The sequence below is a fragment of the Pangasianodon hypophthalmus genome, chromosome 6 (assembly GCF_027358585.1).
Source record: "Pangasianodon hypophthalmus isolate fPanHyp1 chromosome 6, fPanHyp1.pri, whole genome shotgun sequence".
Lineage (NCBI taxonomy): Eukaryota > Metazoa > Chordata > Actinopteri > Siluriformes > Pangasiidae > Pangasianodon > Pangasianodon hypophthalmus.
In genome coordinates, this window is record NC_069715.1 from 5,320,915 (window position 1) to 5,393,003 (window position 72,089).

Consider the following 72,089-nt stretch of genomic DNA (forward strand, 5'->3'; position numbering starts at 1 on the left):
TTTTTTAATTTTGGAATTGTAAAATTTGTAAAATAGAGGTACATTTCTCCTTTTCCATTCAAAAACCATAACGTAAGCAATTACAAATGTTATCAGCCTCATAAATGTACATAAGTCTAAACGGAGGGGAATTAAGAAGCCTGGTAAATAGTAGTAGTAATAATAATAATAATAATAATAATAATAATAATATATTTTATTATATAATTATAATACATATAATACAGATACAAAAGAAATTGATAGGTTTAATAACAAATTATTAGTTTGACAAATCCTAAACCACACCATGGAAGCATCTTATTTTGGTCTAACATTTTTGACATTGTTGGGTCATGAAGATTAACAAGTAACTTGGTGCACTGTGGTGATTAAAGTTTCTATTCACACACTGCAGTGACATTACACACGAGACATCCTGAATGCACTCTGTTATTTTTTGTGTTTGAATTGCATGAGCTGATGTATTGACTCTAAATGTCCTGTTGCACATTTCTGTATCGATTCAGTGCAGAACTGAGAGCCTCACTGACTCTACGTCTTACTAAGCAGTCACTCCATACTGACTTTTCCTAACCCTGATAGTGAATCATCAGGTTGTTTGTTCATTTGAATACATTGTCCTTTTACATATTGGCTGTAAGTGCACAAAATGACATTTTTAAATGTTAACCTGTCTATTGTTCTGTTCAGGTCAAAATGACTCATTTGAAAAGTGAAACAATACCACAAACAAGCAACAAGAAATTGCTTGATAAATAATGGTTAAAAATCAGTTGAGCCCCCGAGCCAAGCAAAAAAGTTTATCTAAAATGTTATATTATGAAAAAAAAGTGATAAAATTATATTTGTCAATGTAAAAAACAAAAAGGTGATGTCGTCCCAATTTCTCTATTTCTTTGTCGTGGTAGCACCAAAGGGGCACAGACTACACTACCCATCAGCCCCAGCATGTCACATGTCACTAATTACTCACACCTGCTTCCTGTTTCACCTTGATTAGTTCCAGTTTATCAGCATCTCATTGTCAAGCTTGTTGCCGCAGTTGTTGCTTGTTGCCGCAGTTGTTGCTTGTTGCCGTGTGTGCTACAGTATTGTTTATAGCCTGTATGTCTTTTGCTTCATATCCACAGTTCATGTTTATGGTTCTTGTTTTCACATCTTTGTTTTGTGTGCACTTTTCTTAATAAATTATCTGTACTTGCCTCTGCCTTCACCTCCCATTTGTGACATTCTTATTTACAGTCCTACACGCACACATACATACCATCAGGCTTTTCTTTCCTAATAATAAACATTTAATTGAATATTGAAAACAAAAATTTATATTAATATAAAATCTAAAGAGATGTTCTGGGGTTATGGGGCATCATAAAAACAGAACAGAATAGTAATGTAATTATTTTTTTTATGAAGTATACCACAGGGCTGCTGAATTCTACTAATATTATTTTGGCTTTAGAAAATAATACTAGTAGTCATTGTAGAAAAAATTTGCAACATTTGAGTGATCTGTTACACCTGTAGGCAAATGCGTAGCCCCATCAGACCTTCTAAAAGCAGTGAATAAGATCTTCCAGAGGAAAGCAGCAGACACTTTTACTTAGAATATCAGAATATATGATGGTATATCCAAAATATGTTTTAAAAACTTCTTCATTTCCAGATGAATCCTTTAAAACAAATAGGGCCTGACATCATGAACTTTCTAGCTTAATCCCTACAGTTACACTATGAACATGTAATCTATATAAGGTTTCCCTGTCTTCATCCTCCCAAGTTAATACACTGGCCCCATGTATGATGAGTGTCTGAACTTCGAGCTGGTTTTTACTTTCTCTGCAGGGTGTCTGACTCCTGATGACTCACTTTCCCAATCAGTTCAACCTTCAGTGTCTGTGATATACTCAACACCCTGACATTTACTATCTGCCCACTCATTTGCTCTTCCTGCCCCCCACCCCATCTCTAGGTGATTCATGCTGTCTTCCCCAATCTCCACGACTCCTCCACAGTCTGCAGGAGACTGTAGACATCGATGCAGGTTTTTCTCACGGGGTGCCAAACCCTGTTGCTTCCCATCTCCCAGCCTAAGAAAATTTACAATCATGTCTCGCCCTTCAATTCAATTCATTTCGAAACTATTTTATCTGTATAGCACTTTTAACAATAGACATTATTGAGAAGCAGCTTTAAACAAACCCAGCTGTAGATTTAATTCGTTAATGTGCAAGCCAGGGGTAACAGTGTGGAGAAAAAAAAAATCCCTGAGAGACAATGTGATGGAGGAACTACACTAAAAAGAGAACTCATCCTCTTCTGGGTGACACCCCGGATAGTGGGATTACAACTCATTACTATTCTACAACTATATACTATAAAGAAAACAGCACTAAATGTGTTGAAAGGGTGTTCAGTATGAGCAGATTGTGTATAAGAGTCTTGGGATGTAATGTTTAATGTTGTAATGTAATGTTTAATGTTGAGTAATGTTTACTGGGTTAACTAGTTGTTGTTAACTGTATTAACTGTTTTAACTGTGTTAACAATAACTAGGTAGCAGCTAGTGTTGCCATGGCAACTGACACTGACAATAGGTGAATGTTAATTAACATAAAATCGGTATTTCAGTGTGTGTTAGCTAACTAATGTTAGCTTAATTATACAATACCAGGTAATTAATGATTATTAAGAGCAATTTCATTCCATCCAAGCATCTTTCATCTAGCATATTGTTAATCCTGGCAACCCGTAACGCAACCTTGGCATGTTATTTGTAATGTAACCTTGGCAAATTGTAACATAAGCAACATATAGTGCAAAAATCTAGCAAGTTGTGCATGCAGCATTGTTTATAACCCTCTGTACTGTAGACTTTCTTTTTTTTTTTATCTGTTATTATTATTTGTCTTTACTTTTTTATCTGTTTATTTATTAGCCTTAATTACTGTGGAGCTTCCATCATATGGGTTTAAACGTATTAGAACAAGTGCATTAATATAAACCTGCGATTTGAATTAAAGATGGAACTACTGTCAAAGCCACCGTTATTGAAACTTAATCAACAATTTCTGACCAATCAGAATCGAGAATCCAGCAGCACTCTTAAGAGACGCTGCTAGAAACTGCCCTGGTTGTTACTTCTTAAAGTCTCTGCTCATGAAAGCATCCAAAACCCAATGAAGTTAAAAGAAGAACTCTTGATATGTAGCTACAATCTCTGAAATCTGGATCGTGAAAACGTGTAGTTCATGGACATTTGTACCGAACACAAAATGCCCACTTATGATGCCTTCGATGATGCCACGAAGCATGTTATTGCCTTTAGAGATAAGATCAAGTTATTAAGAATCCCGTTTTAACATGATGAGCATCTACCTTTTAATCTCAACTATCTCTCATTATCCAGCAAGCTTTCCTGCACTGCACGTAAATGCCAAAACGTGCGTCATGGGTGAGAAAACAGGCAGAGCTGTTTGTAATGGCCTGTCTGATACGCTGTAATGGATGGCCATTAGGGCAGAAACACACATCAGCTCTCTGGTGTATTTGACTCGTGCACAGGGAGACGGCTTGCTTGTTCTGATGTAAGGATGGAGTCTACGTGACTCACACACACAGCCAACACACATTACAACGCATTACGCAGCTCTAATTCATAACGTTTTCTTATAAACATTACTACAAAGGTGGACAGTATTCAAAGCATCTTAAATCACCCCTTTCATGTCTTTGTTTAAAGCAGGGCTCTGGTTCTTGTTCTTGATCCTGTTGTTGTTTTTTGCTTAACTCATGAGTTAATGACCAGATACTGAAGCTGAATGAATGAAGGTGCTAAATGCGTCTTAGGGTGCCATGCCACATCCAATACACTCCTACGTTAATGAATGTGGCCTTTTTTTCATATCTGACCACCTGCATGAAAGTAAAAACTGCTTCCATTACTTTTTTGCACACCTCTATTGCACACCTCTATACTGGCTCAGGTGTGATGATTTAGACATGTACTTCACACAGTGCTAAGCTGGTAGCTAGTATTTCTCGTGCACAACTAAGAAAACTTCAGAAAATATATCTTGGCTGATCAGCTACATACATCACTAAAAGAAATGAGGCAGAATGTTAAACTCTGCAGTGCTGTGAGACCTTCTTCTCTTCTAACCACTGCTTTAATGCATAGCTGAATCTGAGCCATTTCATTTTTGTAATGGCCAACGTTTCCTTTAATTAGTGCTGATACTTTATCTGCTGGACAAGCAAATCAGCAACTATCTTGCACACTGGCTGTGTCTCTTATCAGAAATGCTATTCTTATTGGAATGATGCACTGCCATTTCCTGTTAGACAGACGACCTCCTTCTTAAAAAACATGGGGTCTCATTCTTCAAATATTCATCACTACATCTCATTTTGTGTGTTTTGTAAGTGAGATGCAATAAATGAGAGTAAAGTAAAAAACTAAATGAGTATTTTTAAAATGCACTTAGTAATATTTACAATATACTGTACTTGTCTAATATACTAAGAAATGTATGTACTGTTTATGTAGTATCGTGCAATTATATTTGTTACATTAATTTGCCAATGTATGCAATTAGTATGCAATTACTTTTAATGTAAGTGTATTTTAATATATTTCTAATATACTCAAAGTACAAATATATAGTACTCTAAGTACATGAGCGTTATGGATTAAAATATATATCCTACAGTATATTTAAAGTCTACCTGTACTTGAAATAATTATACTGAACACAAAAAAAGTTTGGCCAAAATACTATTTTTGAACAATTTCTGTATATTAAGTAGAAAAATAGTTAGCATGCTTTTCAGATTTTCCCCTAGGGTAAGCCTAAAGCATCTCTCATCGGGTTAAAGTGGATTAAATAATTTGCAATAATTAGTAATTAAAAGTAATAAGAAGTTCCTTCTGCTAAAACAAAAAAGCTGAGTGTTTATTCTTCTTTTATTTCCTTCATTGCACTGATGAGACCTTGTAGTTTTTATTTATTATACATGCTTTCACATCATAAATGCGACACTGATCAGATTTTTTCAGAGCCGATTAGACTCAAAAACATTGTTAAATTAGATTTGAGCCACTTGCCTTTACATCATGTGACTAAAGAGGCACAAATCTGATGTTCTGCTGAATATGACACAGGTATGAACACAAAAATCAGATTTTCACTACCAGATCCTACATATATATTCCTAATACACAGTGTATATGCAAAATGAAATCAGATTGAAATTCATGTGTTTATTTACATCACATTTCACTGCACATCCTTGTCAATATTAAGCGTCAGCAATGGCTAACTTGGGAAAAAAATGGACGCCTACCAGGAACTGCTATCTATCTGTCTGATTGTTGTCTTTTTGTCAGTTTACTAGTACAAGCAGTGACGGCTAGTCACGATATATAAATGGGAGGACTACATTTTGAAAGAAAAATCTCTTCACTTCTCTAATCATTACATTTCCAAACATCAAGTGCTACATTTCTCCATAATAATATATCGGTCACATCTTAGCATCAGACAGCTTCAGATCGAAATTCCTAATAAATCTAAACTTTAACAGATCTGACAGTGAGAGTAAAAGCTAATAAACCTCACTGTCATCTATTTGCTGCTAGGTACACTATCACAGTGGTTTGTATTATGACAACTAGATATTTGCATTCAGCTAGTTTGTAAGGTCAGAGTTCTTAACATGCTAGCTAACATTTGAGAGATTATGAACAAATACAGATTAGCTGGCTAATGTTTAGGGAACGCGAATGTTTTACTACGTTCTTTGGTTTCATACATAAGAGTTTATATATTTCTACTTTAACTTGAAGAATTTGCAGCTTTTACCAGAGGATTTAGTTTGATTTGTTTGGTAAAGAATTTGGGTACCACAGGCGTAGACTGGATGACCAGTAATGTAGTGTGCACTGACCTCTTGTGGTCAGATGGAGTAACACATCCAGATTTCTACATCCATTTTAAATCAATTCTATATTCTCCAGCTGGCCAAAATCACACTTTGTCTGTTATTACAAACTGTCTGAAATGACAAATGGTACAGAGAGAAGCTGATGGATTTCCTGAGGGGCAGGAAACCACAAAATATGACACCCAATACCATCCTCTATCACTTTATTCAGTTTGTTCCTAAAATAGGCAAAATTCTACAGGCGAATAAGTAATTTTTAAAAACAGTAGATACAATAACCAGTCCTCACCAGGTGATTGCTAATATTCTTACAAGTATTGTTGAAAAATGACAGCTATGTGCAAATGAGGCTACAGCTAATAAAATGTGCATACATTTCCATACTTAATAAAAGCAAAAACCTAATGTTTGGATGATGTTAGAATAAAAACATGCATTTTTCACTAGGACGATATTCTTCTAGAAAAACATTTACAGAACAGTTTGTTGGAAAATCTTTTTTTGTTTATTTAACCAAGAAGACACAATGGGCTGTTATAATTTTTTTCAAGTATGTACATTACAAGTTAATTCAATTCAATTTTATTTGTATAGCATTTTTAACAATGGACATTGTCACAAAGCAGCTTTACAGAAATAAATGGATTCACACAAAAAAATAATTGTAAATATGTGAATTTATCCCTAATGAGCAAGCCAGAGGCGACTGTGGCAAGGAAAAACTCCCTGAGATGAAACGAGGAAGAAACCAGGGTCAAAAGGGAACCCATCCTCATCTGGGTGCAACGGATAGTGCAATTATAAATAAATCCCTTCTGTTATTGTGTACTCTATGGACAAATAGTGCAATTGTGCAACCAATAAATTCATCACAGTTTTTACAAGTTAGCAATCCAACAATTACCAACATTTTGGGAAATTCCTCTGTAGTATCCTTCTAATTGTCCTTCTAAATGACATTTACAATTCTAACATTCTTCTAAATGTCATGTACAATTTCATGAATACAGGTCATTCACCCACTGGGATTTTTGCCCTCTGAATGTATGGGAGAAAGAAAAAAAAACCAACAACAGCAACAAAAACCCTGATTTTGAGGTAAATGGTTTTAAAAATACAATGTGATTTGACGTGTTTCCAAGTGTAGTTTATAAGGTTTATAAAGGAAATTGGCATGATATCATAATGACACAAACATTGACATATATGAGGAAACAGCATTTCAGGAATCGAATATGACATGAAGTGATTGTGAAGTGGGCGGAGCTTATAAGCCTTCATCATAGTTGCTCAGTTTCATAATGTGGTGGTTGTGAGTGGACACATTTCATGTGTTTTTAATTTCGTGTGTGATTTTCATACATGATTAATTTCTTTCACAGTTTTGACACATTATTCACATACATCGCATGTGTTCACACATGCAATTTCAGGGGATTGAAATTCTTTGAGATTTACAATGAGTACATGGATCAAGTAAAATAAAAGCTTTGTTTGTTTGCATGAAAATGTAATTATGAAAGAGTACGAGTATTAGGTTGTCAATTCAGGTAAAGGGTAACTCCTCAAAAATGATTTTTAATTATAGTTACTACTGTGTATATGTCTGCTAATAACAAATAAGATGAACTGTGGTTGGGTATTGTAGAATTACCAAAACAAGGTGATGAAAAAACAGCTCCTAATAACCTTAAGAGACTCCTTTAAGACTGCTCATATCTAAAGGACAGGAAATTAATGTGTAAAGCTGTTTATACTCACTTAACACAAGCCAGGTGTTTTATTAGCTTTATTTAGGTTTGATTGACAGCTGGGGGTGTGTTTAATTTCGAGCAGTAACTTCTGCTTGCAGGTATTTTTGAATCTTGATGAAACCTGCTGCTTTTCATTAAGTGCCTTTGAGGCAATAAATAAATAAATAAATAAAAACCCAGACTAACTTTTCCTGGTGTTTTGAACTCTATTTTTGAAGTAAATTCTGTTTTTGATTTGTCAAATGCTTATTGTGTATGTGTGTGTGTGTGTGTGTATTCTGACATCTGGGTCTAACTAAGCGAGCTCATATGTCCAGGAGTTCAAACTGAGCTGATTAAGATGCTGCCTTTTCCTTTTCATGAAAGCCACTGTATAACGATGATAAATGAACACACACTCACCAGCAGCCGTGTGTTACACGTCCTCACATTTGGTCTGTGGTTTGTCTTGGTTTTGGTCTCCACAAGTCCTGATCAAAGCTCACTGGATGGAAAAAGACATGAGTGGCAGTTCGAGATGCCTGTCAAGAAAGAGGACAAATATGAAAAAAAAGAATAAATCGTTCACTGTGTTGGCTTTTCAGTTCGGACAGATTGGGACTCATTAAACTGGGAAAAGAAGAAAATGTTTGTTCTTGATATCTTGTGTGTGTTCTTGATAGCAGAGAAAGAGAAAACATTTGAAACAGAGGTTAAAAGAGGTTATAACTCTAATCAATATTAATACTAATGATGATCCACATTTTTTACCTGATTAAAAGCTCAGTGGTTTAAAATAAAAAATATAAAAATATATAAAAAAATGAATAACATAAAATAAAATTACTAGATATTTATCAGTACTGGGGTGGACAAGCAGACTTCATGTTCGGCTATTAGTTAAATACTTAGTTGCCCTGTGGACATGTAGCTTTTACAAACAGAAAAAAAATGAACCAGAATAAATTTGCTAAATAAAAAACATCTTTTCATTCAGTATGTCTGTTTAAACTTACGGCACTTCACTTTGGTATCTCGATACTTCCAAACTCCACCGCCTGCTGCACTACACGCATCAGCAGAGGCACGATCTGGCGAGGAGTAAAATAAAGTTCAGTGCAAAGCTGTTTAATATATAACCCTCCTATATATATATATAACATGCAGTAACCTTACAGTTAAGCATATTAAGCAGAAATGAAGAAACTAGCTGGACTCAAATAATATCTTTTATGTGGCAAAACTAGTTTTTCTTAAGGCGCAAACACAATGTGCTATATGATCATATACTCACTGGTTTGCCTTACTCTGTATTAACAAGTTTAACTAGCTAACTATATATAGATGTAGCTATATATTAACTATATATTAGCTACCACTTTTTTAGCTTAATGAGTTTCCAGGTAAGGAAAACATACACGCTTTTACTTGCCCAGTATGCTATTTAATAAATTTACGATTTATCTGCAAGACAAGAAGTCTACTTAAAATGGCTTTCCTTTCAATTCAGACATTTTGAGACTTATGACACTGGTATATATACATTATATATAATAATGATCAAACTTTTTTTTATAAGATTTACCGGAGTAAAAGTTCACTGGATGGAAAAACACCTCTGAGGATGGAGAACAAAAGCAAGCAGTCTAGTTTAAACTGCAATCATTACAACTGTCTTAGATTGGGACTCATGAAACTGGGAGAACATTTGAAAATATGTGTCCTCTCCATCTCTCTCACTTCATACTACAAACCTCTCTTTCCTTCACTTTCAATACAAGACGAAAGAGCTGTGTGATAATTATCAAGGTATAAATCACCAGCTCTGACCCTCTGCTAATATCCAGCGTCTCCAACCTCTGAGCTTGACCGCTATTTGACTCATAGAGAATCTGATGTCTTAGACCAGCTCATCAGGAAAATGCAACTTCTGCTCACCGCTAATCAGAATTACACCATCAGTACAGGTCATTTTACACCACAGAATCCTAATTTAACTGCAATTCATGTGGGTTTCCTTTCTTTCCTTTCCTGTGTTGTGTAATTAGGATTGGGTAGTCTGTATTTCTACAGAACAGCTTCACATTGTTTCACAATCCTTCACATTTCCATGTGCTTTGGTCTAGGGAATAGCCTGAAATTCCATTGGTCTGAATAATGTATTCGAACAAGCTCCAAATATTTTGAATGCCGTCAAAAAAGATGAGCTAATATCAGGTTTACCATAGATCCTAGACTTTGATTTGTGTTCTCTTCACTTAATGGAAAGATTAGACAAACAACAAAAATATTTGCTTGCTTTATACAGTCTAATGAGGCTCAGAGTAAACAGCTGCTACAGCTGAAACGGATTAGTGAAAGGCACGACACTGTCATTAGCGTCTGACATTTCCTTGAGATTTTTTTAATGGTCTGTTTCTTCCTGTCTCTCTTTCTCTCACTCTCTTAAATGTCATGTATCTCTTTTCCATCTCACAGGCACATACATAATAATAACATAATTGCCTATATTTCACTAGGAATGCTAAAACCCTATGTGAAATCTGTCTATACATAGTCAAGCTTTCAGGAATAATCCAATTACTGGCAGCACTTCTGTGTTTTTTTTTCATCCAACTGGCTTGTACACAAACCCACATACATTCACTCATGTTTATTAAGGACACAAACAGATATCTAGACCAATATTCTCTTTAAATTTGCATCAATTGTTCTGCTGTTTCCAATCCAACATTTGCACACCAGCTGAGTTCAGCTCGGGCCACACAGCCACAACGTGTGTTTGATGTTAATAGGCACATCTGTGTTGGGTTTCTGTACAGGATGAGCATGATCTGGCTTGTACGCTGGAAAATAAAGTGGATTGGCAGCAACGCAACAGCTGAGAGTGAACACAAACACCTTGCTCAAGTGTTCATCTGAGGGTGAGCTGACCACCATGTGCTAGGGGTTGCATAGAGTCGTCGACTGATACATTCACTAGTCACTACTGTTGGCATTAGATAGGGAAGTGGAAAAAAAGTGAGGCAAGAGGTAAAGAAAGCAGCTAAATGTACTTGTGAGTCAGACTAAATGAAGCCAATTCTACAGTCAACTGCTACTAGGAGGACTACGCTGAGAATTTTGCTTTAATGGACAGGAATCACTTTGATATCATTTTGCATGAAGTGGAGGTGCACGCCCACTCCCACCCACTCCCGAAGGAATTCCTCCCCCAGTTAATTTCAGAGCCAAGGGTTACACATCACTATCCAATCCAGGCTCGTTTTCATATGCTACTGAGGCCCGAGTTGAACATGGCAGAAAAATCTCCCAGACTCTCCCCTAGACGTCACATCATCCACCATCCATCACTCATCCATTAAGCTATAAGGAGCTTGTGCTCCGTGCTCCACGCTCTCACTTTCCGAGTCAACAATTTCACTTCTGTCTGCTCGTCCACAGGAATGCATTTTAAGAATAGCTACATTCTTAAGTAGTGTAAAATGAAACACAGATTTATTATTGTTTACACATTTATTGGACTGATTTATTTACTTTTGACATTAACATGTTAATGACATAGCATAAAAAGCACTGAAGCTGGAAATGTTATTTGTAGCTCGTGTACGGCTATTAACCAAAGTTTGCTTTGATGCATTCTTCACTGCAGAAATATAGCAGTTTAAAAATAGTAATGTCCTGAAACAGTTTTTATTTTAGCTATGGAAAACACAACTAGTAGACTATCTTTTAAATTAGTATCTCTATCTCTATCTCTTTAAAATTAGAAGGCGTTCAACCCCTACCATGTGCTGCTGTTTAAATAAAAGCTACAACCTCCGAGCTGTGGAAGATTTACTCAGGCAATGCAGGCTTTGGAGTATCTCTATCATCTGGTATGAGAAGTGACTAAAGTGACTAAAATAGACAAAAAGAAATGTCATCACTAGTTGACTGATGCCAACTGTTCATCACCATTACCACATCATTTAAGCTTCTTTCCTAACCCGGTGTAATTTTAGACCACATTTCCATAAGATCCTAATTTGACTATAATCAAGAAGACATTTCAGATGAATTATCACAACTGATGAGTCCTCTTGCCTTGATTTACCTTGATTTTTTTGATTTGCCTTGCAATGAGACATTCAAAATATCCTGGATGACTCAAACCAGGCAAAATGCCTTTTAACTTCCACTACACACCACTTAAATCCTTAATCTCATATTGTAAAACACTTATGTTCTTTCACACACACACACACACACACACACACACACATTCTGTCTTAGATTTTAGTAAAAACTTTTTTTTTACACATTGTGCATGCCAAGATTCCCAATTCATGACCAAAGAATTCTTTTACAATGTGTGAATTTTGTCTGTGATCAAAATCAGGCTGAAAAACTCAGGAAATGTAAACCCCGCTTATTCCACCATGAGATTTCAGACTTGCAGTCACCGTGGTTTGTAAATACCTTGTTCCCAACTCCTTGTGTTTTATAAGCAGCTTTTAGAGAACTTTTAGAGAGCTTGTAGAGATTGTAACAGATGCTTCCCGTCCAATTTACCTCATATATCACTGCCATTCAATCCCTCGTTAACGCCCCGTTGTTAAAATCTGTGGCTGTCGTTTGTGGCCTGTGGTCCAATTTGTATGGTATTTATTATTACAACTAGTAACTTTTTAAAATCTTTCTAACAACAGGCGAGGAACTTGTGTAAAAAAAAAAAAATTGTGTTTTAATGAATAGAGCACCATGTGTGGGTATCGTAATACACCATGGGTTAATTGTCGTGGTTATCAGTTAGACATAAGCGAAACGCTGGGAAAACAAAACTCCTTGTTGTGAACTGTGAATCTCAGCATGTGCTTTGAAATAAAACTGAAAAAAGGCAGACTGGCTCAACCTAAAAGAAGCAATTCTTCAGTTTATGACATTGAAAACTTGATTTACTCTCTGTTTGATTCCTCTTTAAGTAAAAAGCCTGCTGTTTTATAGATCATGCCAGTAGTTGAGGTTGGAAAACATCTTTTTCACTGATATTTTAAGTGTTTTGACATGTACTGCTTGTGCGGACTGTTTAAAAAATCCGAGTATGATTTATAATATCAAAATCTGAAATATGGTTCTTGGCAGATGTGGAAATGATGCATGTGACACCATGTTTGCTGCAGCAACTACAGAAATAGCAACTCCTTTCAAGTATTTTGAAATTTAAAGAAGGATTTGAAGGTTCTCAGTGTGTCTATTCTTTTTGTGTGAATAATAGTCTCTCTCTCTGTCTCTCTCTCTCTCCTGCCATCATCATCATCATGCATGTTCCTGAATTTAACATCTCTTTCGGGACTTTGTTGTCTCAGGTTTGCTGTTATACTTTTAGACATTAAGTCACTGATTTATTATCTCCACTGCTATCTGCCTTGGAGCAGTTCATTCAGCTCAGCCATCATGGGGTTTGTGCCAGCACATTGTTCACATTCCTTCAGCGGATTTCTTCAGCTGCACTATGGTATGTTAAAGAAGGCGGTATGAAGCTGTGAATATTTACAGCTGCACTCGCTCTGCAGGACTCAGGTTGATTATCTTAAATACCATTTTTGTGATGTTATCCCACTGAGATCCCTGCCAAAATTGCTCGCTGGCCGCAATTATTCAATATCAGTCCCTTTTGTATTTCATTCCACTGAACAGAATGGATAAGAGCCCTGGGGTCACTTATGATAAATAATGTTCTATAATTCTCAACTGTGGCTAAACAGTGTTTTCATTTTAAGCTTACAATAATGAATATGCCATAAGACATTCAAAACATCCTAGAGATTAATTCCAGTCACCGTGATTTATTGAATTAATCCAGTATAACCTGGATAACTCGAACCAGACAGACGCCTTTTAATTTCCCCTTAGAATCCTAATCTCATATTATTACCTGCTGATATACTTACACACATTCTGTCTGAATTTGAAATGTTTTTTTTTGTAGTAATACAGCGGTTTTTAAGAACTAAATTGGTCCCAGAATGGAACCCTGAGGAATGCCACACATGACCTAAGCTGAATAGGGATCAATAAGTTCCCATCAGAAACTGAACTTTTCATATTTAAATATAAATGCCCTAATATGATGGCCAAGGATTGCTTTTATGGACCCAAATAGTTTTTTTTTTATTTTTTATCTTCTACGGCTATATAAAATAGGCACCATATATGATGGAGAATTTTTTTATCAGCTATTAATACAGGTATCTGAAATCCCTGCTGTCTTGATCAGGTTGCTCTACTGCTTTGCCTCTTTTGCTTTTTGCCTTTCCTTTGTGTAATCTGACTGCTTTTAAACTCCCTATTATTTAACAACACCTACCCAAGACTCTTCAGTGGTGGGACTTGACTGTCTAGCACAAAGTGAAACCCATGCAGAACTCCAGCCCAAGTTCTCAGAGTTCTCTGTGTTCCCCCCCACCATTATAGTTCCACAAAGGAACTATGTGTTTCTATGCTGGTTAGTTGAAGGCAGGATCTGCACTCAAGAATGTGATTAAGGTGATGAATCCTGGTGTGCACATCACTGAAGAAACTGGAAATTGGAAATGGGATGATCTTAGAAGATAATGGCTCCAGAAGGTCACAGGAATCCCCATTCTGAAAATAGGACCACTGGAAACTATGTTCTGTTTGTACTGCACCATGATCAGGTCAGTCATATGGCTACAAGTGGCCAAAAGGTCACTGTTGAATTAAGTAAACAAATTATACCAATTTCATGATCGTATCTTGAGACCAGCATGCTACAAATAACATTAGCACCAAATTTAATTTTCCAGACCTGGCCATGTTGAATAATGCAGTATTTTGTTTTATACTATCCAAAAATAAGAGGTTAAGTGTATGCCTATTTTATTTTTACGTCTTTTAGGCAAGATGCATAATTTATTTATAGCTTTATGGGAAAGTCAGCACAAACTTAAATCTAGATTTAAATTCTACACAATATGTTTTGCATTTAGCACCAACATGCGACTGCATCTTTGAGATCAACTCCAGATGTTTCTTGTGCTAAATACAATCTGAACAATGCACACACACACACACACACACACACACACACACACAAAATACACCTCTTAGGCTACTGTATGATAATCCATGACTTCACTCCCTCAGCACACTGTTAATAATGCTGAAATTATGCTCCATCGATCATGTGTAAGGTGATACAGGCTCGCTAAAACATGATATGGAAGGTATTCATTTATTATGGCTGCCTAGAGAACTGCAGCAGGTCAAACGTCATATTTTATGTTCTATACAAGAAGTGTAACAACTTAAAACCTTGTTAAAACATGTAATAAAGTGCTTCACTTCAGGCATGTGACATTGGGCCTTAACTTTCTGCCAAAGTCAAGACTACCGGATAAATTAGCTTGATTCTGAGTAAAAGAAAATGTGGAACCTTGGCAGAAATTTTAACATAGCAAGCATTTTTGGCTGTGTGTCTCCTTCACTTGTCATAAATTAAACTTTCTCTCACAATTTTGTTATTTTTGTGTATTGCTATTGTTACTTTCCCAAGGGCTTTTCCGGATTTAGCCTATTAATATGGAGTCTTACGATTCTGTGTAAAAAGTTAAACTACAAATTAGTGAAAGAAGGAGCTGAAAATGTAGATTCTATAACTCTTTAAAAACAGTAACACTCTAAAATCTGTTACTCTTTAAAAACTGCTACTCTTTAAAAATTTGTTATTCTCAAAATTTACATGAAATCTCAACTTGGTCCGCATGTGATAAAACTGAGCTATTTTACTAGCAGCTAGTCAGACGGCTTGCTAACCTAGCTAATGTTACCAATAAACAAAACAGTTGTAACTATTGTGGTATATTTAGGTAGGTTTGGCTATTCTTAAGTAAATAGCTGAAAATAAAACATGGCAGATTGAGACTCTGATACTGAAATCCTGTGCTTAATAAATCCACTGCTGATAAATGTGAGCTAGCTAGCAGTTAACTAGCAGTTAACTAGCCGGGTAGCTATTTGGGATGGCAGAAGGACCTTTTCAGAATGCATGTTCTTGCACATTCATAGATCCATTTTTAATAAGGAAAAATATGACATTTTTTGGGTGTTTTTTTTTGGTACTTTATTTTAACAATGTATTATTCTATATAGATTATTTTTAATGGTTTAAACATCACAGTCATGGGTATGTTCATAGTAGGTTGACTTTTAGTCTGATTCATATCTTCTTTTCTTGGATCCAGTCACTTTGGAGTTCATGCAGAGTATGATGATGCTGCATTTGTTCTGTTGCTCCTGGTTTTGATATGATCTCTGAAATATTTCTGATGCTGTGACTAGTACAGCTGCTGAGCTACTATATACCGCATACTACAGATATGCAAAAGCTGTTCACTTTATTTTGAGAGAATCTGATAAGTCTACTAGATGTGATGGACAGATTTCTACAGCGTAAGTAATAGAAGTTTTCTCACTTGCATGAAGTCACTCATCAGGATCTAGATCCTTCCTGAATAGAATGTTGCACCAGCTCTATAACTAGATGCTTTTTACTGATGCTTCTACAATAATGGAATGAATTAATGATTAATGACTGATGGGTGGTTAATGTTATGTTTAATGTTCATCCGTAGTATACTTAATGTTCATCTGTTCTAATCACTCCTGAGCACTAACACAAAACCATCATGTTTTGTTTTGCTTCAGATTTCTCTTTCTGCAGCTAATCTTTTCCTGGTTTTGTGGTCATTCAGTGGAAACTCAGTCTTGCAGTACTCACATCACTTTCGGTTATTTAAGCAGACAAACAAAAGGGCTAAGCAATCCTCAAAAACATGACATAGGCTGGAGTCAAAACACTGAGCAGAACACACAAGAAGCTTGGCTTCACCACAGACGCAATACTGGAGCAAGACCTCAAACGAATGAAACTTGTAATTGTTTTATACTATTGGCAGATATTTTTGTGTCTTTCTAGTAATGGCTTGAAATAAGCAAGTTGATAAAATCATCTAGAAATAGTCTAAATTTGTTTTATAGTAATATAGTAGATTATTAAATACAATATGTTAATTTGTGCTGATCTAGTTTCTGAAATTTTTTTTGCAGTGTAGTAAAAAACATAAGAGAATAAAATGGTGGCTTTACGTCAGTGTTTTAAGCAGAACACACATCTTCGGAACCTTTCTTCTCAACAGATGGTCCGATTTTATGTTCCTGTCTGAATAGTTTCCAAACCCCCTGCTTTTGTTTTTTGGATGTCAGTGATGTTTTTCCGATTCTGTCTTATCTGTGCACCTGTGGAACACGGGTCGGTCATCTGCATCTTGAAAAGCTTGGAGTAAATCAACACTGTAAGAGGAAATATCAAACTGCATGGCAATGTCACGCTGTTTTCCTTCCTCACAGCTCACATGGTTCTGTTTAGATGAAGTATTTTGCACAGCATTTGCACATGTAGTGAATATTACGTAAGACTGACTGGAACCTTGTTAGAGGAAAGAGAAAGAGAAAGAGAGAGAGACAAGGAGAATAAGAATAAGAAAGTTTTTTCTGCCAGTGATTGTTAAAGAAATGAAATATGTTTATTCGTCAAGTCAAAAACCAAACCACAGCACAAGATATACTGAATTATTCTGTTTGATGTTGGGAATATGAATAATCAAGAATAATACAGACCAGAAGTGCAGCGCATTTGCAATATAAAAATGCAGTAAACAAGGTTATTCAATAAATATGGTTATTCAAAGCATGGCACAAGATAAAGGAAATAAATAATAATCTGACATAAGCTGTAAATAATGATATTATTCAGTGATGGTGAGAGGATTCAATTCTTATATAAGAAAGAAATTCTTTAATAAATCTCTTAGTAAAGGACTTCACAGTACAGGGTCCCAGGGTTTTGATCCTGCTCTGATTCGATCATGATTCAATCCTGGTCTTGCATTACTCTCTGTGAGGAGTGTTAAGGGCTCTCCCAGTGTGTCTGTGTAGGTTTCTTCTGGGTTCTCTGGTTTCAAACTCATGACAGTAGGTGAATCGAGTAAGATAAATTGCCCCTTGGTGTGAATGAGTGTGTGAATGTGTGTGTGTACATCTCAGCGATGAACTGGTATCTCATCCATGATGAATTCTTCCACCTCACACTCAGTGTTCCCAGGATAGGCTCTGGGTCCAATGCAACCCTGACCAGGATAAAGTGCTTACTGAAGATGAATGACTGTTCGTCCACAGACAGCGGGACATTTGAGTAAGCTTAACCCTTTCTCACAGGATACCGGCATTCCTATTCCGCCAGCAGAATGGAACTCGACTTAATGAACATTTTCAATCAGTATAAACAAATGAATCATTTAATCACCACAAGTCTGTTATAAAATTAGTGAGGACACTGTTGGGTTTCTGTGTGTAGAGTATCATGACTCTGTGTTTAGCTGCCAATGAACAGCTCGATGAGAAAGGAGAGAGGTGTAAGCCCTCTGTTGGGCAAAAAATTAACACCCCTCCACAATAACATTGGTACAGAGATAAAGCAGACAGCACAGCTAAAGCTTTTTCAAAGTAAAAGACCTCAGACAACTGCCACAATAAAATGATAACATTTAAACCTACTATTATAGGTAAGAAATACTTATGAAAAACTGCAAATTCTTAAAACCATGAGTGTCTACTTACATTCACCACTACTGTGGAGTGTGACGTCTCAAATAAATTCAACTCTGAACACGGGCAAAACCCAAAACAGAAGGAAATTTAATTTTTTGGCCTTTGGCAAAAAGAGTTAGGGGACAGTGACAGAGCCCTACCATGTATATTAAAACAAATTTTAATCTTCATAAAGTCCTCATTCACAACTCCATACATTTTTTCACTGAAATACTAATTATCACTTCATTAAAAAGAAAAGGTTGCTATTCGAAAGATATAAGCTGATGTTCCATTGATTTGCACCAGAGAGTTATTATTACACCTAGTGGTCAAAATCTGAACTGCAACAAGCACTAATAGAGGCCCATTGGGCATGAATTATTCCACCCCATTGCTTTTCAGTGGAGGAGGAGCAGACAGGCCAGTTAATGACAGGGTTGCCAGATTGGCTAGTTTAAAAAAACTCAGAGCCTGCCTAGAGACTGTTTTATAGCAAATCATCAGTATTAACTCTCAGCAAAAATGGCAAAGTGTAAGTTTGTGTGAGTGTAAGCAAAGTGTAAGACAGACAGAGTGTCTATAATGTACAGAACCATTTCTATTGAAAGACACGTTGGAAAGATTGGGAGAGGGAAAGCAATGGATGTCTGTATATGGGAAATGTGTGCAATGGCTGAGAAATAGAGGAAAAATATCTCCTTTTTCCAATGCCTAAATTTTCTGGTCTAGTATCAATTCTTTTGTGTGGTTTTTGAGATATAGTTTGGCTGGAAATTTTACTGAAACCTGTCAACCCTGATTTTCAACTTCATTTTGTCTGAGGCTATTGATGTTATTGATGTCGTCCTGCTCCACCAAAATCCATGGTCACGAGCTGCTCCTGGACAGTGATCCAAACAGTGCAATAGTGGGAGAGGGTTTGGTAAATATTTTACTGTATAGCATCTATAAACAGTGGTTCCCTCACAAGCCTTTCCTTTCTATATTTTGAAGATAATAAGACAAAGATGGAGTTTGTCATGTTACCAAGAAACCATAAAGTCCTTCATCCTGAAAACTTAAAGTTACAGCTTTAAGTGCATTAACATACAGCTGTGATTTGCAGCTGTGCTACTGTAAGAGCTGCTGTTATAGAAAATTAATTATCACTTTCTGACCAATCAGAATCAAGTGCTGCGGGATAACTTTTAAACTGTGGGATATGCCTCCTACCTGACAGCAAATTCTTCATCTGTGCTGATGAAGAAAATTATTCGAAAGTGAGTCAATATGGAGCTACAACTGCTTTCTGATGTTCTTTGTCCATTTTTATAGATGAAAATGTGTGATACAGAATGAAGCCACGATACTGAACAGGTTGGAGGTGCATGTGTGATGATTTAGACATGCAGCTTTTATGATGCTAAATTCTTCCCAGGTTAGCTACAACACCTTCGTAGCTACAGTACAAAAACAGCATGTTTCTGACACCAAAAATGTCTTGGCTCATGCTGTGCTGGGAACATTGTGTACATTTTACTTCTGGCCAAACTTTAAGACATTGCATTCACTAAGCCAGGCATTGTCAGAAACATTTTTAAAAGCTACACCAGTAATCCTTTCTGCTTTTTTGCTAATGAGTAAAGTGTTGTATTTCTTTACAACTATATGGTTCAGTGGTATACTCAGGTGTCTCACCATTACTGAACTTCATTTATCAAGATCACGTTTCCGCAGTAAAAGTTACACATTTTCAGACAGTTTTAGATGAACTGGTGACTCTATAGAAAGCAGATACATGTACTTTGTCCATTTGAGTGATCCTAATCCATCACTGTCTCTGCTCACATCGGATTGTGTAATATTTAGGACTGCATCCAAAATTCCTAGCACTAACACAAGCCACAAATGCAGCTATAAACTTTATATCTGTCCTATTCCTTTTGAACAAGTACATCATAAACAAGTTCTCCACTTGTCCTAAAAGCACAACCAATACATGCAGAACCTATAAACTGGAAACCCACAAAAAAACGGGTGAAGAAGTCATTAACAGCAGGCAGACCTTTAAATTTAGTCTTTAATTTCACCACATTTAACAGTTAGGCAGTGTTTGTGGTGGAATGTGTTACTTACATCACCACTTTCTCACATCAGAACTTTCAGTAATTCATTTTCCAGTTTTACTGTTAAAATTCTTAAAGTCTAAGGAACCACAGATTCAAGTGATGCATTGAATTTACTTCATTTAAACACCAAAACACCAAAACACCAAAAAACGTGGCTGTCTCCATGCAAGTGTGTGTTTTGTTAGCAAGAAACTATCCAGTTAACATCATGATTACTGATCATCAGTTTATGATGTATTTACTTTCTCAGTGTGCTACTAGATTTAACCAACTAACATGTCTGTGTAGATTGAGCTAAAGTATATTCTACTGTAAACTCTTTTAAAGTAGTGAAGTGATTTTTTTTTTTACTGTTGATGGTGTAAGCAGTCATGTTGACATCATATCTTGAACTTGGGGTTAAGCCCCCTTCCTGACTTTTCGAGTGGAAATTCCAAGTGAGTGTTTTCTTTGTTTTTTCTTAGACAGGGAAGTCAGAAATTAAAAGTTACAAGCTTTAGGTTTGGAAATGTAAGATTGGTTTCACACTAGGCCCTTTTTTACAAAAGGAAAGGCCCTGACCAGAGATTTTTCTTTTGTCATGTGACTCGCGACCTGATTGGTCAGGCAGTAGCAAAAAACGTATGATGTCACTCAGTGCTTTGCTGAAAAGTAAAGCAAAGGCAAAAAATAAGTCATATGCAGCACATTTTCCCCTGTATTTCAACCACTTCCTGTAGGATTACATTAAAAACTTGCACTGGCTGTTGAGCAAACAAGGGAATGTCTGAAAGCAGTGTGAAAGCAGAGGAATGTGATTAAGTAACAAGAAATGGGAACCAATTTTGCTGCTCTATATCCTGTCAGAAAAGGTACTGTACACTTCGATGTTATAAAAATACAAGCAAAGTAAAGGTACACTTGAAGAAACAACAGTGGAAAAATAAAAGGTAAAAGGTAAAAGGTAAAAAAATACCTCTTAAGGGTTCTGTGTGGATTCACTAGATAGTTAAGGGTTTTAGTTGGAGCTCTCTCTTATAGGGGAAGCACTCGGCTCTTTAAGGGTTCCTCCAGAGGGATACCCGATAGACCTATAAGGGTTCTGAAGACTGTATGTTCATATTTTCATGTGAAAGATACATACTAAAGGTACAAAACATGTCCCTCCAGGTTAAAGGACCAGTCTAGGCTCTCGGGTGGTGCAACAGAAAAGCATTCACCCTATTGTCCAGTGATTTGAATCCTGATTTGATTTGAGTCCAGTGATTACAACTTTGAATCCTGACAATGACGTGACCTTCCGTGGTCGGGAGCCAAGGCAACAAAATGGTCAGTGCTCTCTGGGTGGGAAGGGCATACTCTCTCTCTCTCCCCTGTCAATCACAGTGACACTAGCCAATCATGGGTGTCTGTGAGTTCATGTATGTGGAAGAGAGCAGATAGTGCTTTCCTCTGAGCTGACTGGTGGGTGGAAATTGGCAGATGACCAAGCTGGGGAGAAATGGGGGAAGTTTAATAAAAGGACCAACCTGTTTTTATTTCGGAGAGTGTAATATTGCTACATCAGTTTGTGCAACAATTGAAAAATGTGTGTGTGTGTGTGTGTGTGTGTGTGTGCGTGGTGAGTATGAACAATTCACAGCTGCCTTTGCCCACAGCCTTCTACGGGAAACACATTTATCAGCGCTAAATCTGAAATGTTGACATTGACAACAAACCGGAACGAAACTCCAGAAAGCCCAGCTGAAGTGAAAGGAGCAGTGTGAAAGTGTGGGAACTGTGAGGAGGTCTGGTTAATGCGGTCATCGATATTGAAGCAAAACGCTGACATTTCTACAACTGCCTCTGTCTGTGGTTCCTCAGAACTGACTTTTTATGTGTTTATTCTATGAAACAAAGGGATTTTTTATTTAACGTGTTTGGTCTGGGGGATTCTATTTGGTATGTGTGTGTAGTGGGAATTATGTGTGTGTGTGTGTGTGTGTGTTTATGGAGGTTTAGGGATTGGTTTGGTCATTCATAGATTTTGAAAGGAGCCACCAAGAATGGTTTAAGGCAACAGCAGACAAAAATCAGGAAGACATTGTGTCTGTCATTTATACTCACTCTTGTTTAACATGTATACATACAGTATATAGAGTCTTACAGACACTCAGAGTGGTTCCCTATCTGAAATAACTCTAAACTAGAATCTGTAAGGAGGCTTAGAAGAGAGGCTTTTTCTAAGAATATAGAGCTTTATTCTTGTGTGTAATATGTCTTAATATGTTTTATTTCAGCCTCTGCATTAGTGTTTGTTAGTAAGTTTAGTTCTCTATTTATCTCTTTGACTGAAACCGGAAAAAAATGATTTAGCCTTCAGGCAGCATTTAGAAGCTCTAAAAACCTCTAAATGCTGCCTGAAGGCTAAATCATTTTTTTTTTTTTTTTTTCGAGTAAGCATTAACTCTCCATTGGTCTCTCCAGTGCTCAACTGTGTATTTCAATAACTACACATATATCTTCTGTATAGATGGAGAATTGTTACTCAAACCTTTATGGCTGTCTGCTTCTCTGGTCTGGGGTCTGTGATGTAAAACCAGGCTCTTTACTGTATTTTATTAGGTTTATCAATGATATGAGGTTCTTGTAATTAGTTATATGCTTTATTAAGTCACTTAAATTGAATGGGTCTAATATAAATAATATGCGTGTTTCTTTTGGGAAGTTGTTTATGTCCTACTCTAATGATAACTTGCATGAAAATGCATTTTTAATAAAATAATAAGTGTGAATGAGTGTGTGAATGTGTGTGAATGGTGCAACGCGTGTTGTATGCCCAGTGTTCCAGGTACTGGCTCCAGATACACTGTGACCCTGCCCAGGATAAAACACATACTGAGAGTGAGTGAGTGGGTAATAGATGTGCTTCTAAATTGCACATTTAGGTGGAATGAGTGTGCACAAAACCGTGTGATGGACATTGTGTGTGAGTGTGTGTCCGTCTTGTTCCCAGTGTTCCTGGGATAGGCTCTGGATCCAGGATAAACCCAACCTTCATCAGGATAAAGCACTTACTGAAGATGAATGAATAAATTAATTATAGAGAAAGTTTTAAATCTACAAGAGGCTTTATAATATTTGCAGTATTATACAGTGTTGTGGACTCGAGTCACATGATTTGGAGATACAAGGTACTGTATTTAGTAAAGTGTAGCTTTGCCTTTGGGGTGTAAAGGTCTAGAAAATCAGCTCTTAACTTCAACCTGCTTATAACTTTGACTTTTCACTGTAGACCTAATTGAGTAAGGCAGTCAGAGCCTGTGTAATAACGCCAGATATCTAGTCTCATATGTGAAAGTTCAGTAGTTGAAGCTGGGGTAGGCTGGTATCCGGTTTGGTTTGGGACAGAGCTGCTGTCAGTCAAATTTAGGAAGCTGTTTGGGATTTTAGTGAGGAGTGCAGATGCTTTAAGCCCTTCCCAAATCATCATTAAGGGGGGCGCGGACACTCCGACACTCCAGTGCGTAAAAGTTGATCCACATGCGAGATGCGCGCAAAGCGACCATGAGCATAAAGGTTTTTAATCCGATCTTTCCCATCATATGAAAGATGCCTCCTTAACACCTTAACAATTATTTTTATTCTTCAACTTCAACTTCAGCTGTCAGGATTGGAGTGACTGAAGTGTTTTCTGTGGACTGACGAAGGGAAAGATGAGCGCGTTTTATTATCGCATGGTTCTTTTACCCTTCACCCTCTTCAGCACTGTTTTACTTCCGACTTCTGGAAAATCACAGAATGAAGCTGACAGCAACGGGTGAGGATTTCTCTTACTCAACATTCCTGCATGATCAAAAGAGTCAAACTCTAATTTAGGATGATACACGCTGAAAATATTTAGGGATAGTCAAAAGCCTTGGACTAATGAACGATATACAGAGCAGGAATCTCACTCTTCTTTAGAGAGATGTATGTAATAGAACGACTGTTTTGGTTCCATAAAGATGCTTTTGGTCCATGAATCTTGAGACATTTCTGGTTGTTACCATAATAAAATGGATAATCACCTTCACTGGTGTTTTTTTTTTTTTTTTTTTAGTTACACTAACAAAAACTGGTTAATGATCCATCAGTCACAATTTCTTTATGAATCAAAAATGGTTCTTCCATGGCATCACTAAAGAATATTTTCTCTCATTTTATTTGTAAGAGTGTACTCTGTTGCACAAAGCTGTCCTATATAATTTTGAATATTTCCATATTTCCATATACAGTAGAACACAGCTTAATGCTTGGTACATCATGAAATATTGGTTGTGGAGAATCCGGAGCTTATCCCAGGAACACTGGGTGTGAGATGGCAATACACTCGGGATTGGATGCCAGTTCATCTCAGGGCAAACACACACACACACACACACACATTCTTACACATATTCACACTTAGGGCCAATTTATTGGAGCCATTCCACCAACTGGCATGGTTTTGGAAGTGGAATGAAAAACGGAAAACCTGGAGGAAACCCACAGAGACACATGGAGAACATGCAAAACACCAGACAGAAAATAACTTGTGTTCAGGATCGACCCGGGGACCTTGGAACCTCGAAATATTTGTAGATAGGAAAATGAAATCTATCATAAATCTTCTTTGGTTATCCCTTTGGTGGAACCCTTATAGGTTCTTTGTAATGTCCCTTCTTGGAAGGTAGCTCAAAACCCTTAATTATCCAATAAACCCTTAAAGAACCCTTGAAGAACATTTTTTAAGTGTTTCCCTTTCAGATCTCACATAGAAAACGTTTAGGATACTAAGAACCCATTACTAAGGTTCCTAAATCCTCAGAATAGGATTAATGTGTGTATAAGACATTTAAATCAGTTCTAAGCACCTTTTTCTCTTTTCCCTTTGTCTTTGCTCTAATCCTCATCAGTGCTTAATCGTGTGCAGTGGCATGGGAAAAGCTTGAGGGTTTGGATGACCAAACACTGACATTAGAAAGCTTAGACCTATGCACTGCTTATTATGAACCTTTTAAGATTATAAGGAACCTGGAGGTTTTGTGTGCATGCGTGCGTGTGTGTGTGCATGTATGTGTGTTTAAATTAATCTCTTGTTTGCATATTAATATATGCAATATATGGAACATATAGAATATTACTTAGAGTGAAAGTAATTATACTCAAGATTGTAGATGCGTACATTGTTTCATGTGGCAAAAACATTTTAAATGAGTTTTAAAGCACATTACGTTATAGGTCCTTTTATTAAACATGTAAAAAAAAACTATATTAAAGGTGCCATGCTTAGGTGATGAGTGTTTGTAATTGCTATTTATTGTATAGCAATCTCCTCAACACCGTTGTTAATGATGATGCTTTAAAAATGTACTGACTGAGCTGAAGTAATTTATACCACAGCGCTGTCGAATTTTGTTTGTTTGTCTGTTTGGTTAGAATGTGTTGATTAATTTTCTATAACTGCAGCTCTGACAGTAGTGAAGCTACAAATGTTAATATTAATGCACTCGTTCTACTACATTATTGTTTCTATAGTAACAACTAACACAGGGACTTGGATAACAGATGCACCATGTAAACGGATCAAAAATGTATGTAGTTGATATGGTGAAGTTTACTGTAAGGAGATATGTAGTTGATATGGTGAAGTTTACTGTCTCCAGTGGTGGCACTTTGTAACTGGATAAAGGATGAAAACTATAATGTGGTTATTTTTTAATATTAGCTTTTGAGAATTGCTGTGGTTTAAGAGGAATAAAACACTTCAGCCTGTGAAGTTCTTGGAAAATAATCAACAGCAGGGTGATGCGATGCATTCTTTGACTGCTACATAGTGTTGTGAAATGGGCCTATGTAACTTACTGCTCATTCATCATTATTACATTATTTGTCTTTGCAATGCTGATATATTGCAGAGGAATTGAAATAACTCCTCTGATTTATCATTAAACGTTTTATTGTGTGCCATGATCATCCTGAACACTCTCAGATGCTCCAGACGAGACATTGTGAGTATTTGGATGAATCACAGCACGACACGATCCAACAAATGAATGTGGTATGAATAACAGGCTTCTTTTTCTTAAAATGAAACTGAAAACTTTCACAACATAGCAGATCGTTTTGCTGTGCTCTTTAACCTCTTGAATCCTCCCCTGCATTGCTGGTATTAGCTTTGAAGTTTCATCCTGGCAGCTCGAACCATTTCAGTCTCTCAACAGCCCATAATCTCTGCAGCCCAAAAGCAAAGCAGTCCAAGATTAGTGTGTGGAACTTGTCTGACCTCTCTCTTTCTTCCTCCCACTTTCTCTCTGTCTCTCTTGGTAAATAAAATAGAAAGCTAGTCAAGTTCCATTGTAACGCAACACTCCAGATTATGTTGTAATTCTTTCGGCTGCTCCCGTTAGGGGTCGCCACAGTGGATCCTCTGTCTCCATTATGGAAATCCGGTTTATGATCCGCATATTTGACTTGGCACAGGTTTTACGCCGGATGCCCTTCCTGGCTTGGGCCCGGCACTGAGAGTGCACTAGCTTATGCAACCCCAGTGGCTGGGTTTGGCATGCGACGTAGGGCTCAAAGCCAGGACCCTGAGATTAAGAGTCTCATGCTCTACTGACTGAGCTAGACAGGCACCAACACACCACTCTTGATTTTGATTGGTCAGAAAGTGTTGATTAATTTTCTACAACAGCAGCTCTGTCAGGTTTACATTAACATGCTCATTCTAAAATGTTATTTCTATAGTAACAACTTACACAGGGACGTTTACGACGGACACTCCCTATAACCAGATTTAAAAAACACATATGTAATTGTTGAAATGATGACGTTTTCTGTAAGGAGAAATTTATTTAACATATGTAGAAGGAGTGTCCACTGTCAGCGCAACGTTCAGAGGTAAACCTGTAACCTTTTTTGTCTTATTACCTTCAGAAAAATAGAGGCCAGTGAGGAAGTTACAGTTTATAGCTGTTATAATGTACATTTGTGGTTATATGGAGTGTAACACAAATAATGATGGATAAAGAGTATGACATTTTTTAATAAATTTTTAAGAAATGTATTATAATTATTATTCTAATTTATAATGATTTGGCTGTGGAATGAGAGTAGTAAAACACTTCAAGACAAGCTGTTATAGGGAAATAACATATTGCTTGTATTGAATACAGTTTATAACACTATATATTGTGATGATGTGTGCGTATTACAGAGAAGAGTGTCCTGATAATAAGATTGTGACAGTGGAGTACCCGTGTATCAGAGCAGGAGGAGAGAGCGGCACATGCCTCAGGTAAGATCTGATCTTAATCAATGTTACCTGACACACAGTTTTTTAAAAGTATTAAAGGATAATTATGATCTTATAGTATATAAAGATGTATTGCAGATGTTGGGTGTCATTTGCATGCCAATAGATATTACTAAACGTACTTAAACAGTGTTGTTAATGTATTAGGAACAAGTGACATAAGACTTATTATTGTATGATTAATATAGGGATCACTTTATAGTTGGAACTTTCTTTAATAAAAGCGTGTGAAAGAGTCTTGAAGATTTGGACATAAATGAGTCATGTTACTTAGTAGCCTATACCATTTTAAATAGATTTTTTTCCCCACAAATGTCTAAAGCCCTTCACATTCCACCTTATTTTTCAGTATCTACAGTGAACTTAATATGACACCAGAGTGAAAAATAGAAATCTGGACATAGATATGGGCCCTGAGAGTTAAAGAGGTTAAAGATTTTCAAGCAATGGTTAGGTGAGAAAATCGTTTGGTCCGACTAGGAAAATCTCAACCTGACAACATTTTGAGGACATCTCTAAAGTTTTGGCCATCCATTGGGAGAGGAGTTAACTTCAAAGAAGTGTTTCTCAGGAACAGTCAGTCTATCAAGCTGAAATTTGGTACATTGCCTCTTCTTCCTTTTAGCCATTAGCCAGTCAGATTTCAGCATGCATTTGACAGGCTTAACATTGAGCTACTATCATGAAACTTGTGGTCTCTTTAGTGTTCTATGCAACTTTGCAAGAAGTGGCCAATGAGAGTAAATTGGGCTAATAAAAATATATAAAAAATTATATATGTGTTATATATGTAGGAGTTAAGAAAATGATATATAGCATATATTAGCGGTCCATAAAGTCTGTCTATAAAATTATTTAACTGATCACAAGCTACTTGGTTTGAAATACAGACATCTCAATACTGGAAATGGGTTTAGTTAAATTAGAGATGTGAGAATAAACATTGAGATTCAGTCAAATTCTTTAAGGTGTCACAACATTTATTGTTCAATTTTTACATATAAGAAGTTAATCCTGTAAGACTCCTGTGTCAACTTTTTGTTTGTGTCAAAGGACATAGGTTTTTGATGACATAAAGGTGTGTAATTAGGTTGTCTGGGCTGATTCATGTTAGCCTTTATAAAATATTATGTAGTTTTATGTCAGTTGTTATTGAAGCTTATGTAGCTTATGTTGCTGTCATGTAGCACTATAAATACTAGTCTTGTGTGATGTTTAGTGTTACCAAAAAGTAATTCCTGTTGTCCAAGTTTACAGCCAAGATTATATCCTGCTCTTAAGTGTATATGACTGCATTGAAGTCGACTTAAACAGACTGTTGATATTTCAAGCTCCAGATGCCATCTGTGACAAATCCCATTTCAGAGTCAAGAGCAAAAACAGGCGCCTCGAAGCCACGACCTCATTTATTTCTCTCATGCCATCAAACCTTCATCTCTGCTTCAGTCCAAGTGCTACATTAGTGAATATTGAGCAGAGATGTAGGAGTATGGCTGAGAGAAGCATCTGTTTACCGTCAGGGTTAACTCCAACACGGTGTGTATATCATTTAATCCAATTGTCTTCTGTGGATTAAGAGCATGTGCGGTGGGGGGCATTTTTAGGGGTCCAAGCACTGTTGATTGGAAACCTGTTGTTTTTGTTCTTCTTCTTCTTCTTCTTCTCATGACTGGTTGCTTGGTTTCACACAAAATTTGAAAGCCATTTCAGGACAAGTGTCTGAGAACATGTGCAAAGTCTGGGATGCAGTCATCCACAGGGAGAGAGATTATATTACAATAACTGTTTCTTTGAACCTGTAAGTCTGATTAAGCTGAAATTGGGTGTATTGTGTATTTCTCCTAATCCGTACATACTATTCAAATGCTAAATTGATTGCTTCAAATACATGGCTGCCATCAGACAATCAGCTTTCGGCATGCATTTGACAGGTTCAGCATTGTTCCACTGTCACGCAACTTGAACAGTACGTTCATCTGTCATCTCTTTTGTGTTATATGCAAATTTGCAGGAACTGGCCACTGGGGAACTACTAGGGAACGGTGCTTGGAGCCCGCAGATCACCACTTTTAGTTCTACTTGTGGTTGTTTTCCACTTCTTTCACTTTGACTCTCTCGTAAGCAGTAGACTGCTATGGTTTGACTAGAGACTCTTGAATCTTGTTTCAATTAGAGTTGCGTGAAACTCAGCAGCTTGACAGAGTGATGTTTAAACTCTGGCAGTGCTTGTAGCCAACAATATCTTCCAGAAACCTCACAGAAGGAACAAATAAAGCACCCAGATCTCTGAATGAAAACAGAGATGATGAATCTATTTGGGCCATCTATCCCTCTGTGGTTAAACATATATAGCAGGACTGAAAGGACTGATGAGCTGTTTAATTTACACTGTGCTGAAGATGAACAGATTCAAGTGAAACAGACGTTTCTTCACTTGGTGACCCGGCTGATTTATTAATAGTTTTTGTTTTAAAAACACAAAATCATGTTTTGCCTTTTTTGCACATTTGCCTGAATATGGAATTTGGTGTGTTTCTACCTAATGATGCAAATACCAGGAGGCATCAGTGTAAATTCATTCATTTTCAGATTGTGTGTGCAAATTTGTACAACAAAAGGGCAGGTATTATATTTGCAGAAACCTGTTTCTGCCAGTTAGAAACAAACTAAAACCATCTACTAAGTCTTAATAATGAAAATGCTTACCAAAATTATGCCCTATTAAAATAATTAGAAAGTTTCCTAAAATGATGACTTATTACTGTGAGTTATTATTAGTTATTATTTTAGTCTCTTGGTGGACTTTCTTTGTCATCCATACTTTCTGAACTTTACTTGAATATTGTGTCTTTCCCAGGCTTTGCAAGTGCTGTTAGTCAATCAGCGCCTGTGTGTGTGAGAGAGATATCAGAGAATATGGCAGTAAGGGAGAATTTGACGTTTAGAGTGCCTTTACCATGCAGTGTATCACCAACACACACTTCCATAGGTCAAGAACAATCAATATCAATACATACATGGCAAAATAGAAGTGATAAAACTCAACTAAGCACTGCAATTTAATAAAATAAATTAATTTTATTTACGATATTGGAGTTATCTCACATATAATAGCACTTAAAAATAGATGCTTTGTATGCATTTTGCTCATTCATAACTACGTGATTTGACAATACCAAACTCTTTCTATTCCCCACCCACACTAGCTAATGTTAATATTATATAGCTGTTGCTATGGCTTGTTAAGGTTGTCTATTGATAGACAATAACTGCACTCTCTATAGCTTGTGCTTTCCAAACAAATGAAAATGAATGTTTAAACCATGTTTCTTCTTTTGTATCTTAAATTGTTTCTTCTTTTTATTTATTTATTTATTTGTAGGTTAAATCATGCTTGTATGATAGTATTTCGGAAGAACTGACTTCTGATTAATGCATAAAAAGCATAAAAATGATTAATGCATCTGGCAACACAAACTGACAAGCTATTATAGCTAAATATTAAGCTTTTTAAACGCACTACTATCCAGCTAAAGCACAGTCCTAATGGCATGTACTCTTTAATTTATTATCCTGTTGTATATTACCTGTAATTCTTTCATCACTCTGACATTTATTGTTGTGTTATCTTTGTATGAGTAATCCTCTTATGTCCTGAGTCCTGGGCCGGGTATTTTACTGCATCGTTTATCACAGCATGGGCTCAGAAGGCACCTGTCTCTGTGCCATACACTCCTGTCTTACAGTTTAATTCTTATCCAAGATAATGGATGTGTATACAAATGGAAAATTTGGACATGAATGATGTTTAACCCAAGTAGAAATGAGAGAATGCGTTTTTGTTTATATATTCAGCCAGTAATTCAGTTGTTTGTGCTGTGAGAGAGAGTGTGAGTGAAAAAGGACTGAAGTATTGTAGCCAATTTTATTCTCAGAAAAAATCTGGTGGATCCTTAGGGTCGCAATGATCTACGTTTTAGCCTGCGATAGTAAGACTTTGAATTGTCTGTTTGTGAATCATTAATGAAGTGAGGAGATGAAACCCAGACTTTTCTGTTTAAAGTGTGTGTATGTGTGAGAATGTGTGTGTGTGTGTGTGTGTGTGGGCGAGGGGAAGGGAGGGTTGGTGTCGATGCATTGGGGATTTATGGCTTGACAGGTTTCAGATTGCACTCTGTGATCCTACTATTTGGTGCCATATGATTCTAAACAGGGAAAAAGGAAGAACCCAACACACACACACACACACACACTTTGTTTGCAAAGGTTTGGACACCCTGGCCAAATTACATATTTTGTTGATTTGTGCTAACAACCATGGGCTTCCTCTCTGGATCTGAAAATAAAGCCAATTGATGCCTACAATGAAGGGGAAAGCTATAAAAAGTTATCAGAGTGGTTCCAACTCACAATTTCCCACTGTCTGAAAATGTCATTAAGAAATGGCAGTTCAGGGGAACTGTGGAGATCAAGGCAACTGTTGAAAGACTAAGAAAATTCTCACATATAACTGGTGGTGTACTGGACAGAAAGGCGAAGCAAATCCCCCAAAAAACAACACTAAAGACCTGCAGGAAGGTTTAGCTGACACAAGAGTAGTGGTGCACATCTACTGTGCAGAGTTACTTGGACAAATATGATCTGCATGGAAGAGTCATCAGAAGGAAACCTTACTTCATCACAAAAGTCAATGTCTGAAGTATGCAAAACAACGTCTAGGAAAGCCAGAGGCATTTTGGAAACAAGCATTTTGAACTGATGAAATAAAAAATTGAACTATTTGGCCACAATCACCAAAAGTTTGTTTGATGAAAAAAAGGAGCAGCATTTGATGAACTGTTAAGCATGTGGGTGGATGTGTTATGCTTTGGGGTTGTGTGGCAGCCAGTGGCACAGGAAACATTGCACAGGTAGATGGAAGAATGGATTCCAGTAAATATCAGCAAATTATGGAAGCAAATGTGCCACAATCAGTCAAGAAAGTGAAGTGGAAAAGGGGCTGGATTTGAGAGCAGGTCAATGATCCAAAACATTCCTCAAAATCTACCATGGACTACTTCAGGAAATGTGAGCTGAAGCTTTTGGAATGGGCCTTACTGACCCCTGACTTGACCATCACTGAAAATCTGTGTGTAAATCTTAAACATGCTGTGCATGCAAGATTACCCAAGAATATCTCAGAACTAGAAACAATCGGCAAAAGTAGAGTATAAACACTGTTTGCAAGCAGTGATGTCTGCCAAAGGGGGTATTACTAAGACTCCCTCTGCCTCTGTCTCTCATGCTCTCTCTCTCTCTCTCTCTCTCTGTCTCGTCATGCATCAGGCATATATGACGGTGTGTTTCCTGTGGAAAACTCCCCCTGAGTAATGCGTGATGTTTGATCCAGATGAAGTGAAGTTGCCCCTGGCAGGGGGAGGTTGTGTAAAACCAGGAGCCGCTGCTGTAAAGGGCTCCACACAGGAAATGGGTAGCAGAGAGAAGCTGCTAGTGGTCGCACCCTCTGACTTTTATGTGGGTTTACGGGGTGTCTCATGTCGCAGGGTGATCAGGGCTCCGTAAGTGATATGGAGAGACGTATCGAGGTGAGATGAAAAGGTTTTGAGTGAAATGGGAGATTTTCAGCAACTACATGTCTGATTCTCCTAATCTCCCTCCATAATTACTGCCACTCACATCACTTTATTTTTCCTTTATTTTATTTTATATGTTGACAGTATAATCTGACACCAGGCTGCTAATGAGCACTGTGAGAGTAAAACTCACTGAAAGAGCATGAAATCTCAAAGCGAAGCCTCAAACGTTTGTTTTGCTTTATTTAGGCGTTCCAGACTCTTTATTCATTGCTGTTAAGGACTATTATTTGTTAAACTGCTGTTCTTTTAAATTTCCTCATTAATGATGGTGTTGTATGGATTTCTTTTACACTGTAAAATGCGACAAATGCCAGGAAAAAAATGAATATATTGAAAGTATATTGAATAATAAATGTTTTGACATGATAGCACAACACAGTTGTCATTAGAGAAGGCATTATCAAAAAATTTAGATTTTATGAATATGTAATTTCAAAATGCTCCAAAACATGCATGTCCACTCGCATCCCTGTTAAATTGTTGCCATAAAGAACAAATCCTCACATTAGAAATGGATTGGCTGATTAACTGATAAGGAATAAAACAATTCAGGGGTGTGCTGGTATAAGAAAATAATCAATGACAGCTTTGTGTGATGTGACATGAGACCCTGCAGTTGATCATTTTGCAATAAAAGCACGTCTAAATTTTTTTATTTATTAAATTATGACACATTGCACTTTTTGTCCATTTATTGTTACATTTATTGTTTTGGAACATCCACAAAACACATACCTTCTTGTTATCATTTGCACCCACAAACAATCGTTCAAAGTCTTTGTCTTGATGTTAATAAGACAAAAACACAGTGTATCATGGTACTTAACGGCAAAGTGCAAAGTTCATTGTCCTGAAGAACACGGAAAAACTTCTGCAGGAACAATTCCCTGAAGACTCAAATCATAATCATAAAATCAGATTTCCAGAGTTCAGAGTGCTCCTGACTCATGTAGACCCAGAGTTTTCTCATCATTGAATTACTGAAGTGTTGAACAGTTGATGAAATTATTGCCAAAATCTCTTTTCTTTTTAAATTTTAAACATGTACATACACTCACACACTCTTTGCTAGAGCTGTCACTCTAAATAATTCTCTTACGGCCACTCCTTATCTGCTCAAGTTTCTTCCCACCAAGCCTGTCTCACTGTCACTGCTAGATCGATCACTGAGTTATTTAGGGCTGAATCCGGTGTGGTGTTGAAATAAAGACCATGTGCGTGTGTGTGTGCGTATGTGTGCGTGTGTGTGTGTGTGTGCGCGCACACATGCTTATTCATTTGCAATCTTCATCAGATACCAAAAGTCATTTGTCTGTAGGTGTTTCATAATATTTAGGCTTGTTCCCTAGGATGACTCTGCCCCGTTGTCCAGATCCACAACAAGCCAAAGCCAAAGCTTGTCTCTGAACGTTTAACTTTGGCTCAGTCCTGAATGCTAAAATGCACTATATTAATTCCACTGAGTCTGTGTATTGTTGGGGGGTTTTTGCATCAATTTTTCTAGCATTATAATTCTCCCCATATGTGTTGCCTTTACCAATTGAGCAAACATCATTCTTCCTGTTCCAGTGCTTTAGATTTTTGTACTACATTACACCAAAGCTGAAATGATAGAAGATTTATTAAGCAGTTCAAGCGGGGTGAATACTTATGCATCGCACTGTACGTAGTGGTAGTGAGTACAGTGAGTAACATCAGATACAAGTACATTATTACTCCCATATTCTTTGTTTTTCACAGCAGATGGAGGATTTATTTTGTTAGAATGATGTTTTTTATTAAGTCTTCTTTTCTTGTTTTCCATATTGTTCATTTTTAATGTATTATTCCTATTTAAACCCTTAAGAATATAAATTAGGAATTAATGTTCACTTTAGTTATTAATTTATAAATAGTTATTTTTGTGAAAGGGAGAATTAACTTTTCCTAAAAAAACTCCTACAAGATGTTTCTATTTTCCTAATTCCTTATCTAAGAGGAACATTTGAGGGATTCTACACAACATATCTTAAATGTAAAAAGTTAAAAATGTGTTTTTACAGCATGTGAGTGTCCCTACATTTCATATCTTATCAGTAGTCGGTTAATCTGTTTAATGGAAAACAGACTGTCAGAAATCTATAAATTCATTTTCACTACATATAAAGATAGAAGCGTGTGTGATGTTTGTGTGTGTGTCACTGATCTGTCGTTAAGGAACTCAAACATCCCCCTAGTTGATTAGTCATTAGTTTGGACTTTCTCTTTCCGTGTCCGTGGGGAAAACTCTCGTTAATTCCACTCAGAACAAATGCACACTCTCATCTCTCTTTGGTGTGCTGCTCTTTCTTTGATCCTAATCTCCCAATCCCTTCATCCATCCATCTCCCTCTCTATCCATCGTGTGTGTGTTCTGATGGGGGTCACATTCCACTGACAGCAGGATGGCAAGGTCGTAGCCTCAGCTTGCAGCTGTCTGTCAGGATTGGAGCTGATTCTGATTTGTTCTCTTTATCTTACACGATTAACATGTGTTATGTTTTTCCTAATCTTATTTTTAGATAAGGATTACCGAGGCAAACCTGCACAGCAACACTGCTTTCTACTGTAATTGGTCATTTTCCAGACATTCAGGAAATCTTTTTCTGATTTTCCCATTTTTTCACATGGCAATGGCAAAACATAAACAAAACATGCTAATGAACATGAAAATATCCTTATTGCCTTATTGATGACGTAAGCACAAAGTAGTACTTTTCATTAATCACAGTCAGGGCTGTAACCAGGATCAAATTTAGTGAAGTCCACGCTGCAAAAATGTGACCCACTTCCCTATTTAATATACCGCAATGTCAAACGTGGACTATACCAACTGCTAATTTCTAATTATTCTCTTATTTTATACTTCCATTCTTTAGATAAACTTCTGTGGCTCAAGTTAGACGGTTTAATTTTAATGAATTAAATATTTTGGTGTTACAGTTTTTCTGCATAGTAGGTTCCATTGTGCCACTACATTAATATGTCACTGTTTGTGTATTTGACAGATGCTCTAGATGCTCTGCTTTTGAAATTACCAAGGTCCTGACCTCGGTGTCCTCATAGCTGCTTATGACCATGAACATAGAGCTACTAATAGAGAATCTTCATTATATAATTTGACATGGAGAACATCACACAGTCTGCTATAGAATTCAAGCAAAATTTTACTGCAGTCCTTTCAAAGAATGTGACAAGTTATAATCTACAAAGAACGCCAAAACTGGTATAACACACACAGAAAAATTCTAGCCCCAGTTTGCATTTACATTTATTTGTTTCACAGACATTTGTATCCAAAGTGAGTTTCAATTACCAAGCCAAACACAGAGCAGAACAGCTGAGAGGTAGTGGACCTGGGCCAACAGTGGCTCTGTGACAGTCCTGGGATTTAAACCTACAGGAGCTTCTTAACTTGTCACGCACTTTCTGGTGTTGTGGATGGCTCTACATGCTAGAGCTGTACGTCAGAAAAACAGTCTCAGCCTTGCTTTAGTGAATAATCTCACCTGGAAACCCTAGACTTCTACCCAAGAACTTCTGATGCAATCATAAAGACCATGGTGTTCATAATGAACATCCTTTCAGCACACTTAGTGCTGTTTGACTTTGTAGTATACAGTCATAAAAGAGTAATAATTTATAATTCCACTATCTGCTGTCACTCAGGGAGGATGAGTTCCCTTTTGAGACTGGTTCCTCTGAAGAATTATTCTTCACGTCACCTCTGGCTTGTTCTATAGGGATCCAGATTTCTATAAAGCTGCTTTGTGACAACTGCTAAAAGCTCTACACAAATAAATCTGAACTGAATTGTAACCCATTGACGATAACCATTGAGCCACCATGGCCCCTGTTCTAGAAAAGTCTGTCACATCCAGACACTGTTCTTAAACTCCCAGTAGCCGAGTTCAGCTCTTTCTGTGACTTCTGTCAGCATGCCTAAGTGATCTTGTTTTAGTTATGATGTATAAAGGGTTACTGATTATTACAAAATGCAGTGTCTGAGTGGAAATACCAGCTCCAGCTGTTATTGCAAAATATAACTCTTACACTGTAAGGACAGCTGATTGCCTACAGATGTTTGTGCAACCTTTTACAAACCACACCATAAAAGTGAAGCCGTAAAATGAATCTTTGAATAAACCTGCAACATTAAAAGCACAATTTATTACATCTAAAACCTTTAAATTCATTCTTCCTGGAACTTGAATTCAACTGAGTGTTTGTTTAGCAAAGCTAAACTAGAGAATAAGGTGCTAAATCATGCTCCAGGCAAGATTTTCTTTTCCCAAAGTAACAATAAACTCAAAAGCGTTATGAGTAAACTCATCTTCGATGGTTCTGATTGTTCCTATTAGGAACAAATTTGTTTACACAGTGCTAAATTCTTCTAATTTTTTCTCATTCAAAACAAAGTAAAAAAAAAACAAATGAAAAACTGATTCAGGGAAAGTCTACTAATGAGCTACAGAACCTGTGTGCTAGGCTAGTCAGCTAGCTAATTTAGCAAGTGTTAGAAAGGCAAAATTGAGTTTGATAAAGAATAAGCAAGAAAGATATAAAGAAAAATAGATAGATAGATAGATAGATAGATAGATAGATAGACAGGCAGGTAGCTATCTACCTATCTGTCTAGTTATATAGATAGATAGATGCATTGACAGATACATGGATGGATGTATGGATGGATAGATGGATGGATGGAGACAGTGAAAGTGGAGGGGGTTGTGTAGTAAAAAGCTTTCTCTCTGGGCCATGGATCCTCTTTCTCATGGCTCCCATGGGATTGACCCCTGGAAGTGAGCTGGCAGAATAAATAAACATAGAAAAGGGCTTCATACACAAACACACACACACACACACACATGTGAGTGCTTAGCCACAGAAGCAGGATGAGTACGCTATCGTTGTCTTTCCCTGTGTCTCTCACACACAGTCACCCTCTTGTCCTTGTGTGTTTGTAGGTCATTGACCTTTGGCTGTGATGGTTGAAAGAAACGTCTCTCTAGATCTTTTCTCAGTTTCCGACTCTATCGCCATAACAACCACGAGGGTCGACCTCGTTCACCAAGGGAGCTTCAAAAACTCTGAACAATAACACAGCTCTGGTTTGATCAGGCTTCTTTAAAGCTACAGTATTTTTTCTGTCCAGTGTTTGAATGTTTTAATTTCAGTTTTTTGGATTGGTCTAAAAATTTGCTTTGTTTCCTGATTGTGCTGATTCAGCATTCAGTGTAGAGTAAAATTCCTTCAAACACGTATAACATCATCCAGAGTTTAACACCAAACAACAAAAATGAATCCGAATCCATGCAGAAATGGAGCTGTGAAGTTGATTTCGCCTATTGCACAGTTTAAGCTTTTTAATTCACTCTGCCTGCGACTCAAGGTGGTTTATTAAAGCCATGCTGCTTAGACTGCATCAACAAGTGTTTAATTCCATTAGTATTCCATCAGCACTCCATCGCCTGGTATTTAAACACACGCAGAGCCAAATATGTGAAAGAGACAACGCAGGCTGAACAGCCGTTAGGTTTTGTCGAGGGTGCAGAAAACACAAAGGATTTAAAATATCATGATGAAATTCTGGGAAATAACAGACTTGCTCATTTTGTCTGTCAACGATTTGAATATTTGAACAGTGAAAATGTCCAAAATATACACCGCTTTACAAGTTCTACAGGTGAATCCATTACATTGAGTGTATCTCTGTAGGTGACCTCCCCCCCTCACCCCAACCACACCTTTGTGATTACAACATGGCGGTCGGTGACGATGTTGTTTAAACACAGGGTCATTAAAACAGGGAAAAAAATCCACTGGAGTTGCTCTTTAAAGTATGAGAAACTTCAAAACTGATCATACATATTTGCTTTAGGCTTTTTCTCCTATAATCTGGCAACCCAGTCAAATTTACATACATATACTTGAGGCATAGTGCAATCATGCAGTATTAACCTTTTTCAGTCACATGACCTTTTCCTAATATTTTGACCGTAATTTAGGACCATTGTCAAGAAAGCAATGATGGAAAGTTCAAAAATATTGTAGAAGCAATACCTACAAAAATGTTGATCATTGGGTTTGAGCCAAGGAAAAAGAATTTGCGGAAATATAGGTATAACATAAGTTACGTACGAAGCTGTGGCACTTGAAAGGCACTTTGTTCTCTCCAGTCAGACAAGTAAACATCAATATCACTTTATAAAGCTTTATAAATTAGAAACAAAAGTTTGTGGTGACATTACTTGTGTAGCTGAAGTAGATATGTAAATATGGTCACTGGTGACAAACAACAACATTAACTATAAAACCTCTACACAATAGCATAGTGTGTGTTGCTATAGCCACCTAGCAAATGTTATCATATATACAACTCCCCAGCCAGCTTAACTGAGTGTTCTGTTGCTATCCAATCTTCTCATGTGATTGATGCTAAAAAATCATCTTTATGGTCTAGAATGGAGTAAAATTGATTATCTTTATTTTTTCAACAGCTATTTTCTCCCTCTACACAGCACGCTTATTGATGCAAGTCAGAAAGTCCAGAATCTTTTGGTCATAAATATGGCGGCACGGTCATAAAACAGAGAAACGTCACATGAAACAGACAATAGATGAAGATTAAAGGTGTTGCTCAACACTGTTTGTCTGTAGGTGTGGAGTTTGAACTTGTTGCTCACTAGCACAGGCAAAACAACTGAATTATCTAAATACACATCAGTTAGGCTGGAAGTAAAAAGTGACAACAGTTTATAGAAATATATATAAAAAAAACTCAGTGTTAAATAAGAAATTTAATGTTTAGGTCCGTTTAGCTCCACAGACTTATTGTACACACAAACATTTTGTTTTTTCAATCTGGCAACCCAGCGACTGAGTCCTGCTCCTTTTCAGTGCTGTTTATATGGAATACGTCATGCATTATGACAGAATGACCCTACATGGAGAATATAACTTTTGTTCACACACACACACACACACACACACACAAAGAATGGGACAAGAGATCATTATGAATATTAGTCCACATTCCAGCTGTTAATGAGCAAATAAATCAAACCTGCATTCACAGAAAATCCCCCCTTGTTAGCGGATAAGTGTGTAAACTGATATGGCCTTTCTGGACTGTGTAACATGCTGAATGCCGTGTGTGTGCGTGTGTGTGTGTGTGTGTGTGTGTGTGTGTGTGCATGTGGGGCCTAAACAAGGGTCATTGCAGGTTAACTAGACTTAACATTTGAGCTGAGCTTGTTAGTGAGGCTTATCGATAGCACTGGAGATCTCGTTAACAGGGCAGAGTGTGTGTGAGGTGTGTGAAGTGCATGAGCTGCGCTGAGGGTTAAACTGTTCGTGCTCAATAAACAAAGTGTATGTCACACACACAGAGACAAACTGGAGTCAAATGGACATAGAATCCATTTAACACAAGCTTATAATGAGGGTCCTAATGTATTTGTGGACACACACACACACACACACACACACACACAGAGAGAGAAAGAGAGAGAGAGGGAGAGAGAGAGAGCATTAGAGCCTCTGTTCCTGTCTGCTTAGAGAAGAGTCACACATCTGTTGTTCATTCGTCCTCCTGCTGTAAAGACCTCTGGCAGAGACGGAGTGTGGATTAGACAGAGGGGCTGTTTGTCCAGAGTGCAGCAAAACACACACATACACACACACACACAAACACACACACACACACACACACACACACACACACACAAACATCCACATGATGGCACTGTTCTTCCTTCTATGGGAATTATTAGGAATATTAATTGATGCAAGTTGAAGAGAGAATGTGTGAGAGAGAAAGGGCGAGATAGACAGAAAGAGAGAGAGTTAGATTGAGAGCTAGACAGTGAGAGAGAGATAGAGAGAGACAGGGAGAGAGACACAGAAAGCGAGAGAAAGAGAGAGAGAGAGAGAGAGAGAGAGAGAGAGAGAAGAATAAAGGTATTTTCAGGGAAACCCTGTAAGAGGAAACTCACTCCATTCCAATCCCAAAGTTTGTAATAATGTAGTAATCATTCATCTGTGTCATAAAACAGTCAAATCCAAAAGTATTGGCACTCTTTATGACAGTGAGCTAAAATGAATAACACATGCAATGAGAGAATTGTTAAGCTTAAACATTTCTTTCTTTCTTTCTTTCTTTCTTTCTTTCCTTCCTTTGTAGATTCCTGAAAAATTTAGTTCTGAAACAGCTGAACCCAGGATGCTTGTTCTCTACTGCTAATGTAAATACTAATGTTGTTATTTATTATCTCTGAGAATTATACTCATACTGATCATATCCCATGCACACACTGTCAGATAATTCAGTGTAATTAGGGAGGAACGATTTGTTCCAAAGAACAGCGCGTTAATTAGGGGGATATTGTGCGTCATAGTGCAGAAACAGAATTGTATTGAATTAATCTCTGAACTCAGGCTCCGAGCACCTGGCCAACATGAACACGAGCTGAAGAGCAGATGTTCATCCCTTCTTCCCTCTCTCTCTCTCTCTCTCTCTCTCTCTGTCTCTCACTCTGTCAGGAGGAAGTGCTGTAAAGGTTTCAGGTTCGTCATGGGTCAGTGTGTACCAGAAAGTAGGTAAAATCCTGCTCTTTCATTCTCCTCACCTTTTCAAATTCACACATTTTGCAGTTATTAAACTTATTTACTAAATGTCATTAGTTTGTTTCATTGTATTATTTGATCATTTGACCTTTTAAATAAAATACTTTCAGTATTGTATCAGGTCGCAATGCCCTTCATGAGCACCAGGGGGCCACCAGATTATATTTGCTATCGTAAATACTGTATATAGATATGAACAGATATACTGTATGTACTGTATGTGTGTGTTGCTGTGTGTATTTAGGTGTAGACGTGTGTGCGGGGTCTCCGTGTGAGCAGCAGTGTATGGATAACTTCGGCCGGGTGGTGTGTACATGTTACAGTGGCTACCGCTTCGACCGGGCAAGGCACCGGCAGCACCTCCACCCGTACTGCTTAGGTGTGTGTTTCAATTCTGTCTCATTCTGTTGTAAAGTAGCTTATTAAATTATTACACTATAACACAGCACTCTTGAATACGCAATACTCTTGAATAGTGCAGCTACAAATTACAGTTTTATATAATGCATTATAGTTTCTATAGTAACAACTTACACAGGAAGGTGTATGGTGGACTCTCCACATAAATGTATTAAAAAATATATATGTAATTGCTGTTATGTTGAAGTTTTCTTTGAGGAGACATTTGTTTCTTCATTCCTGACACAGGTCATTTGCATGTAGTGACACCCACAAAACTCCATAAAAGGTAAAAGCACAGATAGCTGGGAGCACGAAAATAAATGATCAGCATAAAGCCTGAAAAACAGAAGTGGAAGTTATTTTGACTCATTTCTATGCCAGTAAAAAAATGTAATAATATTTAATATTAATAATAAAAAGTGAGCGCTATATCTTCCGTCAGCTGAGGCATTTGTTTATGGTTTACAGCTATGCACAGACCTCCGTTTATTTATCATAACTGAATGATTAGTTTTTTGTCTTAATTTATTGCTTTCTTTGTTTTTCATATTCTTTAGTTAATGGCAATAATATAAAGCCACTGCTTTTCACAAAATGTTCTGGACGGTACGCTGAGTCCCTGACCCAGTGAACTAGCATGAGGATGTGCTTTTGACAGAGACTCCAAAGTATTTCTATTAGTCATTCTGGATAGAAGTGCTTTGTAGAACTGATAAACGCTGTAAATGTAATAATAATAATAAGCAATTTAAACTCGACAGTATATTCCAGATGTAAACATGCAGTAATCAATGCATTTTATATGATCTGAAGTCGATCAAGTCGTGGTTTATATTACTTAGTCTTCTTATATGTAAATGTATGCACAATATGAAAGATTTTCCGAATTTACAGGATTTTCATGAATAACAAGTTACTTGTGTAAATGCTCATACGAATGATTTACGAGCATTTACGAATAAATCCATTCATATCCAGCTTGAAAATGAGGTTCGTTCATAAAATAGCTCAATAAATCTATAAATCAAATCAAATCTATATTATTAAAAGATTTCTAATGTAAATTTTCGTAAAGTTTTGACTTTGGGTCAAACCTCCTAACTGAGTCTGACTCCGGTCTATCTCTCTCTCTCTCTCTCTCTCTCTCTCTTTCTCTCAGATGTAGACGAGTGTGAGGAGTCTAATGGGACGCTGTGTGAGCATGTGTGTGAAAACACACCTGGCAGTTTCCGGTGTCATTGCAGTGCAGGATACACACTGGCTGCAGACCAGCACTCCTGCATACCTGCACACAAACGTGTGTTTGTGTGTGTGTTTGTGTGTGTGTATGTGTGTGTGTGCATGTTTTCTTTTGTTAGGACAATGAAATGAAAAATAAAAATCTAAAACAGCCAATAGATTTATTTTTATTTTTGGCTTACTGATAAGCAAGCATTATGTAAACTCCACCTTGTACATTTTATTTGACCTTTTGATGTGTGTGTGTGTGTGTGTGTGTGTGTGTGTGTGTGTGTGTGTGTGTGTGCAGTCTCTCTCTCACACTCTGCAGGGAAGTCTGATACTCAGATGAGCGCTGGTTCGTGCTCTCTCACCTGTCTGGACATCATGAACATGAGGACCAGCCTACAGCAGCTCAAACTCCGCCTGGGACACGCACACTCTACTGGACAGGTAACACACACACACACACACACACACTCCTCTGGACAGCTAATACACATACGCATACTCTGTTAGACAGCTAAAACACACACATTCCACTGGACAGGTGCAGCTGCATTATTGTCAGAGCTGCTGTTACAGAAAATGAATCAACACCTTCTGCCTTCTGATGAATCAGAATTGAGAATTCAGCAGCACTGTGGTTTACTAAATTACCAAATGTGTGTGTGTATGTGTGTGTGTGTGTGTGTGTGTGTGTGTTTAGGTGATCTCACCTGATTTAGCTAACAGCAGTGAAAAGCCACTTCCTGGTAGAGTAGGGAAAAATCATGATCCCCACATCATGTATGGTCCTCCAGGGGTGCCTGGACCCCCAGGCCTGCCAGGTAAACACACACACACACACACACACACACACACACACCTCACAACAAATCTGCTCACAACTATGTACACACAGTAATATTCAACACTGGTGTTTATTCCATTTTCCATTCCAAGTTTAAGCTTTCATTTCTCTGAGTATCAGGACCTCCAGGACAGAAAGGAGAACCTGGATCCATTGGTAATCCAGGCCCTCAGGGACCAAGGGGTGACATGGGCCCTATGGGTCCGCAGCCGGACCTGGAGCATGTTAAGAGGGGACGCAGAGGACCAGTGGTGAGCACTTACTGCCACATACACACACACACACACACACACACACACACACACAAACTTTAGTACCATTTTTTTGGATCTCATTAAATCTTACATGCAACTGTTTCCTCAGGGACCACCGGGAGCACCTGGAAGAGATGGGCTTAAGGTGTGTGTGTGTGTGTGTGTGTGTGTGCGCATGCGTGTGAGACAAAGAATACACTTGTGCATGTGTATATATGTATGTCTTAATGCCTGAAATAAAACAGATGTTTATTTGATACCTTGTATGCCTTGTGCCAGTTTCCACATGCTGTATGTAGTACCGGTTTAGCTTTAGATCCTTTATAACTGAGTGCTGATGTGTTTTTGTCTGTACAGGGTGAAAAAGGTTCTCCTGGACCCAGAGGACCACCGGTGAGTTTACAAGTTTAATGTAGGAGTAAAACATGACCAAAAAGCATGGATCAGATTCACCATAATAGTTCTCTCCCAAACTAATGAGCAGATCAGGTGTAAAGGACCATTTGTAATTAAATCAGTTCAGCAAATACACACAGACACTAATAAACAAATGTTTATAAAATATAGCACATAAATTTAAATTACAGTTTCAGATCCATGGTCAATAAAAATACTGGAGATTACTTTTCCAACAAAAAATTAAATGTTACAGAAAAATGTTGTTGTATGTATGTCATTAAAGAAAGTAATATATTACGTAACAAACTACAAAAACAAAACCGAGTCTGACAGAAGAACTGTGTAAGATTCTCCAAGATGGTAAGAAAATCTTAGTTAGAAAATTTTAAAAAATGGTTTGGTTAGCCAATTTCCTTAAAAAATGCACAAACTGTACCTGAGACTACTGACACTTTTTTAAACGGTGAAGGGTTGTCACGCTAAATACTGACTTTCTTTAATTTATTACTGTATTCTGATCTTTGTAGTAGATTTAGTTATGCAGAAACATTTCATTTCTGAAAGCATCTTTGCTTTACATGTGCCTAAGACTTTTGCACAGTACTATATATATCATGGGTTGCTGAAACGGGCCATAAACGAGTTTTACAAAGATGTAACGTCTAAATTGGATTAACTGAAATTGACATTTGTTTAATCCAAATTTGATTAACTGAAATTGAAATGCAAAATTTTTACCTTTGAATTTTGTACATTTCATTTAACCAAGCAGAATTTAGTTTTAAAGCCTAATACCAAAAGACTCATACAAATTAATATACATCATTACAAATAATGATATTAATATTACTATTGTACTATTTGTACACTATTATTAGTGTGCTATTAATAATGCAGAGTGTCTGAAAAATCAGAAACCAATTGGAGTTAAACTTCATATACCTGATTTGAATATTTATTATTTATTTACACTTATTTTTATATATTTTTTCTTACAGATAAAAATGGCATTAATATTGGATGCAAGGGTACAGATAGTAATTCGGCTTCAAAATCTGATATACAATTTCAAAATAAAGCATAACAGTTTAAATTTACAACATTCAAATCCAGATCCTAGTGGTGCGTTCGACTTGCTGTGGAATAAAAATGCAATAGAATAAAGGAATAAAGGAATTTAAGTGGTCATCATTATTTGTGGTAATTTATGTAAATATTATGTCATGTATGTCCTACACACCTCCTGTCCATCTGCGCTTTAGGGACCTCCAGGATCTTTCGACTTTCTCCTGCTGATGATGGCAGACATCCGTCACGACATCATCGAGCTGCAAGACAAAGTTTTTGGAAAGAGGACAGACTTCTTACTGGACACGCCTCCAGACTCCATGGTGGAGGCGGAGTTTAAAGACTCGGGTTCAGGACAGGACGAGACAATGCTCAACACATGACGGATGTGAAGACGTGGCACAGTGAGAAGTCATTCGAACAGAAATGAGAGACAACAACCAGCTACTGAGGACATAAAACTGAAGCTGGCTGTCTTCAGTACTGAAACTTTGGACAAATCATGCAGCTGTCTCTCCATCAGTGTTCAGAGCGCTATAATAACCCTGAACATTAGCTTCACTTTGGGGCTAGAGTGACGGAGAGAGAGCAAATAATAGAGCAGTGAGAAAAAAGATGACTTCATCTCAAACCACTAACTAACACATACATTTGGTACATGTACGAATCAGTTAGAATGATGTGAATGGAGAGAATCTGACATGCTAGCGGTGTGCCATTATAGGAAAATAATCAGTGGTGTGGTGGTGTGATGCAGCTCGACATGAAGCGGAGTCATTGTTACCACCTGAAGTTTTATGCCTTTTATACCACAGCAATTTGCCCTTGATTACAATTTATATTAATTCAGTTATCAAACGTTGTGTTTTTTATCCATTTAGAGTTATGTTTATTGTTGTGGAACATCCACTTTATCGCTTATGTTATAAAAGCATCCATTGTACCGTGTAAGCCTGTAGGGTAAAAATGATAACGTATTAGAACAATTGCATTAATATAAACATCATTTGTCTGGCAGCTGGAACTACAGTCAGAGCTACTGTTACAGAAAATGAATCAACACCTTCTGACCAATCAGAATCGAGAATTCGACAGAGCTGTGGTATAATAGCTGATAATCTAAGCACCACCTTGCACCTTTTTTATGTTACTAAAATTCTTCTGAAGTTTCACAGAACTCTTGAATAATCTTGGAACTCTTTAAATAATACTGACATTCTCTTTAAAAAAAAAAAAACTCCAGGATTGTACGTGAAATGAATGTCATGCATCAAGCATCATCTTTTTCCCGTCTTCTGCTTGTCCTGCAAGCGTGTAGCTGCAAAACAGCTGAACAGAGTTTATATGAAAGGGAGCCAGGGATGTTTCCTTTTCTGTTTCCATTAATATGTTTATTCTTGTGTATGTCATATTTTGCATGTGCTGGAACACATCATCACTATCATCATCATCATCATCATCATCATTCAGTCTTATAGCAGTGAGCTGTGAGGTGGCAGTGCTACCTGTTATAATAATAATAATAATAATAATAATAATAATAATAATAATGATAATAATAATAATAATAATAATAATAATAATAATAATAATAATAATACTTCTGAGTGAGACTGTCATGTTCCACCAGCAGAGGGAGACAAAATACAGAGAGAAGATACCTCTCACCAAAACCACTGAACCTTCTTTTGTCAAGATTTAAACTGAAATAAGATACAAGGGTTTTTTGTTTGTTTGTTTGTGTTTTTTTAAGTTGGATAATTTCACTATATCCAGGTAAATTTTTAATTCAGTTACAATTCAGATCTAGAAATGGCATCACTTATTTCCACTGACCCTCATCAGTATACTGTATATCTGTAGCAGGAGAACAATATAAAGAGAGACTTAGACTTTGTCTAATGGAATCTATTTCCAAATGGCTTTCACATCCAGACAGGCCTTTCACAGTCTAGTGTTCTCCTTTCCTAACTTTCCTACTTGAAGTTAGATTCAAACCCTGAAAAAATGTTAAACTGTGCAGCATTGCAGCTCGTCATGACGTGAGACTCCTGTGTGAATATAGAATAAAGACAATGTTATTCACTCCTGTTTGCCCTGTTGTCCTTGAAGCAACCTGAATCATTTAATCAGAGAAAAATCTTTATGTTGAATGTTCGGGCTGGAACAGAAAGCAGGCCTCCAGGTGGGAATAAAATACCGATTGGTTAAATGACTTCTGTACGCTGCATATAAATTCTCTGCATGTTTCACAAGTGCAACATTGCGGTCATGATTATATCCTGGACATAAACAACTCTTTCAGCAAAGTCACATGCATAACTAATTTTCAAAAGTATGTGGCCTACTATTGCAGAGCACTAACACACACACACACACACACACACACACACACAAATATGCACCCTTAACATGCATATGTTTGGAAAGCCCATGTCCTGTCAGACACACCCTTTTCTGTACAGCTACAACAGTGTTGTCATGTTGCCATGGGAACAAAGTATGAGAAAACATGCGTGCATTATTCCTGTAACTGTGTCAAGTCCCTGAAAAGGCATTTGACCTCTTTATTGTCTTACAAATCGCTCACTGCATCATAGCCGCTCGAAAGTCCATCAGTCGTCACGTTGAGTGACGAAATTCAGTGTGATGTGATACAATTTCCTGATCGGACTCGCAAAACGAACTAATTATGAGTCTAAGCATGCGCAATACAATAACATTTTTAAAAGGTTTGCAAGCTACAGCTAATATCAAGTTATTACATTACTGTGCTAGCTAGTTAGTAATTAGCAAGCTAGCTAGTAAGGAGGTGTGACAAAAATTGACTACATAATACAGATATAGTACAGTAGCTCTGCTCAAGACAAACAGTCCTTTTGAAAGATATTTTTTCAAGATTTACAAAAAAAAAAAAAAAACGTAGGAATTCAAAGGAGAACCATGATCAGCAGGTAACAAACTATTTTAACGTCCAGTCTGAATCTTATTACAATCATCACCAGTGGAGTCAGTCAATGATACTATCTACAAAGTGATGATTAAATTAATGATCAAAATACGAATATTATATTGTCATATCAACCATCCGTAGTGTGTATTCACCAAGGATGTTTGTTCAACCACATCGTTCTGGATACAAAGTTAAATCCGCCATTCTTTATACCCTTGTGTGATGAAAAGTCATGAGAGGAAGTCATGGCTGGTCTACTGTCTATCATCTCACATGTCAGACGGCTGCTTTATCGTCTGACAGCTGACGTGTCAATGCTGAGTCTTACAATTCAATTCAACTCAGTTTTATTTGTATAGCAACATCTTTTAACAATAGACACTGTCACAAAGCAGCTTTGCAGAAATCCGGATGAAGATTGAAATCATTAATGAGCAAGTGAGAGGTGAGAGTAGTGAAGAAAAAAATTCCCTGAGATGACATGAAGAAGAAGAAAAAGAAATCTTGAGACTCAAAAGGAAACACATCTTCTTCTGGGTGACACCGGATAGTGGGAATATGAACCATTTCTCTTCCACAACTCTATACTGTACAGTCAAACAGCACTGAGTGTGTTGAAATGATGCTCAGTATGAGCAGATTGTGAATAAGAGTCCTGGGATGAACACAGCAGCTCGTAGGTACAAATCTACACTGAAGCAAAGCTGAGTCTCGGGAATAGATTGTCCACAAAAGCAGAAAGTACGGTAAGTCTTATAAGTGAGCAACAAGGTATGGGTCTGCCTTCCTCTCTTAAGGAGGCAGCAAACAGGGGTGAAACAAGTTTAAGCAACACTACAAAGGGTCAGATGAGTTTATATATCACTCAAGAGCCACCTACTGACTACATCTTACAGTGTGATCTTAGTGCTGAATGAGTTTCAGTGTTTGACAGCGAGTCCTGTAGCTCGTGTGACTATTGTGTATAAGTCACAATCACACACAATAAACGTGTAATTATCTCCTGCGCCGTCATGGCTAGTCTGCAGTCTGCCGTCTCGTGTGTCGGACATGGAAAAAGCGCTGCAGTGATTCAAATGCTCTATTGTTGTCTCACTTTGGATGTGTCTCTGCTGTCTTCTCATCACTGTCATGCTGTAGAGTGCAGCTCGCAAATGATTTATCACTGCAGTTAATGAATAATAAACAACCTTCAAATATAGAACATACAGTTAGGTCCGGAGGTATTTGGACAATGATAGAGTTTTTGTGATTTTGCCTTTATACACCACTACAATGGATTTGAAATAAAACAAACAAGATGTGATCGAAGTGTAGACTTTCAGCTTTCTTTTAAGAGGTTCCACAAAAATATAGCATTTACCATTTAGGAATTACAGCCATTTTCAGCAAATTACCTCCCTTTTCAGGGGCTCAAAGATATTTGGACAATTGACTGACAAGAAGTTAATTGACCAGGTGCAGTCCATTCCCTCGTTACTTCAAGACAGATGAAGCAGATAAAAGGTCTGGAGTTGATATTGGGTATTGAGTTGGCATTTGGCAGCTGTTTGACTGGAGCTACCAATATGAAGCCCAAGGAGATCTCAATGCAAGTGAAGGAGGCCATCATTAGGCTGAAAAAACAACATAAATCTATAAGAGAGATAGCAAAAACCTTAGGTGTGGCCAAATCAACAGTTGGGTACATTTTTAAAAAGAAAGAAAGCACTGGTGAGCTCAACAACATCGGACGGCCTGGAAGACCATGGAAGACAACTAAAGTGGATGATCACAGAATCCTTTCCTTGGTGAAGAAAAACCCCTTCACAACATCAACAGAAGTCAAGAATACTCTGGAGAAGGTAGGCGTATCATTGTCAAAATCTACAATCAAGAGACGCCTTCATGAATGTAAATACAGAGGGTTTACAACAAGGTGCAAACCACTGGTAACATTCAAGAACAGGAAAGCCAGATTAGACTTTGCCAGAAAACATCTAAAAAAGCCTCCCATGTTCTTTGGACTGATGAAACCAAGATTAACTTGTACCAGAATAATGGGAAGAGAAAAGTATGGTGAAAGAAAGGAACAGCTCATGATCCAAACTATACTACATCATGTGTCAAACATGGTGGAGGCAGTGTTATGGCATGGGCATGTATGGCTGCTAATAGAACGGGCTCACTGGTGTTTATTGATGATGTGACTGCTGACAGAAGTAGCAAGATGAATTCTGAGGTGTATAGGGCTATACTCTCTGCTCACATTCAGCCAAATGCTACAAAACTGATAGGATGCCGCTTCACTGTACAGGTGGATAATGACCCTAAACATACTGCGAAAGCAACTCAAGACTTTTTGAAGGCAAAGAAATGGAATATTCTTCAATGGCCAAGTCATTCGCCTTATCTCAACCCAATAGAGCATGCTTTTCACTTACTGAAGACAAGACTGAAGGCAGAAAGACCCACAAACAAGCAGCAACTGAAGGTGGCTGCAGTGAAGAGTGAAGAAGCCTGGCAAAGCATCTCCAGGGAGGAAACTCAGAAGTTTTGAGAACATGGGCTCCAAACTTCAGGCAGTCATTGACTGCAAAGGATTTTCATCCAAGTATTAAAATTATGGTTATATTTACAATTATGCCACTTTGTCCAAATACCTTTGAGCCCCTGAAAATGGAGGTACTTTGTTGAAAATGGCTGTAATTCCTAAATGGTAAATGCCATATTTTTGTGGAACCTCTTAAAATAAAGCTGAAGGTCTACACTTCGATCACATCTTGATTGTTTTATTTCAAATCCATTATGGTGGTGTATAAAGGAAAAATCACAAAAACTCTCTCATTGTCCAGATACTTCCGGACCTAAGTGTATTTTTGCTGTACACCAGGATCATGGAGATAAATTATCAGGTTTGTTAGTGCAGGGGGTCCCAAATGTTTTTCCAGCTAGAGTCTCCAGTGTCAGCACTTTGAAACAGTTGATTTTCCACCACAGGAAAGTCTTCAGGACAGAGGAGTTTTTATGCTTTCCAGTTTCTCGATAAAATGATGAGCTTTTTAACTTTTTAAATCTTATTCGCTTGAAGAGAAAGTCAGTAGCTGACTGTTTAGAGTTGCTATAACATAAGTGAACTAACTTGTTTCACAGACATTCCATAACATTAAATGTAACTATAGCCAGATAAAAATTACAAGTCTTTATTTAATAATTAAAAATTGTAATCATTGGCAAATTGCTATGATGTAAGAGGAATAAAAAACTTCATCGTGTGTTGTAATGGGAAAATAACTGACTTCAGGGTTCACACTACATCATCTTTGATTATTTTTCTATAACAGCACACCAGGAAGTGATTTATCACTTAGGATTCCACTTTAACAACTGCAGCATTAGTTACTGTTCTTTTACCATTTTATGTCACAGCAGATCAGAAGATGGCTTTTCAGCTCATTTGAATATTATAACTTCCAAATAAAAGTTATTGGTCTCTCTGGTTTTTGATTTGATCCATAAGATTTTAAAGCATTCAAAACTAAGGAAATGCTGGTGTTGTACGATGGCCTCTTAATGCCCCAAATGCTAAAATACGCAGAATCTAATCTAACAAAAGATGATTGATCTTATCATGTGTCCATATTATGATGTTCTCAACACTATGTGATTAAACATACTTTTCCTTTTAAACAGAAAACTACAAGTTCGTTTAAAATGTACTCTTTAATAATATAATGTAAGTAGGTTAAACTCAGCTACAATACAGTATATTGCTAGAGGTCATATTTGTGTAGCGTCCTTGTGATTTGTCTAGCTGTAGCTGAGTGTCCTGATTTTTTTAGTTTTGCTATCTGCTAATTTTTGCTAATGATTAGCTAGCTTGTTATTAGCTAGCTACTAAATAAAGCAGATTTTTTTTCTAATGGCTTTTCCTTGTCATGTAGTACCTGTACACCACTGAAAAAGTTTCCGTGACAATCTTTACGCAAACATTATCTTTTGGAATATGTCCTAAAGATGCAGGAATGCAGCTAATTAAGTTTTCCCTTCACTTCCTTTACTTGGAAATCAGGTCTGAAATTGTAAATGCTATGGAATCTGAGGACAGGATCAGGCAGCGCTGACATTTTCTCTGCAGACTGGTGTTGATTTCATGTTTGTAATTTGTGTGTTTGTAATTTGTGTGTTTGTGGTTTACATGGACCGAATATGAGCTCCTGTTGGCATTGGAGGCCTTTAGCAGCAGGAGATGGTTATGTTTCCCGAGGAGCGATAAAGCCAAACTAGAGATGGAGTGAAGCCAGGAAAGAGCTTCCTCAATGACTGAATACATTCCACCACTGATGATATGAGAGATCGGGAAGGGTAATCATTACACACCCACACACACGTGAAGACCCACAAACACAGCGCAGGCACGCATGTCGTACACATACACACGCACACTTCTCTTACTATCTTTGTGAGGACCTTCAATTGACATAATGCAGCTAATTGATGTTAGGCTACACCTAACTCTAATCCTAACCTTTACCTCAGTAACCAAAAAGAAACATTTCAGCTCTTTTATTTATTTATTTTTTTTTTTTTTTTTAATAAAAGCTGCATGTTTTGTAAAAAAAAAAAGAAGAAGAAGAAGAAAATAAATTGTCCAACGTCCCTATCCATGGCCCCTCGCGAAGATATAAAAACATGCCCACACACACACACACACGCACTATTCTGCAGAGGAATGGGCCGTGATTAGAAATTGTGAGACGTGTGATTATGGTTACAGGAAATCTGGGAGAGTCTCTTGAGGTTATGTTAGTATGTCAATCATTTTTTTTCTTTGTGTGTACTTGTGTTCATTAATCAAAACCTGGCTCCCCCACACGTAATTAGACATGATATGAAGGTCAATCCAGGACAGCTTAGTCCTATATGTCATATAGTGTATATTTATACCGGGATAGGGATTAAATCAACAGCAAAAATAGACTTAAAAATGCAGGTAGTCCTGATCTAGTTATAGATCAGAATAAAGAAAAAGAGACAAGCATAGACTAAGATCTATGAGCAAGTTCTTCTCATGTTTAGGATTCCCTTAGTCGCAAAATCAGATGTTATATCAGTGCAGGCACTCGGGGTCAGCGTGGACAGCTCGCATCTTACGTGCTGTTTGACATGAAGCAGAGCCGAGAGCTGAGATAATTCCTCAGACAACAGAAAGAGGGAAATAGCTTCGAAATTCTTTCTGTCCAATACAATCAGTTTATTGTATATTGTTTATAAGAGTGTGGATAGAGAGGGGAGCTCTCACTCAGAGCCCTCTGCCAGGCCTAAACACCAAGCACTTATTAAAATAACTATGCGGTTTTACTAATATAGTTATGTTCTCACTTTGTTTGAGCGCTCCTAGTGGATGTTCATTTCAGAGATGGGCATACGCCAAAAAATAACAAACAAAACCATATTTTGGGTTATTGACTAACCTAAAATAAAAGAAACGGAAAACACCATATTCGATCCTATCTCCCTAGCCTCAAAACATGACAACATGATGTCCATCCCTTAACTATAACAAGCAATAGAACACATTTCCAGATTACGATGAAATAGCTAGTACCTCAACAATACTACGGGAAGTGGTAGCTCAGTGGTTAAGCTGTTGGACTCCTGATCGGAAGATTGAGAGTTCAAATCCCAGCACCACCAGGCTGCCACTGTGCGCCCTTGAGCAAGGCCCTTAGCCCTCAACTGCTCAGTTGTATAAATGAGATAATTGTAAGTCGCTCTGGATAAGGGCGTCTGCCAAATGACATAAATGTAAATGTAAATGTACTACAAAAAAGAGTAAAGCTACTGCATGAGGTGTCGACTCAGTCGGTGTGAAATTACTAAATTAGTTCTGGTGCAACCAGTTACCATCAAAATGCACATAATTAGTTGAATGGAGTCTACCTGAAGTGTGACATGACCTCAGTATAAATCCACCTGTCCCTGGAAGGATCTAAATCTATTTTGCCCCCTAGTGGAAGAACAAAGACTAACTTTCTCCCTTCTCTGAATCTCTCTATTCAATTACATTACACAAGACTATTTTAATGCAGAAAATGATGCTAAATCCACTCAGAGGGCCGGTCCTGGTCCATGGACTGTATGTTTGACATCCCTTTAAATTATTAACTGTTAAATGCATGGGTACTTCTCAACCGTTCATACACACCTCATATCTAATACAAATTGATCTACAAACTTGTGTATAACTGCCACATTTGATTGAAAATAACCAAATAATCACATTATCAGAGACAAGACTATTAAGCTACACATCACAGAATATATTTCACAGCTAATAATTGCTGACAAGGGTTAATTCGGTCTTACACACTATTTGCACTCTACACTGCACACTGGATTGTTTATGCACTGTATACATTCATGTATATATTTATATAGGCATGGAGATTACATTAAAAGTGGACTTCATTTAAAAGTGCTTGATTCGTAATTAATTTAGTTAGATCTAATATTCATTTATTTTTACACGTTATGTCTACTACCCCAAATTTCTTCCATAATTTAGCCATAGTCAATCCCTGCTAGCTAGAAGACGCCAACATACAGCAGGGTAGTATGATGCCGTTATTACCAGAGAGTTGATTCATTTCCAATATCAGCACATCCTGAAGAGTTTTATTCCTCTTACACCACAGCATTACAATTTTATATTTATTAAGAAAGACATTTCATACTTTTTAGCCACTCCGTGTTGTGGAACGTCCACAAAACAAGTTAGTTCCTGTTATCACTTATGTCCTGCCCTCACCAGAATCTCTTCTTCTGTCTCTCCTGAAGTTAAAAAGACAAAAAAATGCATCTTTTTGTGGTACTAAGAAACCAGAAAGCACAAACTCTTCTGTCCTGAAGGAGGTGAAACAAACATGGAGTGGTTTTTTTCCTGCTGGTGAGTGTGCATGGTGATCTAAAGAAATTAGGTGTTTAAATGAAATTTAATTAAATATTAGGGAAAAACATGACCTTTATGAATCTTGTAATTGATACTGATGAATTATGCACTATATGACCAATTTAAAGAATTTTATGGTTTAATATACAACATAATTATTGCTACAGTATATTGATAATTTGGTTTTGTTAAAAATTACCAATATATTTATTAAATTACATTTAACTGTTAATAATTGAAGTCTTTTAAGACCAAAGCACTAATGTTTTTTTTTTTAATTTAACAAGCCTATAGACACTCTTTACAGTAATAAAGTTAGTATTATTTTATTATATCTGATACAGATCAGCAGTGATTACTGATGAGTATGCAATGCTGTAGGCCTCTTGGGGTTTAGTGTTTCATCGTGCATGTAGAGTTGGTAATTAGCTTGAAAGATGAATCATTTGCGTGAGATCTTATGAAAACACCAAACTGCTTTACAGGATCTCAGGCATTAGAGGTTTAGGGGTGTGGCCTAATCTGAACTACAATATATAGCTTAAATGAAATCTTCCTTTAAGAGCGGGTTTATTTCGTTGGTTTAGAATATGTAAAAAGAAATTTGAGAAAAAGCTTTTTCTCAAGGGTTTGAAAGCATCCTCAGTTTTAGTGTGCTGTTTAAAACCTGGCACAAAAATGATTTTCCACATGGCATGGCATCAAATGATTTGCCTAGAAGGAAGGGTGAAAATTGCATTCATAAATTAATGTCATAAAATAACATTCCAATAAGGACGCAATGTAATATTCTCCAGCATCAGTGCTATAGTTTTAAAAAATCTGTATCACATATTATATTGATGTAATGCTGTATATAAATATGCAATAGGCTACAGAGTTTATTATGAATTTTTTTATTACTACAAAAAAACCTTTGTAGAATACAACAGACATAAAAGTCTTATAATATCATTATTTAAAACCAACCTTTTAATGTATTAAATTTATTTGTTCGTTTGTTTGTTTGTTCGTTCATTCATCCATTCATTCATTCATTTTTTGAATTTTACAACACAGTGAAAAATTGGAATTTGCCTTTTAGTTATGGCATTTAAAAAAAAGCAATAAGGCAGAAAAGCAATAAAAACAAAGCAAGAATTCACATAAAGCAGGAATTCATGCATTCAGCTTCCTGTCAGCGTGCAATCCTGTCTGAAACAGAAACAGTGCTATACATCTGAAACCAGAAGACTGCATTGTACAGTAATTACAGTGAAACTATCACAGTCTTCACTCTGCCTCAGAGATGCCTTGCACTCTTTGTTTTTAGGATAACTAATAACTAGCTTGAAAGCGAGAACGAGTGTCCGTGTAAATATTTCGCCCTGTCTCCAGGGCCACTGAAGGCATTAGTTAAGTCCCAGGTGTGTGTCACACTCAGGTATGCAGCTGTGTGTGTACCGAGAGGAACATACACATGCAAGTCAGCTATGAGCTCTCTCTCTCTCTTTTTCTCTCTCTCTCTCTCTCTCTCTCTCTCAGCCCATCGCTGGTCCGCACGAAATGTAGGCATGCTGCACAAAACCTGACAGGTGCAGGCGTGGTGTGCAGAGACATGATGTCTTCACACGCCAACTCATTCTCAAATCTGGAGCACAACGCCTCGGGCAGGAAAAAACACACACATACACACACACACACACACCTCACGCACGCCTCGCTCCAATGCTATCACTCTTGTTTCTCTTTCCACCTCTCTATACACCTCTATTATAAGCCGGGTGCTATTACAGCTCCTCTCATCTCCCATTGAGGAGATTAAAATTATAGTGAAAATGTTCGTTCCTTGTTCCTTGATTGGATTTTCTTTCATGCACACACTTCCTTACACACTTGTACCTTTCAGCTTACAAATGCTTGTCACTCGGGTCGTTGCCTTAAGGGTAGGTATTTTGCAGCTTATTAGAGGTCTTGAGGACATTTTGTGCATTTCAAACTCATTTAAGGAACATAATTAGACCTTAGAGGTCATTGTAGTCCCTTTCAGGAAGCAGTAACCTACAGTATGTGTATAGGATCTTGTTTTCTAATGGTCTGGAGTTTGAAATTTGTATTTTTGCAAACTTTTTGTGTTGGTCTGTGGTTAATTTTATGGGTAGAATGTAAATAGAAGCTTATATAAGTTCTGGGGAATAACTGAAGTCAGAGGCAGTGTGGGATGGAGTCGTATTCCTGTGAAAACAGCAATTACAATTAGAAATGGCACAGATCCAGATCAGTATCAGGCCAATACCAGCAAAAAAAAGTGGTGGATCAAATATCAGAGAAAAGAAATTGATCTGACCTTGTAACAAATGGGAAAAAAATTGGAATTGGATTTGGAAAAGTTTTTTGTTTTTTTTGGAACCGGAAATGTTTACGTATAAAGAGACTTGACTGTATTTTTTGTTAGGATTGATGTGAATATAATTACACATTCCACTTTATTATAAGTGATTTTTGTGTGAAAGCTGTGGGTTTTTGTAACATGTTTTTAGCTATGTATTTTTTTTCTGTATTTTCTTAAGTGCTTCATTTAAAAAAAAAATTAGAGCTTCGTAGTTTTTAGGGAAAAAAATATCAGTTGGGTTTCGATATCAGCTGATGCTCAAGGTTTCAGTATCGGCATCAGAAAAGAAAAAGTGGTATCGTGCCACCTCTAGTTACAATGCATCATTAATTTAAAAGAAAGGTTATATACAAACATTTGAACAAGATACTATAAATAGTCTAAAATTGTTTATTTCTTATGAAAAAGGCTAATTGGTGTTATTTATTACAAGAAGCTAACTTGACTTTTTGTCAGCAGGATAATGGCTAAAAAAAATTCATTAAAATTATAAATTAAGTTAAATGTGAAACAAAACATGCATTCTTCATTAACTTTTTTCTGCTTGCTGTTCTGTCTGGAAAGGTGCAGCGGAAAATTCCAGAAACCCCTTTATCATCCCAATTTGTGTGGCATTGACCCTACTACTTGGCCCAAAACACTAAAATGAGCAAATGAGTTGTAAAAAATAACCCAGCATTAATATTTATGTCATAGTTTGGGCCAAGCTACAAAGCTACATGTCAAAATCTGCTACACTGTTAAATGAATAGTATTGAATCAACCCCGATCTTATTTAACTCCAGGTGTGCTGTCATTGAATATTATCATTATCGTTATTTATATATATTTAAAAAATCTTGATTAAGGATCAAAAACAACATAATCAATTAGCCTCTGACAAGTTCGTGTGAAAGCATCTCATGTGAAAGCACGCGAGAGCGTGAGCGCCTCAGTGACGGCACAGCTGTGGGTCGTGACCGCGCCGCCGGGCCTGAATGATGAGGACGTTTCATTAGGGCTTATTTAGAGGCTCTGAAATAAAGCGGCGTCCTCACGCAACAGAGGCAACATCACACCTGCAGGCATGACCTTTAACCCTTTAACTCTTTAACCCTTTAACCCCCCACTCCTTTATTAAAAAAAAACAAAAAAAACAAGGACACCAGTGGGGCCTGTCCGGCGCCGTCTTGCCTTGTCAATGGACGCGCGTGAGAAGGGCTTATAAACTTAAAGACAGTGGGAGGAGAGAGAGAGAGAGAGAGAGAGAGAGAGGGGAGGGAGAGAGACATGGGGATCAGCAAGAGACAGAAAGAGAGAGAGGGAGAGAATGTTAGTGAGAGAGAGAGCTACAGATAAACAGTAAGCAAAATATGTAGAGATAAAGATAACATTAATAACATTCATGCCAATAAAGTACTGTTGAAATGAACTGAGAGAGAGAGAGAGAGAGAGAGAGAGAGAGAGAAAGACAGCATGAGTAAGAGAGACACACAGATACATAGAGGGAGACAGACAACCAGTACGATCTGTTAATTTATTTACTTGCTTTGCCAAATGTGACATGTAACATTCATGCCAATAAATCACGGTCGAATTGAAATGACAGAGGCAGTGTGACTTAGAGAGATAGAGAGAAAAAGACAGAGGCAGTGTGAGTGAGACAGAGAGAGATAGAGACATTGTGAGTGAGCGAGAGAGAGAATCAGACACAGACAGAGACACAGTATGAGTAAGTGAGAGACAGAGAGAGAGAGAACTAGTGTGATTGAGAGAGAGGCAGTGTGTATGTGTGTGTGTGTGTGTGAGAGAGAGAGAGAGAGAGAGAGAGGCAGTGTGAATGAGAGAGAGAGAAACAGAGAGAGAGACAGTGTGTTGTGTGTGAATGAGAGAGAGAGAAACAGAGAGAGAGAGACAGAGAAAGAGAACTAGTGTGATTGAGAGAGACAGTGTGTATGTGTGTGTGTGTGTGTGTGAGAGAGAGAGACAGAGAGAGAGAGAGAGACAGTGTGTATGTGTGTGTGTGTGTGAGAGAGAGAGAGAGAGAGAGAGAGAGAGGCAGTGTGAATGAGAGAGAGAGAAACAGAGAGAGAGACAGTGTGTTGTGTGTGAATGAGAGAGAGAGAAACAGAGAGAGACAGTGTGAATGAGAGAGAGGGTATGAGAGAGAGAAAAATAAACAGAGAGAGAGAGAGACAGACAGAGAGAGAGAGAGACAAAGAGAGAGACAGTGTGAATGAGAGACAGGGTATGAGAGATAGACAAATAGACAGAGAGAGAGAGAGATAGAGAGAGAGAGAGAGACAGACAGAGAGACAGACAGAGAGAGACAAAGAGAGAGACAGACAGACAGACAGAGCGAGAGAGAGAGAGAGAGAGAGAGAGGAGGTGCGTACTCGGAGGCGCTCCAGGCTACGTTAGTTTACACAGTGCTCGTCGCTGCTGATCCGCCCCTCAGAGCTCAGTGTCCTCAGAGCTTCATTCTTGGAAAAGACACACAAGAAGAACTCCTGGAACTGTTTGTAGGACACGATGGCTCAGACACAGCAAATTCCCCCACTGTTTGTTTACCTTTTCTTTTTCTTTCTGTCTTTCTTTCTTCTTTCTGTCTTTCTTTCTGTGCTTATGATCACCTTTAGTGTTGAATTAACACTTTAGGGTTAAATTAACACCTTTAGTGTTTACAATTTTTTTAATAACTGCTAACTATTATTTTTCAGTACCATGCTCATTTTTTTAGAACTTTTCACACGCCTCCCTGCAGAAACTTGATTTTATTCCCAAAATGCTCTACAGAGCTCAAAACACATCTCAAACTAAATTCAATCCACCAAAACCTCAACACTAGTGTTCTAGTGTAACAAGAATACGTTATCAAGTCGCCTAAGAAACGTTAACGACGCTTGTCATTAATACAGATCCTAATTTAATTAATTTACATAAATTATTGAAGTAGTAAACAATTATTTGCTCTGTAGTTTGGTTAGTACTGTAGTTAAGGTTATTAGTGTTTGGTTGATCTATACAAATGTTTAAACTTTCAATTTCAAATGCAAACAAAATCTCACAGTAATTTTATAGAGTATACAAAATATAAATAAATGAACAGTGCTAGAAAGAAAAACAAAAACTTTTAGTGTTAAATCCAAAGTCGTAGTGTTCAATCAAAATCTTCAGAGTTGAATTAACACTAAATCAGCTCTCAACTGAAATATCATGTTACTCAATTAGCAACGTTATTGTCGAATTAGTACCTTAAGTGTTGGATTAACTTTAGTGTTAAATCCTTTAATGCTGAATTAACACCGTTGAATTAATATGTTGTCAGTCCTAAATTAGCACCTTTAGTGTTTAATGTTGGTAGTGTTGAATTAATGACTTTGTGTTCAAGTAAATTAACACTTTTAGTGTTGATTCCACAATGATAGAATTTGTGTTCAATAAAAATAGTTGAATTAGTGCCTGCAGCGTTAACAACATTAAAGTGTTGTATTAACACTGTTAATTAGCATTGTTAGTGTTGAGTTAATACCTTTAATATTGACTTAATGCATAGTGTGGTACAGTGAAGTAACACTCTTAATGTTGAATTAGTGCCTTTAGTGTCTTTAGTGATTATTTATTTATTTCATTAAAAATTAATTAGCACTGTTGCTTTTGAAATAATCATAACAATAACAAATTTTCATCCAGCACATCAAAAAATGAATACTTTAGGGGTTAAATTTATTTTTGTTTCATATCTGGATATTGTGTGTTGTCAATTTGTCACTACCTTTTTTATAAAGTGTATCTGAGGTGAATGGTGCTATATAAATAAGGCAATTAACTACTTTATTAGGTTCAGTATATAAAAAGGAAGCAATTATGTCTGACTGTGTGTGTGTATGTGTGTATGTGTGTGTGTGTGAATAAGATGTGTGCTTGTAGAAACACGCAGGTCTATGCTGCATGTCTCACAAGGGACTGCCAGTCTTAAACCAGCAGCTTTTGTGCTTCCTTTGAAATGATAGAGTAATGATGTTTACATTGAAAGGGAAAAGGGAAACATTTTAATGACGTATCTTTACATGCCTTGGACAGAGCACACTGAACACACAAGTGCAGACATGCAGTACGGTTTGCGCTCACATCGGTTTATTTCAGATGGTGCAGCGCTCCAAGAAACTGTCACAAAGTGGCAATGCCTTTGATTAATTTGGGCCCAGCTGCTGTGGGTTGACAGGAATGACATGAGAAATAACACGCAACATGATCAAACTGGTAACTCTTATCACTCCACAATGGGGGCACTTAAGGTTAAATTTACAGAGTGCTAGTTAACTTTTAGCCGAGCTTCATTTTGCTATGGCCTTAAATTTCTAAATGACTTGCTCTTTTCATTCCCCGAGTTCTTGTAAGTGAGTTTTACATGACCAATAAAACCAATCCGATGTCTAAAATTCACAGAAATTCTGTCCTATTCACAGAAAGCATAAGGGCAGCTGTCTTCTAAGGTTCACATTAGTGGACACATTTGTGCCCTTCTTGGTGACGGTACTCCCATAACTCTTCACCAGATGAGAGTCCTGTTAAACCTTGAATAACAGAAAACTGGCACACAAAACCTGAATATGTTTGCAATCTGATATAAACGTAAGAATTTCTTTAATATAATATAGTAATAATACATCATAAATGTGATAAATGTTCATATTGGCATACGAATACTCACAAATAAATAGGTCAATAATAATTGCCTTATACAGAATTCTCCCTAATTTTTTCATCTTGGCCAGTGTACCCCATCGACCAGCTCTCTTCTATCACATAGCTACCAACCAAGGAGGCGGAAGACTAATACATTCTGTAACAATTCATACAATTCATGTAAAGCCAACCCTCCACATCTTTTCGAACTGCTGCATTACAGGGCAGCGAAACACAGTAACTGGACTGAAAGCGATATCGACCCTCTTCCACATACATGAGTACACAGATGCCCATGATTGGCTAGTGTCGTTGTGATTGACAGGACGGAGAGTTTGCCATTCCTCCCACCCAGAGAGCACGGCCTATTTTGCTCTCTTGGACTCCCGGCCATGGATGACTATGGCATCGTGGGGATTTTTCTTTTCTTTTGCACCACCCATAATAATATAATTTCCGTTGTCATAATCATATAAAAAAATTTATATGACAGTTGTTGTTTCATAAAAAATCAGTTGTCATAATCCAAAGGCCAAAAATATATCACGGTCCCAGCACAAAAATCACTCTGGTGTGTGCTCTTAGAGGGAAATGTATGGCAGTGATGGCTGAACAGTTAAGGCTCTGGGTTAATGAGTGGAAGGTTGGGGGTTCAAGGCCAGGCTGCTGCTGCTGCTGCTGCTGCTGGGCATTTGAGCAAGGCCCTTAACCACATCCCCTCCCGTGGTGCTGTATCATGGCTGACCCTGTGCTCTGGCCCCAGCTTCCTAGCAACTTGAATCTTAATCTTAAATAATCAACACGAACTGGAGTTACTGTTACCACCCTGAATTTGATTATTTTCCAATAACAGCACATTCTGAAGTGTTTATTCCTCTTACACCATAGGGATCCCAGAGGAAACCCAGGAGAACATGTGAAACTTCACACACAGTAACCCTAGCTCAGAATTAAGCCCTGGACCCTGGAAATGCCTTCTGAGAAGATAAAGTAAGAGTCCAGTCTGCCATGCGCAAGGTATCACACACTTCTGACATAACCAGATTCAGCAAGCAACATCTTGGCTTCTACTTCTGTTTGCTATTTCAAGTATTCTAAATGTGATGTAAGGCATATTGGTCATTGCAGAAATAGCATAAATGAAACTGATAACCAGTCAGAGGGGAATTTTTGATTCTTAGAAATTCATTATCAGTATGACGTTGTGTTACTGCCAGTAAATTTCCACAGAACTTTATGTAAACAATTTTCCAATTTGCCACGCAAACACTTATTTTCATTTAAAGCTTCCTTCCTTTTAGAGTGCTAGATTTATCTAGAACATTATTTATAAGAAACTACCATGGCCCCATCACAAAAAAACATAATACTCTTACTTTATTATACCGCAACAGGCACTGTTGAATTCTTGATTCTGAAAAACATATCATTGATGATATATTAAGTTTGCTTTTTTTTTGTCTTAACTTAAAAAAAAGAGAGAGCGAGAGAGAGAGAGAGAGAGAGAGAGAGAAAAGAGGGGCTGGTGAGCAAATATTTATAGCAGTTATAACTTAAGTGATAACTGGAAGTAAATTTCTCAGTTAAATGTTCAGTTATTAACCATAAAGCATATTACTCAGTAACTATTATGAATTGTTAAGCATTAACAATTAAACTACTTGAAATGTATGTATTTACAAGAGTGAGGAATAGAAGTGTGGGCCTACCGATGAGTTCTGGGAGTTAAATGAGTTGGACAGGAGGTTTTTCCTTTCAGGAAAGGTTCCAATTGGAAAATACCCTGTAGAAGCCTTTATTTAAATATATGGGTCCCTGGAGGACTAGTGGTTAGGCCACGGCGCTACAACTGCCGCAGCCCGGGTTCGATTTCAGGCCAAGGAACCAACCCCAGCCATTGGGGTTGATCCGCTGTGATGACCCCTAACAGGAGCAGCCAAAAGAAGAAGAAGGTGTGTGTGTGTGTGTGTGTGTATATATATATATATATATATACATAACAGATGGTATGTGCCTCACGTTTGTATGATAGCAGCTGATGGTATTTGATTGGACAGGTGATGAGTAAGCCTTCAAGGCAGAAAACTGAGCCAGAAGTTGGGGTGGAATGGGATATGACAAATCACCAGAATACACAGACATAAATTCCTTGTAATGCCAGGTCATGTACCAGGTAATGTCATGTACCAGGTAATGCAATAATGACGCCTACTTCTCCAGGAAAGCAAATTTCATCATGAATACTGAAGAGTGCATCTGCCTTGATATTCTTGTAACCAAGATGGTAAGAAATGGTAAAAATAGAGTTTCAAGGCAGACTTAATGTGCTCCAAGTTACTGGGCTCCCTTCAGCCACGGTGTCCAGTCCTCTAAGGCCAATATAACCGCCAACAACTTTCCCAATTTCCCACAGTATGGTTCTGCTGGTGACAGTTATGAGGGTTACCTTCATTGTTCTCATTCTTTTCTCAGCAACAAAATCTACAATGAATTTGAATGTGAGATGCTGAAGCAAAGAGTCAGATGTGAAACATTCCTGCAAAGTTTTAAATGTTTGCGCTGCACATGAGTTCAGGCGAGATTGCGAGGCCCATCCTTTGAAGAGAGTAAGAGGAGAGCGAACCTTTGACAACAGTTTTCAAAGACTAATAAAGATAACTCTGTAAACTTTTAGGTTCTGGCCAGTCCATAAATGCTGATAACTTATCTTCCACTTGCTAGCCATCTGAATTTGTGATATAGTCAAGGAACAAAACAAAGGTTTGGGGAAATGTACACTTTTCTTTGAATACAAGGAGGTATTTGAGAACTTGATGAACATGTTGGATGTGTACATCCTGAGTGGCACAACAGATGAGAATACCTACTGAAGAATCGAGACTTTTAAGCATGTCTCACATCACTGGAAGACAGATGAGGCATTTGCAAACCCATATGGCATCACTATGTATTCATTATTTCCCCTAATGGGACTAAATACTTAATTGATATATAACTATTCAGCTCCTCTACGGCTGTAGAAACTAAAGGAAGAGGATAGCAGTAGCAGTAACATTACGCAATGTAAAGGGCAAAGAAACATGCCATTTTGATGGAAGCCCTGCTGAAAGCCTTCTGATTGTCTGTTAGCAGCAGGATGTAGGTATATGTGACTATGTGGAAGGGTGGCACCAGCTAGAAGTTCAATAACACAATCACAAGGTTTAAATAGGTAAGCAATTCTTACTGAGAACCTCCTTGGAGTCATCATAACAGAAATTGGTCACTTCAATCCCGACAATGCCACAGCCATCCATGGTTGAGGGTCAAGGGAACAGAATTGGCTGTGCTCTGTGGGTGGAAGGAATGGTGTGCTATCTCTCCCCTATCAATCACAGCAACACTAGCCAATTGTGAGTGCCTGTGAGCTCATGTATGTGGAAGAGGCCTTTCCTTATAAGTCTGTTACGCCACTGTGACACAGTATGATCAGCAGTCGAAAAGATTCAGTTGGCTGGCTTCACATGTCTCAAAGGAAGCTTTCAGTCTTCCTGGTGGCTGTCATGTGACATGAGAGAGCTGGCTGGTGGGTGGGAATTGGAAATTAATTCAATTGGGGAGAAAAAAATAGGGTGGGAAATCCAAAAAAAAAAAAAAAGCAATTGCTCAGTTTAGGTGCGACATGCCACGTAACAAGGTACTGATTGATTTTCTGTCAGCAGCTCTGACAGTAGTCCTGGCTGCAAGGTTGGAATTGTTGATATAGTGAATTTATCCAGTGTTGGCACTTTGAAACAGCCAGAGTTAAAGCTGTAAATTTAAATCTTCAGGACAGACTTGCCTTGACAGATTTTGCGCTTTGTTGTTTTTTGGTAACATGAAAAGCTGCCTTTTTTTGTCTTATTAACTTCAAAAGAGAATAAGAGAGAGGCTGGTGAGGTAATGTAAGTGATAACAGGAACTAACTTGTTTCATGGATGTTCCACAGCACAACTATAAGTAGATCTTATAAATAAAAAAAACTTGTTGGTAAAAATCTGTATAAGATTATTGTGCTGTAATTGGAAAGTAATCAACTTTCAGGTGATAACAGTAATTCTGCTTCTCGTTGGCCCACACGACAGCACGCAGTCGCTGATTATTTTCCTATAACAGCACGTCCTGTCATGTTTTATTCTTTACATAAACAATACTGTTCTGTTATTGGGAATTGTCTACACTGTTAGTCATGATGCTTCCTGTGACACCCAGTGACGTGGCCTGCCAGGTACCTGTGCGTGTGAGCCGACACGTGTGACTTGAGATTCTCAGGATTTCAGATTAATAAAGCAATTTGAGACACGCAAGTTGACATCATCCATCAAAACACCTTCTCCAGCCAAGTGCAGTCCTCTTTATAAATATTAATTGTAATGCATGAAAGTGGAATGGCTTTTGGATATGCAAATGATTTAAATCCAAAAAAGCTGAAAATAAAACAGATTGAAGAGAATAGTTTTACCTACTTTATCCTGCTTTAACTGCTTTGCTGAGTGTTAAGCCTTCATGTAGGCTGTGTGGTCATTATGTTGTTGATTGAATAGGCGAGTTCTCTCAAGTTCAGCACGCACAGGGTGGTGGCGCCTATTACTCACAGCATATCATAAAACTTCTGTTTGAAATCATGTAATTTGTGACGTACGATTGTGTACATACACACGCTTGTCTGTAGTCTGTACTCAGGGTCAGGGCAGTGCAAATACAACGGGAGCACTGATTTGCCTAATCTGAACGGGCGTGGAGGATGAATGCAAGTCAAACAACTGTGAAGGTACATGAGCCCTCAGCACGCTACATTATAACACCAGTTACAATAAACTTTAACCTCCAGATGTGTGTGTGTGTGTGTGTGTGTGTATGTGTATGTGTATGAGAGAGAGAGTGAGAGAGAAAGATAGAGAGACTGCATGACAGTATGCAAGTGCATGTGTGTCCTCATGCAGGACAAAGTTGTGATGAAGTGTTGAAATTGCACGACTGCTACTGCGTATGGGAATGAACTGTGTAATGGTGGATCCTTTGTACGTAGGACGCTTCATCGGTTTCTCAGTGTATAGAGGTTCCGTCAGTCTGTTTGTGTGTTTGTGGCGTGACACCGCCCTGAACACAGAGCGAGAAAGAGGGATTGAAGGTTGGTGTTTGAAGTGCGGCATGAGAAAACGAGCTACCTGCACGCCATCTGCAGCAGGAAGTCCCTGATGTGGGCAGCAGCTGTGAAGCGTACTAGGCCACAGACTCCTGTTGCTCACCTGTAATTACTCAGATGTGTGCAGATGTGGGATTTTTTTTTTTTATTAAACTGCCTTGCAAATTGGCTGAGATTTCTATGGACTGTAGACAATGTCATTAAAGTAATCACATTTAATTCTTTCTATAATCATTTGTTTTACTGTAATTACTGGGTTTTGCAACATTAATAGGCACACATACACATATACACTTACTGTCCTCTTTATTAGGAACACATACACACCTGGTGATTCATGCAATTATCCAATCAGCCAATTGTGTAGCAGTGGCGTAATGCATAAAATCATGCAGATCCAGGTCATGGGCTTTAGTTAATTTTCATATCACACAGGATAATGGCGGATAATGTGATCTTAGTGACTTTGGAATGGTTTGTTGGTGCCAGATGGGCTGGTTGGAGTATTTCAGAAACTCTGAAATCTGATATCCTGGGATTTTCAAATACAGCATTTTCTAAAGAGAGACTTTACACAGAATGGTGCGAAAACCAGACAAAAAAAGGTGGTTTGAGCTGATAAGAAAGCTACAGTAACTTAGATAACCACTCTTTGCAACCGTGTTGAGCGGAAAAGCATCTAATTATGCACAGCATGTCAAACCTTGAGGCGGGTGGACCACAACAGAGCAAGACCACATCGGGTTCCACACCTGTCAGGCAATAACAATAATCTACAGCTACAATGGACACAGGATCACTGAAACTGAAAATGTATAGATTGTATGATAAAGCACATTACTCAGGACCAGAAATTACATTTTCACTTTCACACTGACTCAGTTACATACAGTCATGGTAAAAAAAAGAAAGTGCGCCCTCCTTCAAGTCTATGTTTTTATTTTTCAGGGCCTAAACAACACTTATGTGGTCCTCACCAACTTCTATAAATAAACAAATAACCTCAGATTTCAATTTGTAGTCATTTTGTCCAACCAACATTCAGAAACCAGGTGGGAAAAAATAAGTACACCTTTCCAACTTCCACAATCATTAAGAGAATAATTAGCTGCTATAATTATAGTTATATCTGCAATCTGCAATTTTACTCTCCTCTAATTCAAGCTGATTCACTTTAACAGCTAATGTGTTTGTTTTTTTATTTTATAGTCAGGTTTGATATAGATATCGCATTTGCTTCTGATCCATAACTGTTAGTTCACCTGAGCTTCAATAATACCTTACACTTACGCTGTATTTCCTGCTAAATATATTCTCAAGGACCTCCTCTGGCCTTTGGGGTTTTAATTCAGAGGCAAAACACACTGATTAATCACCTGTTATGAAAGAATCATGTCAAGTATGAGCAAGGAAATGACAAGAGAGTGAGAGTGAGTGAGAGAGAGAGGTGGAGAGAGACTGAACACTTTGAAATATGGCACGACACTCGTGATAAGAGATGACAGGTTTAATGGAGACAGAGTGCGTGTGAGCTCATCTGACAGCACGTGCGACTGCTAAGCACGCAAACATTCACGCAAGAGAGACAATAACCAGGCTGGGTGGCAGTAGCTCTCATGCCATTCACAAATAATTCATGGATTACAATATCTGGAGAATTTATATGCTACTGAACTTGTTAAACATTTAAGGCTTTGAACTTTGACTTCACTTCACAGAGTAAAAATAAAATAAGTAGGACTACTTTGGACTTCATGACATACAGGGTGTATGACACCTCATTTATTAAAGTCTTAACGCCACTCATTGACATCATTTTGATACATAAATATGCATAACTGTGTGTTTTTAATCTGTATGTGTAATGCATGAGCTCACATTACACATGCACTGTAGATTAGTCAGTACTTTTCAATACTTTTTACTTTTGATACTAAATTTGTATTTAAACAAGTCATTTAATAGTTTAAATCAAGTGAAGCATTTAATTTCTATTTCTGTTTTATTTTTCATTAAAATGTTAAATGGAACTGAAAAATTAAATGAAAAAAAAACATACAATATGCAAAATGTATTTTTATTTTAAAAAATTTAGATTCAAAATATTTGCATAAAAATGCTGGGAATTTCAAACTAGGTGGCATATTTTGGTGTGTACCTCCTCACAGCTCCAGGATCCTCGGTTCGATCCAGGTTCAAGGTTTTCTCCCACCTCCCAAAAACATGCCAGTAGGTGCACTGGCTAGGGTAAAAGTGTGGATGAGTGTGTGAGTGGTGTCCTGTGATGGCCTGGTGTCATGTCCAGGGTGAAATCTCACCTAGCACCCTGTGTTCCTGGGACAGACTCCAGATCCACCACGACTCTGACCAGGATAAAGTGGTTCCTGAAGATCAAGGAATGAATTTCACACACATAATTCAGTAGCAAAATCATATTAAGCGTTTACTTCTTTGGGGCTAAGTTTGTGATCTGAGACACACAATGTCTTTTATGTGTTCTTTATATGCTATAAAACAGCTCTTAGTTTTTTGTAAATCTCTGAGTCAGTACTCAAGGGTCACCAAAACATTCTGATTCAAAGAGTCGACACTTGTGAACGATTCATAAGAATTCAAAAGAGCCAATTACATAATAATATTGTTATAATAACAATATAAACAATATTGCTGGAAAGTGATTTTTGCATGTCATGTTCTGGCACATGCTTAAAATATTTACGCATGGGTATTTTTGTGTTTTCTTATTCTTAAAGTTGTCATATTTCTCACCTTGACAACAGTTCATATTTCTCAGTGTGAACAGACAGACCAAAACACACACACACACACACACACACCCTTTTGTATGTATCTTTTACCTGGAAATGCACATCCCATGCACCTTTATTTTGCAGATCTGATTTTCACACATGAATAATTCTCTTTCACATGTGATCAGATATTGTTATCTGGTAATGTTTACAAGGGCACTATGTGTGAAATGTGTGTGTTTTTATTTCTAAAGGGTTCATTCGCCAGAAAAGAAACACCTCTTTGCGTGTTTTGAGGGGTCAATCTTTGAGTCGGCTCCCACTGGTCACTAAAAAAAAGAAAGAAAGAAAGAAAGAAAGAAAGCAAGAGTCGACTCTTGAGAACGAGTCATCACTGTGCTCATGAGAATTGCGGATTTTGCGTGAGAGCGGCTCGCTCGCGCGCTGCGTAACAATGGTTGCGTGCGGAAGCGTCTATCTGTGCCATCCATCTCCCTGTCAGACACGGAGGTGTTGTGAGCGCTGCTTTTCGCTGACTTGTGCACTGAGAGAGAGAGAGAGAGAGAGAGAGAGAGAAAGGCACGGAAGGGGGCCGCGCAAAAAAAAAAAAAAAAAAAAGACAAAAGGAAAAAAAAAAGCCCAGAGGAGGTGTTTTAGAAAGAGGATACGTGTGTTTGACATGGGAGCAAGGCATGCGTTGAACACAATACCCTCGTGGTTCTGCGTGTGTGCACCCTCTCCACCTTTCCCCCAGTGCCCGAGTCGCACCCCGCCTCGCTTAGCGGACTTCCAGCCGCTCTGCTGCCCGGAATGAGCGCGCATTCACCGCGTTAATCATTCATTGGTGGCCCGGCGTTGCGTGCAGACTGTGTTTGCTCGGCCAGTGCCAAAGGGTCAGAGGGGCTGTGGAGGGGGAAGAGGAGGACACACACTCACTAACGGACTGCTCTTTTTATCAAAACAATCTCTGGCGCCTTCTCTTTGTGTGTGTGTGTGTGTGTGTGTGTGTGTTTGTATGCACGCTACTGGTGTGTAAATC

General features: G+C 37.6%; 1 protein-coding gene across 2 annotated transcripts; it reads left to right on the plus strand.

Moving 5' to 3' along the window:
- Positions 1–23,831: 23,831 nt before the first annotated feature.
- Positions 23,832–48,298, plus strand: LOC113534334 (collagen and calcium-binding EGF domain-containing protein 1). Of its 2 annotated transcripts, none has more exons than XM_053235197.1 (11): positions 23,832–24,218; positions 27,639–27,719; positions 41,936–41,988; positions 42,264–42,398; positions 43,581–43,718; positions 43,950–44,092; positions 44,349–44,469; positions 44,613–44,743; positions 44,856–44,891; positions 45,104–45,139; positions 46,408–48,298. In XM_053235197.1, exons 1-11 carry the CDS (start codon positions 24,115–24,117, stop codon positions 46,594–46,596), a joined length of 1,167 nt encoding a protein of 388 aa, XP_053091172.1. In that variant the 5' UTR covers positions 23,832–24,114; the 3' UTR covers positions 46,597–48,298. The 2 variants fall into 2 exon arrangements, with proteins under 2 accessions (XP_053091172.1, XP_053091173.1); XM_053235198.1 differs by lacking the exon at positions 23,832–24,218 and adding an exon at positions 41,577–41,637 and having other exon boundaries at positions 27,675–27,719.
- Positions 48,299–72,089: the final 23,791 nt, after the last annotated feature.

Coding starts and splice junctions, on each gene's coding strand:
- LOC113534334 (XM_053235197.1), top strand. CDS start 24,115: ATGAGCGCGTTTTATTATCGCATGGTTCTTTTACCCTTCACCCTCTTC. Junction 41,989..42,263: donor GGGTCAGTGTGTACCAGAAA/GTAGGTAAAATC, acceptor GTGTGTATTTAG/GTGTAGACGTGTGTGCGGGG. Junction 43,719..43,949: donor CTGCATACCTGCACACAAAC/GTGTGTTTGTGT, acceptor GTGTGTGTGCAG/TCTCTCTCTCACACTCTGCA.